At 41.1% G+C, this 61658-nt stretch overlaps 2 protein-coding genes across 3 annotated transcripts; both read right to left on the bottom strand.

The window, feature by feature from the left end:
• Positions 1 to 1227: 1227 nt before the first annotated feature.
• Positions 1228 to 8738, bottom strand: LOC116239036 (tripartite motif-containing protein 14). Its single transcript, XM_031609034.2, is given in 7 exon segments — positions 1228 to 2096; positions 4075 to 4167; positions 5379 to 5541; positions 6139 to 6172; positions 6174 to 6370; positions 6519 to 6614; positions 8540 to 8738. Coding segments are annotated over 7 exon segments (1299 nt in total). The 5' UTR covers positions 8720 to 8738; the 3' UTR covers positions 1228 to 1560.
• An 11616-nt stretch (positions 8739 to 20354) lies between these two features.
• On the bottom strand, positions 20355 to 57777 carry RNF38 (ring finger protein 38). Of its 2 annotated transcripts, XM_031609038.2 has the most exons (13): positions 57245 to 57777; positions 49635 to 49705; positions 40806 to 40999; positions 40182 to 40395; positions 38279 to 38446; positions 38115 to 38153; positions 34450 to 34620; positions 32030 to 32191; positions 28940 to 29046; positions 28071 to 28155; positions 26496 to 26617; positions 26089 to 26188; positions 20355 to 22331 (listed from the first exon to the last, which is right to left on the bottom strand). In XM_031609038.2, exons 1-13 carry the CDS (start codon positions 57681 to 57683, stop codon positions 22275 to 22277), a joined length of 1929 nt encoding a protein of 642 aa, XP_031464898.2. In that variant the 5' UTR covers positions 57684 to 57777; the 3' UTR covers positions 20355 to 22274. The 2 variants fall into 2 exon arrangements, with proteins under 2 accessions (XP_031464898.2, XP_031464899.2); XM_031609039.2 differs by lacking the exon at positions 38115 to 38153 and having other exon boundaries at positions 57245 to 57774.
• Positions 57778 to 61658: the final 3881 nt, after the last annotated feature.

Genomic DNA, 61658 nt, shown 5'->3' with positions numbered 1-61658 from the left:
ACCTTCCCTGGCACGACTTGAGGCCTTAATTCTGCAACTTGTAACCCAAGAGAAGAGACGGATAACGTTCTCTTTGCAGCCTTCTTTCACGTAGTTGCAGAGAATTATGAGGTCTCCCCTCAACCTCTTTTTTACTAAACAACCCCAGTTCCCTCTGTTGGTTCTGATATGTCTTGTTTTCTAGTTCCTTCACCTGCTTTATTTTGTTGCTCTTCTCTACACGCACTTGAACAACTCCGTGTCCTTCTAGTGAGAGGACTAAAGCTGCATGCACTATTGGATGTGTGGTCTCACCAGTGGACAAGGGGACAATTGCTTCCTTAGCCCTGCTAGCCACACTATTTCATACATAGGCCAGGTTGTCATTGGCCTTTATCACCTGGGCAGATTTCTGATTCATATTCAGCCACGTTCACCAAAACTCCAGGTCCTTTTCTTTCCCAAGCCTGCGCTACTATACAGAGTTGTGGCTCAACTGCAACATCCAGCATCTGGCCTCATTGAGTGTCATGAGGTTGAAGTTTGTCCACTGATCCAGTCTATTTAGGTCCTTCTGGAGACTCAATACCTTCAAGCAGATCAACATTCCAGCCTAATTTGGTATTGTCTGCAAACTTACAGAGGGAGTGCTTGATGCCTTCATCCAAAGCATTGACAGAAATATTTAAAACTAGCCCCAGCACTCAGCCCTGGAACATACCACTGGTGACTGGCCTCTAACTGAATTGAACTCTGTTTACTAGACTGGGAAAAATAATAAATCATTACCCCTACAGAGAAACAGCAGATGAAAAGTAATCCTTGTGAACTCTCTGCTAGTTTTACATGCATTTATCTCCAACTAGCAACAGTTAAAGAGACTTGAAATAGGAAACAATAATTTAAGCACAAGTGCCTCACTAACCTAGTATTCTCAGTGTATCTGTGGGTTCTCCAGTTGCTTCAGTTTCTACTAAAGATGTACAAAACTGTTTCTCTTGCTTCTGCTCTTGTGTGAAGAACAGGGCCACCCAGAACCCCACTTCAGATTGTCAAAATAGGATTAGCTTGTGGTTATTAAGTGTGGCTGCTTCAGTGCTCACTCTACTTAAGGCAAATTAATCTAATACCATGCACAAGTGCAACACCTCCAACTTCAAATTAGGATGGAGCTGGAAAAAACAACATAATAAATAAATATTATTTATAAACAATAAACAATAAATAAACAAGAAGACCTGACAGTGGTTTTCAGGTTCAAATCTGAGTTTTAATAAGCATTTTTTCAAGCGCTGACCAGACTTTTTCTACTTTGCAAGTTTGAATCGAGTACAGAAATACAATGCAAGGCACTTTAGGTGGTGATACACTGACACCATTTATAAATGGCAGATCAAACTCCTCCACTGAAAATACAGGTAGATACTACTTTACTTAAAAACAGCTGATTTTTCTTGAATTTTCCTGTTAACTTCTAGAAGTGCCACAGTTGAATCTTCATATAACATACATGTAAATCACTACTAAAGTGGCTTTCATACAAAAAACCATCAGATAGTAGCCTTTATTTTACTTCATTCCTTATGTTAGCTTCCATATTCCAATGGACCCTTCCCAGAGCCTCAAAGCTGGGTACACTGGCTCTGTGAACTTGCAGCGGAAGGTGTGCAAATGTGTCATGCCATCAGTAACATTATAGAATGAAAGAATTCCGGCTTCATAATCCAGAAAAATGCCAATGCGATCAGGATCATCTTCTATTAGGAGAGGGATCCTCTCCCCCTTGTGAAATGCCCAGTATTCAAGATCAAACTTTTTAATGCACCAAGATGCTCTATTCCAGCCGAGCCGACAGCTTTCAGAGTCTCCTTTCCTGCCAATGGAAGGGTAGGCTGCACCAATCCACCACCCAGCTCCAGCATGAAGGAGGTCAACTTCCCAATAATGGCTTCCAGAGAGGAATGCATCTCTGCTTAGCACTTGCCATAATTTATCAAACCTCTGGGGACCACAAGGGTAAAATATCCTTCTCCAGTTACAGCTTACTACAAGACGGTCATCAGACAACTTCAGCCTTGGATGAAGGCTATCGTATTCCCAGGTTGGTGATCTTGCATCTGCAATCAAAACCATAAATGTACTTGCTATGTTTATCATGCCCTTAAAAAAAGGTCCAACTTATATACAAAAAGCCTGCAAAGAAGCACACGTCTGGCAATGTCTTGGAAACTGTGATTTGGCAAGGAGTAAGAGACATTTTTTACTAGGAAGCACTGCACTGTCTATATGCAGCAGAGCTTTGAAGTTGCACAATCTTTAATGCAGGTCAGTAGAAGACATATTTAGGTCAGTATATGTGTGTTTCACAAATTAGATGATGTATACAAATAGGTAGGCTATTAACACTGACAGCTTCTGCTTATAAGCAGAATGTTGAAGACTGCTACCATGATGATAGCCTAGGAGTTTTATACAACAGTGGAGCAGACCCTTGGGTTGTGAGACCTCATTCCAGTGAGATCTCCTTTGAAAAACAGGCTAGGAATCTGTTTCACAGATCTCCACAGCTCAAAGCAGAAGCACCATGTACGTAGCAAAGAAACAACCTACCACCTCCCAGAAGGTCTGCAGCAGTTCATCTAACATGTCATTTACCACAGAAAAATTTCAGCCTGGAACTACACTCTAGAAACCACTGAATGCAGCAGCAGACTCTTTTTACCATGAAGCAGGACAGAAATCAGAAAGCCAGAAAAAAGACCTCAGGAAAGTAAGTACTACACATGAATAATGACTAAAAAATACAGCTGGACTTCACACCTTCCTGCCTTACTGTGACTCCTAACAATGGCCCTGTTTAAAATACACAGAGCAGTGGTGCACCAATAGGAGTTCTTTGATACATGGCTTTACTAATAGATTGTCTTGATCTGGGCAGGATCACAGCACACACTTTGCAAAGACGTACAGAAAGAGTTGCTGCTGTGTGATGTATGTATGAAGATGCTAGAGGACCCACTGCTGGTAATTCTGCAGCCTTCACACTGTACCTGTGCACTGCAAATGAAGGGAGAAGTAAATGGCACTGTATGTGCAGAGCTAACTGAAGAATTCTCTGAACAAAAAGAAAGGCATCATAATTTTAATTCTGGCATTATGACTGTAAACAAACTAAAACTTCCAAAACCATGGGGCTCGGTCTCATACATGCTACATCTTATTGTTTTGATCACTGTACTTTCGTGGTGAAACACAAGTCAGAAAAGCTAGTACTGGCTTCTCTGTGGTCTGAATAGGTGTTTAGATGGGTGAATGCCACAAGTACTAATACACACCTGTGTGCACAGTTGGTGACAAAAGACAGGAGATGGAAATCATTTACGTAGGTAAAAAGAGCATGCTGCAGGATTCTTTCTTGTGAATCACTGACTGTCTGGGTCTTGGCTCCAAGTCACCCTCAGAGAGGTCAGCACAGGGGATGCCAAGTGTGTGCAGAGCACAAGAGACGTGGGGAGTGAAAAATACTTGAAGTCCAGTCTCTCTTTAAAGCAGGGATGATACAAAAGTCCTGGCTATGGTGTCTGCTTCTTTTCTAGAAGCAGATGTCAAAGGGGACCGCTTAAGTGTGTAACTGGAAGAAGATGGCTCTACTCTCAAGGTTTTAACAATAAAACATAGGGGGAATGCTTTTCAAGAGCATGAAAAGCTGTGCAAATTAGAGATCTCTGCTCATCGAATTTGCCTGAGAACATAGATTTTCACAAAGTGCATTGCTACTAAATCTCAAGCAAATGCAAATAAATTCATTGCTTAAGAAAAAGAAAACAAAACAAAAGCAAAGGACCAATCAGCATCGAGATGATAGTTCTGAATAAAAACACAGGACCAAAACTCCATGGACAGAAACTGAAATTCCTTTCCCAACATGGGGTACAGAAAATCATACTGACTTTCAGGCAAGGCTGAGAACTTGATCCTCCTAAACATCAGAGGTCTTCTAAAAGAAAAAATAGTGGCAGCTCACATTCATTGGCTGCTTCAGTGGATGGACCAAGAGTGTTTGGGGCCTCCCAGCTTTTGTTTAACCATACTTACGTTTTAAGAAAAGCATCCGATCAACAGGAGACACGGTTTTCAGCATTGTTCCAGGTTCCCTCTTTGAGGTGGCATTAAGGCTACTGAATACATCTGGGCAGAGATGAAAGGGGACAGCTTAGGTAAGTGTGTAAGTGGAATAAGATGGCTCTACTCTCAAACTTTTCAAAATAAAACACCATGGGGGATCTTATAAGATTATTTGCTTCTCTCCTATGTGTTGTGAATTCCACCCACATCTTGAGGAAGGTCGTGGAATCACATCTTGTCTTCCATCAGACAAACTGTGATAGTTTTCCTGGAGAAGGACCACTTGCTGTACATGCTTTCCTCCTTATACTCTTTGGATAGCATGGAGATGCTGGATCCTAGTGATGCAAAGGAAACTACATAACTCAGCACAGCCCCAAGTAAGCACCTACCATACCTTGAAAAGCACACCACTATCAATTGTTAACACAAGACAACTCCAGATAGTAGTCGTAGCGCACCTCCATGGCATATCTAGCAACTTCCCACTCAACATGCAGCAACCTTTCAGGTTTGATCAGATATTTTCCCCCAGAACTCTGCTCTACTGTTTTGGGCTGCAATTCTCAGAAAAAGTATCATTAAAAGGGAGCTGGGTATAATTTGATGGTCACTGTGATCCTACTGGCCCATAATTCAGCTTCTGTCGGGATTATGTGCTTTGTGTCTCTATGTTAGGGATCTCCTTGCCTTAGTCATGCCAAACATCACTTAAGGATGAAATATCAGCTCAGAGAAGCTCCAAGGAGAAGACGATAGCCCACCTTTGAAGTACCAAAACACAGATTTTTTTTTTTTTTTTCAGATTGACTGGGACAGAAATATCACTAGGTACATCAACTACAAAAAGTGTCCATTTTTCACACGTCCAGTGTCTCAGGTCTGCCACGAGTCCCACCAGAGAATACACACCCAAAAGTAACTGTGAAAGGACAGATCAGCTGTGTTGTGCAGGTGTGATGGTCTAGGGATAAAAACAGCATAAGTTCAACAGGAAGAAAATATCCATAATGAAATAACTGATAGAACTGGGAAAAACATCAAAATAACTTGAAGGCATGAAAAAGACCATTTCTAGAATTAAAAGACATTAAGTTTCTTCATCACCAGAGCTATAGCAACGTTACACCAATGCTGTCAAAAACCAGCATCCATGCCTAAGAAGTTGCTGTTTTCTCCAGCCATTTGTCTAGTAGAAGATCCTGCTCCTACTTAGACACCACTATGTAGGAGAGCAGGAAATTGCAAAATTCAATGCAGTCTCCCAGGTGTACCTTCTTTAAGCCGAGCTTCTAGTGGTTTCTGTAGAATGGACTGAAGAAATTTCATGAGACACGAATAGTGGTTGAGTATGTGCTCAAATGAGAGAGGTATCGGATGCCACTGTTCTGGTGGTCTTCTTGAATCCTGCATTTCCTTCTCAATTTCTGTGCATTTCTGAGGGCAGAAAAACAAATAGGTACAGTCAGCAGCACAAATGGATTCTTCTCTCCCAGCTCCCACACGCAAGGGCAAAGAGCTCCGCTGCGAGGTGAACTAAGCCATAGCAAGTACAGCTGGCTGTGCCTTCTTAACAGTTCACTAGGAAGAAGGTGGACCTTCATCTGTAGGCAGAAGGAGAAGCACCGCCGCCTCCAGCAAAATGATGGCTACTGCTCAGGGATACTGGGATTGATTGCAGTCAAAGGAATGAGACAACTTAGCCTCAGATTGCCAGAAAGGGCTGTCTGTCCTCAAACACTCTTATTACACTGCCTGAGGAAAGACTTGGTACAATGTTAATGTTAAAGATGACCAAGCATGCCTAATTCTCATTTCATATATGCTTGTAAGTATAAAGAATCTCCTTTAAACCTAAAATATAATGAGTCCAACCATTAGGAACAAAACTGGTCCACCAAAACAGCTAGAAAACAAAAAAAAAAATGCAGTGAGAAAGATTATCCTTGCAGATGGATCTGTAGAAGCCAGCCACCAGAGCAGTTTACCAGGGACTAAGAAGGTAAGAGGCCAGAAGAGACCACACAATACCACCTCCAGGAACTGAATAGGATCACTGCACTGCTGTATCTCTGATTCGCCGTGAGAATGCCTCCAGGACTGCAAGCTCTTCTTGACAGGACTGCACCTGCTGACCATGTGCTTCAAGGGCCTGCTGAGTCTTTTCATCAATGACATTTCTTGCCAGTCTCTCCTCTTCCTGAAGCAGTACCTGGAGCTGCGTCACTCTGTCCAACAGCTGCTGTTTGCTTGTAGCAGCATGTGCCTATAGATGAAGCAGAAGAGTGCCTCCATACTCAACACTCCTTCCCTAGAGAAGCAGCACCTGTCTGGGTCTTTGAAGAGACACAGACAGAGAAAAATGTCTCTCCTTGGAAAATGATCACCTAGTGCAGGAGCAAATCATGCTTTACCTTTAGATCATCAGCAGCTTGCTCTACACTCCTTCTGTTACCAGCTTCTTGCTCTTTTCTCACTTCTAGATTCCTCAAATACACTGTGAGGAGCTCCTAAGCAGTAAAAATAAAATAAATCACAGAAATTACAAAATATAAGACAAAATCTGTTTCATAACATTTGTTTTGTGTGTATATATATATATATATATATATACACACACAAAATATATATATACATATATATATATAGCTTTCTTTCCTAACAAGGAAGTATGTTACTGAAGCAGTTTATAGGACTATCCAGTAAGACTAGTGGCAACACAACGTAAATATTTTATTATTACTTCACCTGCTTCCCTGAGGGCAGCTAAGCAAGCACCTTCATTCAGATAATCTGTGGAAAGCTCTGTCTGTCATCAAAAATACAGCAAATGTTCAGGATGTTTGTGCAAAAGAGCAGTCAGAAACAGCCACCACAGTGATGCTGCAGTCAATGACTTTAACAACCAATACTTAAAGCTCAGCATCTCCAGTATCTGTGCCATGCCCTGTGTTGTACTAAGCAACACAGCTCTGCTGCAGCTGCCCCCACAGTTCTTCAACCACAGCCCACTGTGGGCTGAACAGGTGCACTCAGTGATGCCTTTTTGTTATTAGTACACCAACCCTCAGCAGTGCATGAGTGCTGCACACAGAGCCTCCCAGCAGCACAGGTAAGGCAGCTCCGCAGTTATAGCTGCAGCACACTCACTCAGCACCAATTTGCCATTTGGTTATGATAAGAGTCAGATGATAAACAGACTGCAGGCAAAACCAGAGAGCTCACAGCTGGCAGTCCCCTGCACACATACGTACATGCAAGCAGACAAATGATCTACCTGTGTAGAACCGGGAACTCAGGCCATGCCACCTCTTCCAGCCACAACTTTCCCATCTCAGTGTCCCTGACGAACTGAAGGGCTGTGCTCCACCTGATGATGCAGGAGCTTTGCTGTGCCCAGTGACCAGAGGGCAGGGAGCATCCTGACCAGTGATACTGAACCTGCTTGGCTCCAAGGAATAACCAGCCGATGAACCTTGCATAGCTGCTGTCATTTCTTCCTGGCCCCCAGTTCGCACTTCCTAGCAGCGCTGAGGAAGACTGTCAGCCTTGTAGCTGTCTCAACAGATCCAAACAAAATTGCTGGTCCAAATATGATCCCTAAGGCTACGAAGACTGTGGAGACACATCTGCACTGAAATCTCTGCAACTCAAGGCCAGCAGATGTCAGCAGAGACTACCTATGGACATCCTGTTACATCTGAACTCAAGTTTCTATCTTGCTCACTTCTTTTGGTCCAGAAGCCAGCAGCTGTTATCTGCCAGCAGTGTCCATGCCCACAGGCAGCAGCACGACCAATCTCTGTGGTTTGGTGGGACAGAGCAAGTGCTCCAAAGCAATACCTGATAGCACGGTGGTGTGCCAGCAGCTGCTGAGCAGGGCTAGCACAGCATCAGGACCTTCTGTGTTTCTCCCTCTGCTTCCGCAGTGAAAAGTTTCACTGTGCCAGGAGCAGCACACCTCTGCTGATCGCGCAAACCAACCGTGCCCCGTAACGCCACGCCCAGCAATACAATGTAGAGCAGGTATTTGGATGACCCAGCCGGTGCTCAGGAGCTGGCAGGACATCGATCTGACCGCAGGAGGCAGCGAGCCTCTGCCCTGCCTCTTTTGTCTCGTTTTCCTCCTCTCGCCTTCCCATTCTCCTCTGCCCGCTGAAGTTTGTTTACTGTGACCCTCGAGTTACCTTGCTCTCACCCTTCTCTCCCTCTGCGCCGTGCAAGGCAGCGCGGCCGAGCCGTCCGGCAGACGGACCCCGCGCCTCTCTCAGCTCCTGTTCCCACCCACCGTCCCCCTGCGCAGCAGCAGCGCACCGTCCGCACCCCTGCAGCCCTCCGAGCCTCCCACCGCCGACAGCGGAAAACCCACGCGCGCTCAGCCCGGGCAAGAAAGGCGCAAAAGATCGGAGCCGTCCCGCAGCACGGCGCGGCTCACCTGCTTGTCGCGGGCCGCCTGGAGCAGCAGGCGGGCGTCGTGGCCGCGGTGCGGACCCAGCGCCGGGCAGAGGGCGCAGACGCAGCGGCCGCAGTCCCCGCAGAAGAGCTCCAGCGGCCGCCCCGAGTGCACGGCGCAGCCCCGCGGCCCCGCCGTCGCCCACGGCTGCCCCTGCGCCATGGCGGCCCGAGCGGATGCGGAGAAGTGCGGGTGCGGCTGCCGGGGGCGGGCCCGGGCCGCTGTGCTTTCCGTATTGTTAAGGGCATTTGAGAATGCGTTTCAAGAATGCTGAAAATTTTTTTTTTTTTAAATTTTTTTATTTTTTTAAAATATTTGCGACTCCAGTCGACATAAATGCACCTTTTCAAATGGAACGTATAGAGCCGCAAGCAGATATTCAACTCGAAGAAATACCTGACCATGTGTCTCTAGCAGACCTTTGTGAGCCCCATCTGACCAGAGAAATGTATCTCTTGCTTCACAACCACACCTTATCCACGCCATTGCTTTCTGGAAGCATGCACACTGGTTAATTTTTCAAGGATGAAGCCTGGAAGATTTCACCAGAAGTCTCTGATGAATATCTTTAGGAATCACTGACGATGACAGCCGCTGCCACTGAGCCGGCCTGATGCATTAGTTTCACAAAAACACTGTCAAATATCCTACTAGTTTTACGGATTTGTTGCTCTCTTTTTCACGTTTCAATTGAAAGTAAGTTTTGTTAGTTATATATACTAATAGGATGTATTTTACGAGGGCTGCTCTGAATGTAATGCCTCCTGTCTATCTGATTATGTTGACCTACACTGCCAGAGGCAGATGTTGGTGGTGCAGCCATAAAAGATGAATGTTCCCACCAATATCCCATCACATGTTGCTGCTGTGTGACAGACAGCAGCAGAGGGGCACTCTGGCACAATGGTGTCTGACATGGAAGTGCATGTGAAGCGAAGGGATGGAACTGAATTCCTTCATGTGGAAAAAAAATGACACCCACTGACCTTTATCAATGCTTACTGAACACTTACAGAGACTAAACAGCAGGTGTGAGCACAGTGAGGCTGTGGGTGTCTTGTCTCAGCAACAGTCTCATAACAGCCGTCACCTCCACTGGTGCAAATTTTACAATTGCCTGTGCTCATCACTGGAAAAAAAAAAAAAAAAAAAAAAGCATAGCTAATGGTAAGGACTATGTTGAAAAATTGTGCTTTGTAGCTGAGAATTTGCTCTTTCACATAGTGTCACTGTGTTCTTTGTATGGGTTGTAGATACCATGGAAATAAGTAGGAGGCATCACATTCAGAGTGACCTACAGATATGCAGCCCAAGACAATTTCTGTTTACTCAGTGTGGCCCAGGCATCCCAAAAGGTTGGACACACACGATCTAGTCCAGCCATCAACCCACCACCACCATGCCTATTAGCCATGTCAGCCAAATCCATGGAACTCCACGTGGTGTTTTCCTGTCTTATCTCCATGAGGTCCATGCTTGTGTATTTCTCCAGTCTATCATGGGCCCTTTGCAGAGCAGCTCCACCTTTCTGCCTGCCAGCAGGCTTGTGGAGGGCATGTTCTGTCCTATTTCCCTATCTGTTGATAAGAATGTCAAACAGCATTGGCACAGCACTGACCCCTGAGGAAGGGTGCTGGCACCCAGCTGCTGCCTGTACTTTGCACACCTGATGCTTTGTGCCCAGCCTTCCACCCTCTGCTCTCCCTGTCCTCATTTTGGCTGAGGATGTGACTGAAGTGAGCGCCTTGCAGCATTTCAACTTGCAGGTTAGGAGTATCTGAGGCACTATTTCCATTTCACACATCACTTTCACAGATGAAGATTTTGAGTTTTTTCAGCTTTTTGATGGTTTTCATTGATTATTTTTGAGGAGAAAGCTACAATAAAACTGAAATGTTTGCACAAACAGCGGAGGTTGGCCAGGTGCTGACACCACGTGCTCACATCAGCTGTACTTTCACCCCAGTGCTTTGCTGCTGAATACCATGGGCAGAGACTGTTGCACTATGGCTGTGAGGAGCTGCAGGAGCAGAAGGAGCCTGCACTTTGTGTGTAGCTACCAGTTCGTTCCTCTGCACGGAGGGACCCTGTTGAAACAGGGCTCACGTGCTTCAGGCAGTGCCTGGGGCTGCTCATGGCCAGCAGAAATTCTCCTCCACAGTAAGTGTGGAGTAAGAGAGTTAGAGTTAAATCAAGGAGACAAAGGGCAGGAAGCCATGCTCCAAAGCCACCTCATACTAACAGCCAGCTGGGGGAGAAGGGTGGTGGGCAGAGCAGGGCTCAGTCTTCCCCTCTTCATTCTGACTTCAAAGTGAGCTTGGAGCGAGCATGACTCATGGTGCCTGATGAGGAGGAAGCTGACCCTGGATGCTGCCTTACATTTCCCATGTCAAGCAACAATCCTGCTGGGTGCATATCTGCAAAGCTTGTGTGTGGAGTTGGCAACTAAAACACAGAGATGCCTGGCTTTGGTGTAGCCATTGTCTTCTCCATGTCTTTGTGCAGAAAAGTCCTCATGCAGTGCTGTGTTTTCATTCTTGGATGTAGGGGTTCAGGGGTGCAGTGAAGCCTATTGTTCACATGTTCTGGTGAAGATTCCAGGTAACCAGTGATGGAATGACAGGTAATGGCCTTATGTTGTGTCAGGAAAAACATCTCAGAAAGAGGAGTGATGCACTGAAATGGGCTGCCCAAGGAGGTGGGGGGATCACTGTTCCTGGAGGTGTTCAAGAACCATCTGGATGTGGCTCTGAGGGATGTGGCTGGTGGTTGGACTTGGTGATCTTAGAGGCCTTTCCAGTCTCAATGATCATATGATTTTTTTTTTTGCAGCTATATGCAAAAGAACGAGCATACTACTTTGGTGAAGGCATCAAGGATTGCAGTTTGAAGAAGCAGATAGGCAACATCTGTAGACATCAAGCAATGGTGAGTCCCTGCCACACAGAGTGGGTGTTCAGCAAGGTGAAGAAAAAAATTCTGTATCAAACCAGTTTGCTCTCAGTAATAGCTGCCCTTCTTCTGGTTTGCCCTCAATAATATAGCTGCTCTTCCTCTAGTGTGAGAAGAGAAACAATTCTTCCTGCAGAATCAGAATTTCTTTTGTTTTCTTCTTCCTCATCATTAACCATCTGGGAGATGGGGGAAGCACAAAGTCTTAATCACCCTTCATTCCAGGCCAGGTGAACTGTCTTTTTCACATGTCTGCTAATTTTACAACAGATTCAGAAGTGTCTTAAAATTGCTGCAGTGGTTACATTTTCATGTTCAAGTTTCGTTTTCCTGAAACAGAAATCAAACTTGGAAGCTCTTGTTTTTACTGGCACTGAATGCTCTTTGTGTTTTAACATATTCATTAAGGAAGCAAGTGAGAGTTCTTTTGCAACTTAATTAGAATCATAGAATCATCATAGTTGGAAAAGATCTCTAAGATCATCCAGTCCAACTGTCCGCCTACCAGCAACATTTCCCACATCTTTCACCGCAGCTGCTTATACTTAGGTCAGCCATATGGAGGACTGGTTCCCTCCTGCCAAAGTCAGGTCTCCATATAGATCCTCTTGAATGTATTCAAACACAAACCATTACAGACAGTGTGTTTCTGGAGCTCAGGGATGTAATGTAATAAGGCAGTAGATGCTAAGATTCCCCATGGCATCAGTTACTGCAAAATCTATGGCATGCAAAGCTATGGGCTCGTTTTGGAGAGGTCAGTTGCAGGATCTCACTTCTGGAGGAGTGCCCAGGAAGGCCTGCAGCCCAGAGGTCTACAATACACTGGGTTCTCAAGGAACATGGTCCACAATCAGCATGAGCAAATCTCATTTATACTGTAAACTTCGGATACCAAAGCAGAACATCTGCTCTTTAAGGATTAAGACTGATTATACTATCCACTTCAGGCATGGAGTCCTTGCAAAAGAACATCCTGCTTACTGTGGCTGATATCAGTATTTAACCTTCTTCACACTGATCTCTGGTTTGCCTTGGGTACCTGGCCCTTCACTCTGCCCCCATCCCTTGGGGTTGACTTAAGTTATGCAGCAATTCTGCATTTGTTTTGCTATTTTTCTATTAAAATAATATGAATCTTGATTTCTTGAGCAAATAAAAAAGAGTGCAGAATTGCATGACCTACACATGCAGTTCTGTAACAAATATTTGTTTAGCATCCTCCATGCATTTCTCAGGTATACTATTCTTTCTGCTCAGTAAATGTCAAGCTCTACAGAAGTTATATGATTTTCTGTCCTTTTGTGTACAGTTAATGACTTTGTACACTGCAGACATAGATCAAATATCATGCTAACACATCTCACTTGTTGAATCAGACACCCCATCAAAAACTGAGATAAATGGCCGGGTGATAGAATTGCTTAACTACACTAATGAATGAGCAATCATCCATGAGCAAAGTTGACATCTTTGCATCTGGATGCTGCTATTTGGTGAAGACACCACATCCTCTGCAGTTCTTAACAGCTTTGCATCTTTTGTCACAGACTGATGGTCCTCTACCTGAAGTCTTACTGAAAAAAAGAGCAAACATTTGCTTCCAGGTTGTGCAAACTCCTGTCCCATTTATCTGCTTGAATCTGTTGATGCTGTCCCAGCAGAGAAAGATGAATGGTTATCAGCAGAAAATATATTTTTTTAATTTGGCCTTGGTCTATGGAAGGAAAATAATATTGCAACATGTCTTACATAAGGATACAGGACTAGGCAAATTCATTTGTGTAATGAAATCATACAGCCTTCAGATGCTGCTGGCTCTCCATGTTGGAATGGACTGAGATGGAAAGAGTATGTTGCTGAAGAGTACTAATAACCTTCTGTACACAGAATAGCTGAGGCCTATAGTCAACAGCAGGTCATAATTGCATAGCATTGGGAAATTTTGCTCAAATAGGTTGCTCAATAATCTTTACGCCAAAAAGAAACAGAGGGGAGTCTCCAGCTCTCTCTTTCCCCAAGACTTCTCAAAGTATCAGGGATCGGAGCCCTGCCTGTATCCCTATCCCTTGAACAGTGTTTCTCCTCATTTCCTCACTGGCTGAAGTACTGAGGTTACAGGCTTTCTGTCCACCCAATATATGTTTCCCCTTGTATGTGACCCCCTTTCGTATCATGTATCACGTGTGTAATTAACTCCAACTTCATGCAGCCCGGGGAGGAGAAGTTAATTACACTACTAAATTTGCTCAGCACATCCAAAGTTTATAAGTTCAAGGTGTTGATCGACCTTCATAACTAAAATCTTGTTTGGTAAGAATGAACAGACACCAGCTGGAGAGAAATCTGCAAGCTTCTGCACAAATCTGAGAGCAAGGGCATCTTGTTCGTAAGCCTTTGCATAAATAATGTTGTTAGCAAGGACATCTTGTTCGTAAGCCTCTTTTGTTTCACATGAAGAGCAAAAGCAAGATATAAGAGAGCTAATACTTTGGTTACTGTAAAACCATGTGCTTTACAAGCACCAGTACACATTATTATGACTTTAATTATTACAGTCTTATGAATTTTAAAATAAATGCTATCTAAATCACTATGCAAAACTATTGCAGTTCTTACTTTTCATTCATTTACTTGTTTGTTTGTTTTTAAGATGGTAAACCATACAAACATTATGTCATGTATATAATTTTGTATGTAGTCTGTTGCTTGAAATACATTTTGTTTCCTTGTTTTGAGCACAAGTCCTTCTCATTTCACTTGGTGGTCTCAGCTCCTAAAAGGAGCAATTACCTTTGTTTATTGAAAGGATTGCACAATGGCCTGGATTCCTGCGACTCAAATAAGCTTTGAATTGCCTAACTTCTCTCCCCACATTCCCTTCTCCAATAAAACAAACACCCTCCAGACCACAGCAAACCTGTTTCGGTGAGTATGTTTCTCCAGGCTGCACACCCTGTCTTTTGGAAAGCATTTTACCAAGCTCCTGTACCTGAAAAGAGCTTTATTTTGTCCCTTAATACTGTGCAAGGGAACAGCATGTGAGATAGCCCTGCCTCAAATCAAGCAATCTTGGTTTTCACCTAATTTCCCACCAGTAACGTGACCCCAGGTCCACCTGGACTCCTGCTGCTTCCAGCTGGGTGCTCTCCAGGCAGTGGGGCTGCTGGCCACACCAAAGCAAGGTACTTTAAGCTAAAGAGCATACACTCAGAAACATGCTCTCCTAATACCCACTGCATTCTGGCACACAGGAAGAACAGCAGCAAAAACAAAAGTAATGACAACGCTGAAAGTCACTGTATTTTCAGTCTGGAGGCATTTAAGCAGAGCAAATAGCAACGTTACAGGCTGCCCAGGGAGGTGGAGGAGTGACTGCACCTGGAGGTGTCCGAGAACCGTGTGGATGTTTGTGGCACTGAGAGACGTGGGCAGTGGGCATGATGGGGATGGGCTGAAGGCTGAAATTGTTGATTCCAGAAGTCACGTCCAACCTTAATGATTCTACGTTACTAATAACAGAAGACTTTATTGAATCACATGGGTAAGCCAGTTTGACATTTCAGTAACACTGCTGACCCAGTGCTGCCCTCCCAAGGCCACGCCAGCAGACATCACCATGACTTCAGGACAGGCTGATGTCCGTGACTGACACTCTACTTGATTTTCATCAGTTGTTTGCTGTATCATCACCACTTTAAAAAGATCCTTTGTCGTATCAAGGCCGCATAACTAAGTAAATCAGGAAATCCGTGGTTTGGGAAATCTAGTTGGTGGACATCCCTGCAGGCTGAAGCACAGTTATTGTTGACCATACTATATTAATTTATGAATTAGATAAAGGAGTACAAATGCAGCTAAATGGGCCAGTAGGAAAATTGCTAGCAAGTATGAATGCAAAATATCAATGAGCCACATATGAAGTCAGTGTATGAGGAGAAAAATAGGATGCTGTGAGAGAGAAATGTGTGCAAGAAATGCTGGAAACGCTGAAAAAAAAATCTCGTAGTGTGCCTGCTGTCTCTCAGACAGCCCAGAGACTGGGATGGTGAATGCAGTGACTGAGTAATTTTGGTAAACCTTGCAGTGGGAAGAATGCTCACTGTGTCCATCAGACACTGCATCTTCTTTCACCGCTATTACTGCAAAAAAATGAGCGGCTGTGAGTGTGTCTGTAGCCAGTGGCACGCATGAAAATATGTGTGTGTTTTGCCAGTGGACAGGCACTCTGAAAATGTTCTATCTAAGCTACATATCTTGCCAATGATCAGACACTAATATTATATAATGCTTGGTTGTGAGGTTCATCTGGAGGTCAGCTTTGGTTCAGGGTGGGTTGTTCAGGCCTTAGTACTTCAGTGTGCTAAGTGGAACTTTGAGGAAAGGTCCAACAGCTCAGAAATCAACATGACAGCACCCAGATAACTTGATGCTGCTCATCTGACACTTATTATATACCATTGGCCTTCACTGTCCCTGATGGGCCTCTGCATAGCTGTTAACACACCTTTAATGGTTGGACTTCCCTTGCGGTGCCATGGAGGCACTTTTTCTCTCCAAGCTGTTAATCAGCTGCTCATTCCAAAACAAAAAATAATCATAATGCTACATTTAAAAATGCTAAATTTGGTCCTGGGTACCAGAAGGATAATGGTTCACAAGTTCGTTCAGAGAAAAGGGAAACTGCACTGCAAGACATGGTAGGGTGTAAGTGGCATAGCGCAATCCATGCAAGCCCTGCACAGGAAGGCTGTTAGGCAGAACACAGCTTTTTAGAACTGATTACAGAGTCTGTTGCATGTCTGATAAAGGACAGTGCTTTGTGGATGCAGCAGCTGACAGGGGAATTTCTTCATATTCTTACATAAATCAAAACCTACCGAGGTTAGCATAGGGAACTGGACAAAATCTACAGTAGTGCCAGTGTCCCTGATTATACAAGGCCATCTTTAGAGTATAGATAAAGAATAGGGAACTCCATCTGCTTTCAAGCATACCATCATTCCTAAATCAGCTGATAAGTACTAAGGACAAGGAAAAAACACCGGTCAGATGCAAAGAGATGGCACAGCTGGAGGTCATGGGCTTGTGTGCACCAATATGGGAGCTGCTGGGGAAGGAAGATTCCAGTCGCGGCCAGTAGGTGGAAGTAAGACGGAAGAAAAGGGACACAAGAATACACAAGGGATGCAGAATCTGAAGACGGTGGTACGATTTACCTAAAATGAATGACAGAAATTGTCAGCTAAACTCCAGCAATGCCAGAAAACTCAGCAATGCCAGAAAACTCAGGTGAAGAGGTAAAGCAGTGTGAGCTAGGACAGTTGCTTTACAGACTGAGGAAAAAAGTGCTGTGACCCAAGGGATGTGGTAAGGTGAAGAAGGGTCAGAAAAAGAATCTATGGGCAACTCCACTCTCCAGGCTAAGTGGTTGTGGTCAAACCACTGATACACTTGGAACATCCTTTGCATGGGCAAAACAGCCACTGCCTGGGGACAGCAGACATGGCCTTGCAGATGTCCAAGCTCACAGATGCTCTTCTGGTTTCTAGTGCAGATTTTGCCATGATTGAGAACATCTCTTTCATCTCTTTGCAATTTCTCTTTGCAAATGTGGTGATATTTTTTTTTTCCCTAGGACTTTCAGCCAGTCCACACATTCCAAATTATGAGACACCTTCACATATTTGCTGATTCTTCTGTCCAAGAACCATACTTTTATAGCATGGTAATTTCTCCACGTTCTATAGTGCAGATGCACAAAAAGGTACAACTAGGCTCTTTATACAAGGAGTATACTGATGTAATTCAGCAGGATCTTTGTGCAAGAAAAGGCCATAAACTCTACCTTATCCTTCTTTCTCCACCTTCCTTTTACAACCCCTTCAGAAGTTTGTGATGGCACTGCTGCATCACTTGATGATGGCAGATGCCAGAAAGCTGCTCTTAACTAGAGAAGCGAAGCTTAACTTAAGCTTGTTTTGGAAAGTTTGTAGATCTCTGGAATCCTACCCGTCATCCAAAAGCTAGGGCGAAGCGGTTGAAAGCCAGCAATGGGCTAGTGCTAGAAGGAATGTGCCTCTGACAAAATCAGCACTGGAGACCTGCAAATGTTACTATGCAACCAGTGCTTCTGGTTTGATAAAGTTCTTGATAAAGCCTTGCAGAGTACCCCAGTACTTTGATAACAACAACCCCAGCTTTGGTAACAACCGAGACAGGCTGCTAAACGGCCCTTGTTTTTCCTGTCCTTGTTATAGGAAGCACAAAAATGTTAAGCCCTGGGTTACATTGTTTTGACAGTGGTAACGTGCACCAAGGAGGCAAAAGAACATACAGAAACACAGAACGTGTAAGACATAGCAGACATATACTCAGCCTGCTATCCTACCTATTCAGTACCTGCATGGATGAGATAGGGTACTGCAGCTTCTTTATCAGTGCTTTCCTGTTATCTTTCTTCTACCTACAAAGATGATAGGACTGGACTCATAAGCAGTTACAGAGACCATTAACCAGTCAGCTCACAGACTGCTTGCAGAAAAGTAGTATACAAAGATATTCTTTGGAAGCAAGACTTATGATCATAAACACTTTCTTTTTTGAAGGAGTCAAGAACTGTATGTATTCTCAGGGTGCAAGGGAAGAGATGTGGGGGAAAAGCATTTCACTGCTGACCAAAATTAAGGATAACTGGTGGATTACAAGCAACATGGACTCACAGATGTACAGAATGGCTGGAACTTGGCTTGTTATTCAAGATCAAGCAGTACAGATTTTGGATTTGGTTGTAGTTGGGACAGCTAAGGAGTAGTACACTCAATTATCAAGAATCATAGGCAGAAAATCTGCAAGTCTGATAGTGCAGAGACCATCTGGCAAGGCAAGCCTGTCACATCGCCTGCCACCTGACAAGTGCTTTCTGTGCCTACTTCCACATGCCCAGGAGCTTCAAACAAATACCCCAAATGCTGCCCAAGGGCTGCTTCTCTCCCTGTTGTATGTCTGCCCATTTATCTTGTATTTTTTCAAAAGCCCACGTCATGCTGGAGGTATCTTAGAGATGTGTGCATGTGGGGCTTAGGGAAATGGTTTAGTGGTGGACTCGGTAATGTTAGGTGGAGGACAGATTTGACAATATTACAAGTCTTTTCCAACCTAAGTTATTTTATGACTGCATGCACTACAGCTTAGAAGGCAAACTTTTCCCCAATGCCACGACCGTGATGTTGCCAACATCTGAAGTTAGTTGTATGATGATGCACAGAAATAGGGGGAGCAGTGAAAAGAAACAAGGCACAAAGAAGAACAAGACAAACTTGTGTAAGTGAACATCATACATTTATTACTGAACAACTCTCTCAACTCCAAAATTGGGCACAGGGATTAAAAATAAAACTTCATTGCACTACGTAGTAAAGCATTACTAGTAACTCTCATAAAAAATGTACAAATTTTGTTAAAAATTTATCAAGCCTTCAAACGATTTGGTTACAGATATTTATAATACATTTAAAACTACATATTAAGTGATTCAAAAGAGTATGATTTAAAGAAAACAACTGACAAAATATGATTCCAACAGAAGTCACAAGCTTTCAGAATCATTAATAGATCTGAAATACAAGTAGCAAAATGAGGTAACAATGTACCAAAGGAAAAAAAAAAACACAGCTTTTAAAAAGGCCCAAAGATAACTCAGTCAAAAATGTGTTTTCTGTAAGTAAAGCAAAAAAAAAAAGTTGGTAAATCCCATCCCAGGTATTATATGATGTATTAACAGCTGTGAAATCACATTCAAGAGCCCGTATAAAACAGTATACAACAAAAGGCTTACTTTTTTTTTTTTTTTTTTGTAAAGAAAGTCACAAAATGAGACATTGGAATTATCTGTAGGCCTTGATATCCCCTTAAACTTCAAATTTAATTGGCAGTTTATGCCAAAGCCACAGCAGTGCCAATATGATAAAGCAAATGTCTTATGGACTGTTTAGGAAGGAAAGGGACAGGTGAAGTCAGGAAGGGAAGGAACATAAAAAACGTCTTGCTGGATGCTGGTGCTGCCTGGCACCATGGCAGGCTGAGAAGATACACACAAATATACAGAACACATGGCAGCGAGCAGCTCAGCACGAATCCCCATCAATAGCCACAACCGAGACTGGCTGTGGATCATCTGAGCTGATCCAGAACATGTGCACGTGTGCTGTTTACACACACTAACCACAGGAAGCAAGTCCACATACATCTGCAATAGACCCATGCAAACAAATGAACCATTTCAGAAGAGACAAGCCGTAAGAGTGCAACAAATCATTTCAGGATTTTACCCAGTTAGACCCTCCAACTCCTCAGTCTCCCAGTGCCTCACAGAGTTCCACTGGGAAAGGGACTTTACACATCAGGATTTCTCAATTCCAGAAAAAGGGTGACTTTCCCTTGGCTTCAGAAGAATGCGAATGCTTAGAGAAGTGCCCTCTTCCCATGCTTCAAACTGAATATCAAACATAGCGTTAATCATGGTTAAATTTGCACGCATAGAAATTTTTCTTTTGCAGCTATATAAAAGAGCCTAAGTTTTGTAAGACAAGTGGTATATGTTTTTTTAAACAAGATGATTTCATTTGTTAAAAAAATAAATTTTACTATATGTACTTTAACCTACCAGGTGTTATTGTGGAAGATTATTCTAACTCCTCTGGAAGAGAGGAGAAATTTTAGTATTTTGATCTAACAGCATGTTTTCATTTGTTTTGTGTTCTTACATATGAATAGAAATGGAAAGACTCAGTGTTTCTGAGAACTACCTGTGTAACTACACAAATGGAAGCAAGAGCATCTGACATAGGGCAAAATTGTGCTTTTATTTCATCTGCACCATCAGCTGTGATTGGTCTGTAGAATACTGAAAGAGGGCAAACAGCATGGAGAACATGTAACACTGAAATTATAATTGATACTAAAGCATAGCAGCATACAAAAGCATCAGAAACGACAGAGAATCAACTTAAAGCTGAGACTGGCAGCAAGCTGCAGCAATATTGCTAACTGTGCCACTTGTGCTGCTGCAACTGAAGTAATGACAATTCAGGAGAAGCAATCTGATGCGAGAATGGCATCCTCTGAATAACTATGGCATAGGTGGACGTTAGTATTTTGGAGGAAAATGCTGAAGATGCTAACAGTCTGAAATGTTGTAAATGGAGCTACTTCTTTAAAAAAGCACACAGAAAACGCTATTCAGAAAGCAGTTGGATTGAAGCTACCTCCTGCTTAACAGTATTTTGTTCAGAAGGTGCTCCCGTTTCGTACTGCGGTGGAGTATTCTGGAAACTCAATTGCAAAAACCAAGGGAGTTCCTTCTTCACATTACACTCATCATGAAAACAATGAGGGACAAGAAGCAGCATCGGGGCAACTGAATTCTGCAATGAGTGACCAAAAACCACCCTCTTTTGTGATACAATAAAAAAACAGAAGTTCTACTTCTCTGAGAAAATGCTAGAAATTTTATTTTATTCATGAAGTTGCAGGAATAAAATTGTAACCTCTTACAAGTTATTTTAATTGTATACAAACTCCTTTGTAATGACAAAAAAAAATGTGTATGATTAAAGCCAATGCTTGTAAGCTAGAGGATTATCTATTTAGCAAGCACAATGGCAAAAAATGAAGGGCTGTTGCACAAGACCCTCAGCGTCCTTTCTGCTTCCTTTCATGAAAGAAGTGCATAACTGCAGCACCTTCATAACTCAGCTCTAATGTCAAATCAACTGAATGCAATTATAGCCTAACTAGAAAAATTGAAAAGGAGAACAGGAACATGTTGATACTGAAATTACCAATTGAAAATGTTAATATTGCTAAACGATTTGTGTGATATTGCAACTTTACATTGATAAAATAACTTGTAAATCAGCAAAGTAAAATCTGAGCTCTGTAATGTATGCTAAAACTCAACATTACTCATCTATGAACAATCAATGACCCCTTTAGTGGTATGCACTTAAAGCCTCCAAGTAAAGGGAAGCATAACAGCTTGTTTGAATAGCAGGTAGACAGGTAAGTACCTGTAAGTACATTGGGGAGGAAATACTAAATGTCTGTAATTGCTGCACCCATTGTATTTAGTGTGCAACTGCAAACACAAGGAAAGGAACCAGTGTACAGTACTAGTACTGTTTAAATAACACACAAGATTATACATTGCAGCATAATTAATACTACACACATACGTTCTCAGCACATGCTGGTATATAGGTTCTCAAACACACATGCACACTCACTCCCAAGCACGCTTCACACATTCTCTCACAAGCAAACATTCACACCACTCACTCCCACTCACAGTATCTGAAGGCTCTATATAAGGTAGATTGCTATACTGTTTGGAGCTACCACTTTTTTTTTTTTTCTTTTTTCTTTTATATAAAAGCACATGCTAAAAGTTCACGTCCACAGTAATCTCGCAGCAACACTCAGAATGATCACACAAAAACCAGGGAATGTTAGTGCACACACAGAATTAAGCTAAAGAAAAAAATCTTTGGAGTTCCAATCACACTGTTAGTATAACAATCCCGTAGATGTGAAGACTAGTTATAAGCTTTATAATTGATTAAGTCACACAGTGCAAAGTAAGGTCCACTGACCCTTTTGTGTAAAGGAAAAGGCTGGAAGCCACATGGGTAAGTTCAATAGATAGTTCATATATACACATGACCAGGAACACCCAAACCAGATTTGTGCTCTTAGATTGGTCACTCTAATCACGATGCACTTCTGAAGCATCAGCTCTGCAAATTGGGCAGGTACGATTTGCCTGCAAAACCAGAAACAAAAAAAGGGTTTACTGTAATGACAAACACATGTATGACATGATGTGGAACATCTGTGATAACAATGTTGCTACTTTCAAAGCTCAAGACTGCTCAAAAGCAAGAAATGACAAGGCGCGTTCATGCACTTTGTTACTTCAGAGTTTTAAGTCTGTCAATTCATAATTACACTTACAAAAAAAAAGAGGCTTTTTAATATTAATTTAATATTAAAGAGATAAAAAAATGCAGCAAACTGGGCTTTGTTCTAAGTGCCAGTGGTTATACTAATGTAGATACGCTGTAACTGTAAACTGCAATCAGAAGGGAGCAACTAGGAAGGGGTACTGTCTGTTCTGTGAAACCCATCAAAATTAAACAAGTCACTTTGGACTGGGCAATAAATGCCCCAAATTATTAAACAAAGCTGCCACGTTGTCACAAGCTGTGCTGATCAGTGATCATCACATCTCTTCATACTCTCTTTATCCAGTTATTCTTAAAGAAACTCATCAAACGGAGTTGGTAAAAGCTAAAGGCAGAGCAGTGAAAAACAGAAGGGATTTTAGTAAAAAAAAGAAAAGAAGGGAGATGATCTGATTAAATAAGTATTAAAATTCAAAGCCCAAGTAATAACACACAGAAAAAGAGGCCTAACTTTAGCCCTTCATTAAAGCGCTCACTGAAAATACATATCCATCAACTTTCTACAGCTTCCTTAAAAAGGGAAGATAGATGAAAGGTAACATTCCTTGAGCATTCCTTCACAATGCCCACAACTACAAAATCAACCACTCTCAGCTTCAAGTTTTTCAGAGGTATCCAAACTTCTCAATGAAAACAAAACTGACAGCAGTAGAAAACATGGTTCCCCCAGTCCCAGTACAGAAATCATTGCCACACATTTCAAGTATGAACTGTAAATGTCAATGGAAGTAGCATGCCATTACTAAAAAACACTTCTTAATGAAATAATTAAAATGAATAACATTTTTTCTATTACTCCTATATAAATATAGATATAGATATATATATATGATATATAGTTTCTGTTGTATTTAATAATCTTTTATAGTTTCTGTAAAGCACGGCTAGAGAATCATTAATTATTTCTTGCTCTTTTTCCCACAGTCCTGCAATTACTTGAGGACAATACCATCACTTGGCTGCTACTTTGCATTATTCTACATATAGTTCAGCTTATGTAATTTTTAAAATAATTGGCAAGTTCTTCAAAATTCAACATATTAATGACTCAAGGGGTAACTGCAAGATAAATAATTAAGTACATACCAACGTAACATGAAACATCGCTCTTTAACATGACTCCTGACATTGTTAGGGTTTGGTTTTTTGGGAGGTGGCTTCTTTAGGTTTCAAGTACTAATAGCTACAATTTTTACTTTTCTTGCATATTTATCAGTATGATATTGATTGGATGATGTGAATTACATGGAGACGACTATACTCTAAAGGTATAAAATGCATGCATAAGAAAATGGACAAAACCAAAAAGTTATAAGCCACAATATCCTGTAGTTACCCTCACTTCCAGTTGGTGGCTGCTTTAACTGTAAATACAGGCTTTTGCTAAAATAGGCTGAAGTTATACAGGTCATTTGCTCTAGTTTGCAAAGCAAAATAATCTTTATTTTACACAGCATCTTCTTATAGTGTAACTAAACCTATGTGGTATAAACAGACTGATTTAGCAACCCTCCACTATAATGCTTTATGCTTGTCTAGCTCATTTTGCATCCAATTTTAAAACGTTAGGCCAATACAAGCCATTTTTGTGGATGCAGCTGCACCCCCTTTAAGTTTAGATTGCACACCTTTCACCCCATTCTGCTTAAGCTGATGCTTAAGCTTACAGTTTTTTTTTCTGATAAATTAGACAATACCATACTCAGACCTACTCAAAAATAAGTGGTTCCTAACCTAGGAGAGACATCCAGATTAGGTCATAGTTGTTTTTATCACTAATACAGAACATTTAAGATTGTAAAATAAAGGTTACAATAGGTTCTGGGTTTTTTAGTTTGCTGGTTTGAATTCAATTGCTAGTTCACTACCAACTCAAAGTACTGAACGCAACTTCAGAACTACTACACTGAGTCCCAAAAAAGATTCATTTAACTGCCTGACCCTTGAGACCAAAAATATATAACAAAGAGCACAAGGAACATGACAAGCATGCATGATACTTCCCTGCTGTATTTTCCTAACTCCTAGTAATCTGCAGACCAGGGGCTCCCTGAATGAGACACATGTTTCCTGCAGTAATAGCCTGGGAAGAGCATTCTCTTTAAAATCTATGTAACTAACTTAATGTAGATGTAATCCTCTGTATCAAAGGCTGTGTGAAGTCCAAGGAAACAATTTCTTTTTTCACAAAATAAACTGAGTACTATTTGTGGTTACTTTGTCAACTGCATAAACAATTTAAGAAGTTTTATGTATCAAAAAGATTTTACAAATCTAGTGTGAACACTTCCTGAGCACAGAGATAGCGGACAATGAAGAATGCCACTTTCAGTAGCCTGTATCTTTGCTAGTTTTTCTTTATTATGATTATTCTATTTACTAAATCTGAAGATAAAACAACTAGATGTTTATATTCCTCTTGCTGGTGCTCATTTATGTGTGTGGATTCAAATACCAAGGGACAATAGTTCTACCAAAAGTTAGCTGAAAGGATGCTGTCAGTATTAACTTGATTCTTCATTCTTTGCACAAAATATTTCCATATATGCGAAAGATAGGCATTTTCTTGCTGTTATGAAGCCAAAAAGCCAAGGGCTTTTTAATTTCTTTTTCCAGCTGATTTCATCTATAAGTCTCTCCAGAGACTTTCCAATAAATGTTTTTTAACACAATCATTGCAGTTTCAAATTCTGTGCAGAGATTACACACAGATTAACCTGAAGCTGAAGAGAATAAAATACAGAAAAAAAAGTGCAACAAAATGGGAATTAATACCTTGCTGGCAATAGGTCTGGCTAATGCAATTTGTAAAGACGTTCTGCATGTCATCATCTACTTATTCACATCTCCTATTCTTCATGCCTTCTGTATAAGTTCCTATACTCTCTGTCACCTTATTGAGCTATCCAGCTTCTAGATTCTTTCATTTCTCCTTAAGTTGTTTTGAAAGACTATATCTTAATTATGTAAAACCATAATTACAGGTTAAATGTTATTAGTGTATATTGCATTTACATAAATATGTATGTATGTATGTATGTATGTATAAACACATACATACAACATACTTGAGGTGCCTCAAAACCTAACACTGACAGCAAAGCAGAAAGGAAATACTAACATTTACTCTTTGCTACACATGATATTGAAAACAAATTCACCATCAACAGAGAAGCTCTAATTTGTACCTCTTATGTTACCATACCATTTCTTTTTTGATTCGTGTATTCATGAATTTAAAGTTGAATTCACAGGGATTATTTTGTGAAAACAGAAAAGACAGATCTAACCATGGAAACAATTCTCTTTATGTTCCTTCTTCCTTATGCCGAAGATTATAAAGAAACATACTGAATCAATCATTAAAAAATAACATAACTATATAGTGCTCTGAAGTCTGCTGGCATTTCTACTCAAAAAATGGAGAAAAATGAAATAAGAAGAAATGAAGAACAGTAAAACAACAATCAAATCCCAAAACAATAACCATCCCACCTCAAAACCCATACATAATGAATTCCCTCTAAAACTTTTCTTTTATTTGTTTTTTTTTACCTTAAGCCATTTATCGACACACTTGGCATGGAACTCATGGTTACAGGGTAAGACTCTAAGTAGCTGCCTTGACTCAAAATCACACATGCACACCACACACCTAAAAAAGACAGCAAAGTTCAAATGTATCTGCTATTTAAGAACACCAAACATATATGTCACACACAACTTTGCTGATACAACTGCAGCATCGTAGCAGTTACAACAGTTACCTGTATTTGTGTTTGAGGATGAGCAGTGTAGCAATGTAAACAGAGAATACTAAATGAGTTCTATCTTTATCAGTAAACAGTTTTATTAATTAATCACTGCTTTTAGTTCTTACAGTGCAGCTGAGGCTTCAGTCTAAAGAAATGAAAATACAGCCAGATAAACTATGTAACTTTGAAAGAAATATGTGTACTTACAGTGTCTGCTCTGACTGGTGGTTGTTTGGATTGAACCTATAGGATGGGAGTTGTTCAATGTCTGCCTTCGTCAGTCCTCGTGGCTTGGCTTCTCCCAGACGTTCTGCCAAATTCAGCAGGGCCTGTAAAACATGGAAATTAGACATTTAAAAATCCACTGCTTAAACAAACTCTGGTTCAATGAGACGTGGAGATGCTGTTACATACATAACGCTACATAATCTGGCAGCACAAACCACCCTTCTATAAAGAAACGTTTAGAACCTTAGTTCTCCCCTATAAAATAAGATTCAATTGGAAGATTTGTCATCATCCTCTTCCAAGCATCTTTCTGAATTATGCTGGGTATTTCTTTGGGATTTCAAAATCCAGAATCAAACTTCAAACCATTCCTGTGCTTGCATACAGAGCTTGGTATGTATTTTGTTTCTGTTAGATCCACTTCATCCCACTATAAAATTGATAGTGGGGGTAAGCAGAACAAAAAAAGTCAACACATTTACTTCCTAATAATACACTATGAGTCTGGTCCTGTGAGAGAAACACAAGAGTTCAGGGAATCAGAATCTGTCCCCACTCCACACCTTGGACTAGATGAATTCAGAGGTGGAGATTTTATCATCAGTCTCAAAAATGAATTCATACCATTGAGGTTTAAGTACTTTTTTTTCCAAATTTTATGCTCCTTTTTCCATGAGTCAAACATAGCAATGAAGAGTCATGCAATTAATTTGCTCTTTGTCATGTATAACTTGACACTCCATCTCTTTTTTTTTTAGTGAAAAAATACCACAACAAGCTTGATGGAGAACGAATGCATAAAAAAAATTAAGAGTTAGTGAAAGCTGCAAACCATTACAATCATTTCTAATATTTTCAATCTGAGGGTCCAACATCTCCAAAATAAGATGATGATGCTTCAGAACTAGCACAGAAGTTACTGCAGTAATGCTCACAGTTAAACTAGCTAATGTGCTGTTACTACAGAGCACTCCTCAGAGGAGCACAGGTGAAGAGATGCCAAATAAAATGAAAGAAAAAGTATATGAAGATAAGCCCAAGGGAATCCAACAGTCCTAGAAGATACAACAGCTTGGACTGTCCCCTAACTACCTAGGATAGGGTTCTGCATCTGTAGATGTGAAATAAATTATCCTTCTGAGGGTAAAGAAGAAAAGGCACTAAAACAGTTTTATTACTGTTACACTTAAATCAATTAAGCCTGTGATATTAACACTATTCTGTAATTACTTAAGTTAACTTCTCTTTTGAATGTGCTTTATTTCTGCTTGACATTTAAAATCAATTACAATTCAAAAGAGGAAGAGTAATATGAAGAACACAAAGACTGAACAAGTTAATGATTACTACTCTGGGAAAGAGAAATAGACAAAAAGTAAAGCACTTCAAATATCCATTACCACAAACAAATACAAGAGGATGCTTTCTGGATTTTGTCTTTGCAGTTATTACACTTACTTGAAAATGAGAAACAAGACTGAAAACATAATTTATAATTCAATTCTGTGTACTGCTTAAGCTAGTTCCATTCTTTAAACATATTTTCATACCAACCTCATAGTTTTCTACCTCTCCATCTTCCACATCCAGCTCAATGCTGAAAGCCCGTCCAACTGCAGGTGGAACTGGGAACATTGATCTACCACGAGAGCAAACAAAGTATAAGGTTCAGCATCTTGCTGAAGGAAACATCAGAAACCTGTAGCATTGCCAAAGTTATCTTACTGATCCCTTTCAAAATTATGTGTTCTCAGAACAGATGGAAATCTTATGTTTGAAATCAAGAACTGATTCTTGAAGTGAAAGAATTAAGAGAGAAGCTAGTTCTGCCACTTCCTGATCCTGGCAGTGCTGCTTTTAAACTGCATGCATATCTTAAGCAATACTTAGAATACAACTTAGAACTGTTACGAAAATGAATCTCTTGATTATCACACATTATGGAAAGTTAATAATGATGATGAATTGGATTTGGCTCTGGATTTAAACATTTTATTTCTTTAAGTGGATAAAACATAATGATTCTGTTAAGAACAAAACCAAACTATTTTGATTAAAGACTCTAAGAACTTTACACTACAGCTTAATCATTAAATCCATAGAAGTATCCACAAAGTTTTGAATTTACTCATGTCAAACATCTTTATGCACACAGTTCAGGAAAAAGACACACTGCAGGCACAAAACTACATTTGACAAAACTGTATTTGTATTTTCCCTTGTACAAGTGCATATGTTATCCACAGCAGATTGGAAATTTTATGTAGATACAGAAGTTTTTCTCCTTTCTGGTGTAGCAGAACTGTCTACTCTCTGTTAGGGTCCAACCATAAGAACTTCAGGTCTCTGTTGAGAGGACTGGTTAACTCATATTACTTTATAATAACCTACAATGGATGGAAGCAAATACACTTTGAACTTACAGCACATATGGTAGTAGACTAGGATGGTAAGGGTGTGGAGGTATTGGCTGCTGTGATCGGTATCTGCTGCGCCCTGTGAGTCTTCGAGGCATAAACGGTGGGTAAGGCTGCAAGAGAGAAGAAAATAAGCTTCCTCTGAAACCTTTAGAACTGGTACTCGTGCCCAGCTCTGGGCTTCCAGGTACAAAACAGAGAAAGGGAGATACTGAGAGATTACAGCACAGGGTCACTGAGATAATGGACTGCAGTACCTCTTCCATGAGGAGAGGTTGAGAGAGCTGTTCAGACTGGAGAAGAGAGGACTCAGAGGGGATTTCATCAATAGGTACAAATACCTGAAGGGAGGGTGCAAAGAGGTTGGAGCCAGGCTCTTTTTCAGTGGTGCCCAGTGCCAGTACAAGAGGCAACGGGCACAATCTGGAACACAGGAGCACATCTAGAAGCACTTCTTCACTGTGCAGGTGACAGAGCACTGGAACAGGGTTGCCCAGAAAGGTTTGTAGAGTCTCCTCCCTGGAGATCTTCAAAAGCAACCTGGACATGGTGCTGGACAAAAAACTCTAGGTGTCCTTGCTTGAGGACAGGGGATTTGACCAGAGGACCTCCAGGGGCCCTTTTCCAACATCAACCACTTTGTTATCCTGTGATACAATATTTGGTTTTCCTAATCAAACTGAAATCTGAATATCAAAGCCCACTTTCAATGCGGTGTCATTCAAAAAATCCAGCCACTTCGGACACTGATTATGTCCAAATAGCCTCAGCCTCTCCTAACAATTTGAAACAAAAATTCCTATCAGTTATGGAATCACACCATTCCACATGAAAAAGTAACAACACCCAGCAGAAACCCTTGCAAGACATTTTCTGTGTAGTTCACATGTACATGAAGTTTTGGAAAGCAGGTCTGAACTACTGACTCTTTTGTAAATATAACAGTCCAGCTTTTAGGCTCAGTGCTATTATGCAGGCTTGTGCACAAAACAAAAGAAAAATCTTTAAAATTACAAACAAAAAACAATAACAACAACCCCCCCTTAAAGGTCTGTAGCTGTTCTCTTCACAAATTCTTTCATTGGTGTAAGATTACTACCTAGTAGGGGGCACCACCACTATGCACTACAGCAGAATCTCTGATCAGGAATTAAAGAAGCAGCAGCGTACAATTACACTGAAAATAAAGCTATGCTATCTGTACAGCAAGTTTGTATGATTTTTGCAAACGGACAATGCTTAAAGAGGCTCTCAATTTACAGGGATAAAACAGGGCTTTAATTCTTTTTCATTTGCATGTCAAGCCCTTCACTTGAATGTTTAAGTTTTCCGTATTTTTTGTAATTCTTTGTTTTACCTAAAAGAACAGGGACATAAATGGTAGAAACTTTCCATTTAATAACAACTTTTTTTTCCTCCCAGAAATAGTCAAGGTACAAGAAGTGTCTATTAATTTTTAAAGCTGAAATTGATGAACCATTATTGCATTAATATTTGAAAGCCTTGAGGCATTTACTTCTTTGGAACAAAGAACACTCAAAATCTTTATTAAGGAGCATTTATTCTTCCATGTTTGAACACAGAAAAGTCCAACACCACCAATAACTAATCTAAAGACCCTTAATTTCACAAGATAAATATACCTGATAGATAGCCACAGTTTTACATTAGATTTACATATTAACATGAACACAATGTGGAAGAATTGGGTCTTTTTCTTGAAAGAAAAGACCTCACGCAAGACAGAGTAAACACTAGCTTTACAGCTTAGAGAATTCTGTGATCCAGAAATACCATTAGAAAGTGCTGTGCTCAGATTTCAGTTAACTGACCGAAAGAAAATCAGAGATGTAGCCATTCCATTATAATTTTAATATAAATAGAACATTAGTGGTAATTTAAAGAATATCAAGCTTTTCTTAAAATCATTTTGAATCACTGGAAAAATTTTAAAAATAGTTAGGATTGCTTTACAAGACATCAAGATTACACCCCTATTCCACCCCTCAGCAGTATACAACCCAGAGTTAAGGCACCACAGAGGAAAAATAACATGTAACCAGCATAAATGTGCTATTTATTTGCTATCTATTTTTAAGGACTGAACTTAGAAATTAGAAAAACTTCAAAGATGTTTGTGAATAAAATTCAAGCAACTTACAAAAGTTTAAGTGTATCTGAAAGCATATCATAGTGACTGAAAATTTCATGGGAAGACCATTCACATTAACTATGGTGCATGATTTCAAGGTGACTAATAAAGAAAAGCTAGCTCTGTGTTCCGATGTTGCAGGTCCTAAAATTTCATTTTCATTTAAAGGCTGATGCACCACCATGCCTCTAAAACTTTCCAATAACATGATGCACAGGTCAAATATTAAAAAAAAAAAAATACTGAGTTACAGTTATTTCTTTAAGCATGACACACAGGGGAAAGATTTTTCGACAACAACAACAAAAAAATCAAATCCAACAGACCAAAGTGCACCACAAAGACCCTAGAGATAGTAGAAATACTGGAAGCACAAATTTCAACACAGATTTAATCTTGCACCATGTTTAATTGTTTCATGATCTTGAATTGAACTGCCTACAGTCATACAGAAAGCTGGCTTAAAAACACTCTACTTCTGTAATATAATATAGCCTGTAGTATGAAATCGATCTATGCCACTGCCTGTGTATTGCAAACATTCCAGGAAAAAAAAAAACACTGTTTTTAAAAATTCTGGTTTTTCTGACTGGTAGAAACTTGAAGCATGGAGGACAAACCAGCAACAGTGCACGTGGCAACAGCTTTTCTAAATGCTAACTAGTTTCTATAGTAGCAGTCTTGTCAACATGGAAATGTTTTCGAAGTAACTACTATCACTGTCTCTAGATAATGTTATCAGAAATCATATACTGATATCAACAGTCTACTGATAAAAGCAGGCTATAGTAATTTGAGCAAAATGGGCTTAAAATACTGCAGTACATAGTCATTAATGGACTACAACTGCAATAAGTGCAAGTTTTTGACAAAATATACTACACATTTGAACGCAAGACAGCCAACAGCATGACTGAGAGTATAGCATGTAAAACAATACTTACAACGCCAAATGACACTTCCTGGTGTAAAGGATCATGAGTTAAGAACTGGAGAGGGGCTGAGGGAGGCAACGTTGGTGGATGAGCTGAGGGAGGATACGTAAAACCTCCTACAGGAAGATGTTCTCCAAGTAGTTCGACTTCATTTTCTATCCTTTGAAATGGCTAAAAAAAAAACCCCAAACATATATGTTTTCTGCAATAATGAGATAAAATATTTTCCCACTAAAAAACTGCAATCTCAGATGTATACTCTGAGCTGCTGTAGTCAATTCTACAGGATAAAAAAGAGTAAAATAATACTCACATTCACAGAATAACAGTATGAACAACTCCTACATCATTAACATTACCAAAAAGTGAAGACAACACTACACTTTCGGTATTAATTCAATTTTTCCAGCTAGTCATGCTAAATGATCAGGAATTTATGTCATCTAGCAAATATTGGAATAGCTGTAATTTCCTGTCTATTGCATTTTGTAGGACAAATATTTGCTCTCCTTCTTGCCAGGCTGCTTTCATTTAACAACTATGAAAGAGGGAAAAAAAAACAAACCAAAGACAAGAACTGAAATTGGTTTAGACAGCCTGAAAAGAGGAGAGTGAACAGTGACTCCAGTGGTATTAAACTGTGAATGATACAGTAATCAAGCGAGTGCTTTCCTAGGAGGATAGTGCAAGCAATCCTATCAAGATCAGACAATCCATGAGATCTCAGCTCAATACTGTAATCTAATCAATTGTAGTACATCCACAACTGTGCAGAGAAGGACTTGAGTGTCCTGGCGGACAACAAGCTGGCCATGAGCAGGCAGGGGAGACCTTATCACTCTCAACAATTTCCTGAAAGGATGCTGTAGCAAGGCGGGTTGGCCTGTTATCTTAGGTGACTTACAATAGGATGAAAGGTAACAGCCTTAAGTTGCAACAGGGTAAGTTCAGGTTGGATATTAGGAAAAATTTCTTCACAGTGAAGTGGTGAGACATTGAAACAGGCTGCTCAGGGAGGTGGTGGAGTCATCATCTTTGGAGGTGTTGAAGAACTGTATGGATGTAGCACTGAGGGATGTGGTTTAGCAAGCATGGTGGTGATAGGTTGGTGGTTGGACTAGATCATCTTAATGATCTTTTCTAGTCTTTATGATTCTATGATTTGAGGGTGACGTACCACCCACAGAGGCAGTGGAGTCTCCCTCTCTGGAAATGAAATTCAATATTCACCTGGCTGCTTTCCTGCTCAACCTACTCTAGGGAACATGCTTTAACATGGGGTTGGACTAAATGATCTCCAGAGATCCCATCCAACCCCTAAAATTGTCTGATATCAGGCTCAACAGTTCCCAGGAAACATTCAAGAGCAGTCACTGTTTCATTAATGCATCTTTCGGCTTCTAATGCTAGATTCCTTATGTAAGGAAACTCAGCAAAGAAATCCATGTTCTGACAGCAAAGCAAAACTGTTTCCCTTTCATGCACTACAAACTTTTAAGTCAACGTATTCTCAAAGCACTAAAACACTGGCTATTTGCCAGAGCTGAAAGTCAAATCCAGTCAATAGCCTAAGTAAGCAACTGAAGCTAAAAATCAAAGTTCACACATTTTCTGAAATAACGTCTTACAAAGATTACCACTGAAAACTGCATTTTTCCAGATGTTCTCCCATCACCTTAACAAAGCAATTGCATCAGTTAGCCATACCTGAGATATGGCAGTGCAGGGCTTTAGAAATCTTCATAAGTAACAACAAAACTGTTTTCCATTTTTGCGTTAGTAACATATTGGCATCTTCTGGTAACAGGGGCAAACAAATGAATGGGAGATAACCCATATGGGCTAGAGATAACCCTACAGAAAGAACTGTATGCCAGAAAAGAAAATTTCGCTCCTCAGATTCAGAGTCACATTTCCCTGTATTTGCACAGTCCCCATCGCTAAGACAAATCTGCCTGAGCAAAAAGCGCCAATAACTTTTGCAAGTAATAAAGAGAAGAAAGGGAGCGATTATAGACTCTTGAGTATGTTTGGAAGCTTTAAGGTCATCATATTTTAGTGAAAACACTGTCCATTTAAAAATTAACTGAGAAGTAATATAGAGGAAGCATATAACGAGATTAACTTCCCTATGGCTTCATAAAAAAGAAAAATCTGAAGAAAGTGGTAAGGATATACATCCTTTTGACAAAAAGTCAAGGCTTAGGAAGAAACAGCATTGATAACAGCTGATGAAATTCAAAAAGAAGTAGTGACTTTTAAAATTATTTTTTCATCTTCACACTAAGTAGTTAAAGGACTTGCTAAAGCAGCAACAGCACAAAATCCTCTTACTTTAAATAAAATCAGTTTCCTGAATTAGTTATCAGTACCACTTGCACCTCCAGCCACACCAATTCTAAGGAGAGAGGGTAAGAAGCATTACTTACCGAACGTGACTGCTGTGCTTGGAAAGGAACAAACTGTCCTGGAGGAGGCAAGTGAGGAGGATGGTGTGGAGACAGATGAGGAGGATGCAAAAGGAACGGGTCGCTAGAAATAAGGGGTGGAAATGCTGCATATGGTACTGGTAGGTGTTGAACTGAGCATGCTTGAAGCATCTGAAATAAAATGAAAACACTTTTTAGTCTCTAGCACAAAGTTCCTACAGAACAGTCCACGTTTATCATGGAAAGATATCATTAAGAGAAAGTATTTCTCTTGACTCCTTGGAAAAACCTCCTAAATACACAAAAATATTAACTGAAATACACAATGGCTAGTGTATCACAGACTCATACCATAGTGTGATATCTCCTAGCTATAAAGCAGCTTTCACTTCTTGAAGTCAATGGGAGCTGGGATTTTCAATACTCGCTATTAGATGGACTGCTAAGTAAAGAGTAGGTAAACGTACCATTCTAACTTCTTTGCATGTTTTACCTTCAAAATAACATACCAAAACAAGTGTTCCAAGCATTTAAAGATGTAAATGTAGTTAAGGGACTGCCAGCCATCAGACTGTGCCTTAAAACATCTTTCTTAACTCCGTTCTCCACTTCAACGGTAGTTTTATGCTTCAAAGGAGGCCGAGATATACTTACTGCAGAAACAGCTTTCTCTCTCTAATCTTTGGGACTACTTATACAACACAGAAGCGATGAATGCACTGCAGGTGAGAAGAAATGTGCTTCCTGGAAGAGCTCAGTTTTATTTCCAATTCTAGATATGGAGGAAAGTGAAAACCTTCGTTCTTTTTCCTGTTCTTTGATCTGTCATGTGAATGCCAGACATCTGTGCTAAATTTTTGCTCATTAAAAGAGCAATTCATAACACACTTATTAGCTGAAAACAACAGTATCTTTGTTTTAAATGAAGAAAGATGTTTATTAAGATAGTTTTTTATGTAAAATTCCACCACCCTACCTGCAAGCCTATCAAATTGTACAAAGTAATGTAGAACAATCAGTTCTGCTCTCTCATCATTTTTGTCTTCTGTTACACAACACATACAGTGCATGCTGACTACAACAGCAGAGTGCGAATGAGGTCTAGTTTAAGATTAGTTTATATTAGTGAAGGTAGAATCATTGCCCCATTTACTGTAATCACCACCAAATGCAAATCTTTATGCACTGAAACAGTAACAGATTAATTTGACATTTTTAGATGCTGACCACCCTTCATCCAGTTACTAGCTTGTTATTATAAAAAGTGTTTTGGTATTAAAATACAATTGTTATTGTATTTTACTAAACTCAAAACTGTTCTCTGAGGTAGCTGAAGCTAAATTTACAGGTGCAACACCACACCTCTATAAAACAGGAAGTTCGTTTGGGGAACAGCTTAAAATACGTTTGACTCCAAGATTTCATACAATGAAGATATTGTAGCTACTTGCAGTTAATATGCTAGGAACAATCTGCGCTAAGTCAGAGCCAATAAGATTGCAAGATCTTTTAAGAGGGAATAAATGAAACCTACTGTTTATTCATTCAAGTCTCTGGAAAACCTCTGTTGTTTGAACATATGATTCTATAGGTTTTAGAATCAATGACTGTATTTCATAAATGACGTAAGATTATTTTATAGTTACATATACAATAAATGAGGCAAATTTTGTTGAAGTGACAAAATGATACTGGGGAGTTCACAAGTGAAGTTGGGGAGTAAGGCAACATGCAAGGGCTGCCTTTCAAGATGTACTTCTATAGGATAGAGAAACTGGTTGACAAGAACAGTGTCAAGGCAAAATGTGAAATCTGGAACGAAAGAATCTGATGGAATAAGATTTTGTGACTGACTTTGGAGTGGACATACAGGGAAAAAAAATCTGATCCTAGTGGGCAAGTCGAACAGGAGTACAACAAGGACAGTAGCATATTCTTGCAGTCAAGACAACTTACTGCATACTGGGCTGCATTACTAAAAACATAGATAGCAGGCCAAGATAGGAGATTCTGTCCCTGTTTGACGCCTACTGCATTTTAAGACCTGTGCCCGATTTCGGCTTTCCCAATGACATAATGAAATGAGTCTACTAATGGTAAGGACCTTGAGTCACTCTGTACAGAAGAAGCTGCAGAACTGGATTTTTTTCTGTCTTGAAAAACTAAGTAATGACTCTACCACTACCTTCCACAACTTCATGAATGAGTAGAAAGAACCTGACTCTTCCTCAAAAGGCACAGTAAATTCACAAGAAGCAACAGAACAAAAGAAACTTTGCAATGAAAGAAATATCCATCAGATAAACAGAAGATCTTCACTCTAAGGACAGTAAGGACAGTCAAACACAGGAGCAGAGGCTCTGAACAGCTGTGAAATCTCCATTCTTGGAAACAGGTGACCACCACATGACCTCCATAGTCCCTTCCTAACTTACATTATTTCCCAATTTTATGACTTAATAGAAAAAAGAGTAAAGTCTATCTGCTGATGTTACATAATTTCTACTCTAGGCCATGTTGCTTTCTTGCTTTGCTGATTTTGATATCCAGCTATTGTTTCAATTGTTGATACTCACTCTGAGATAGCTTTCCTCTACACTAAACACACTACAGATAGAAGGAAAAAGTCCCCTTTATCTTGGGAATAGAGACTCATGTAACAGATTTTCATTAGTTTGAAAGGTAAAGGGAAATAATGTACACATATTTCAGACTGGCAAGCAGTATGTCTGAGGCCTTGCTGTCTCTCAGGAGGATAAATGGCTTCTGGACAACCTAAATGCACATTACCCTTAATCTTCAACTTAATAAGGCAGCTTAAACAAAGAAACAGGTGATCACAACAAAGGTTTTGTTTCGGTGCCACAGTCTTGTTTATGTCCTCTGGTCACAGAACATGCAGTAGAGGAAAATATAGGTGACATACTACTGGCAAATGCACAGCTGGCAGAGTCCGATGTATACATCAACATTATAAATGTACATACCAAGTACATGAAGTTGGTATGTATGATATTACAGATTTATACTGGAAAATGGTAAAACAAACAAAACCTGCAATTCTTTCAGCACATTCCGTAACTTTACTTTGTACAGTTGAAACTTCTTGCAGGTATCTCCTTTACTTCTTCATTGCTAGTACCTGTTTGGACTTAGTGGGGAACCTTCTACAGAATAGGATATCATGGAAATGCTATAAACTAGAATCTCTGGAATCATGCCTCTCTGAGTTGATACATGAACATTTCTAAGAAAACAGATGACATTCTTTCAATTTTAAAGGAGACAAAAGCGAGTCCCATCAAGGCACTTTATTTCACTCCCAGAAAGGCTAAGACATCATTATTAAAGAATACTTTAATTTTGTTAGAGTATTTCTGGCTCAGCCTCTCAGCTTTTACTGATCTTTTTATTCTTTTCAGACTATCAGACCTTCTTTGTGTATAACCAATCCATAAACAAGCTATCTGTAATATTTTGTTGGTAAGCTGAGTAGTAAAAACCATAGAATCATTCTTCTAAATAAAAGAAAGTAAGCAAAAAGCCCATGTGGTGACATTAAATCATAAACCAGACTGCAGTTTGAATTAAAAGCCATCAGGATTTCACACTATAAACAGTCATACACTATAAAGATATTAGATAAGCAACATACATATGCTCACCAGTTCTAAGGTCCATATTAACATGCCACTGCAATTCACCTCAGGGGAAGAAAAAAAGAAGGGTATTTTTCAGTGCAATTAAAGCACATAAAAGTGAAGCTTCATGGTACCTGCCATTCCTCTGTCTAAAATTGAAGCTGGATTAACTATAGAAGCTCACTTACTGGAGGAGGCACACTGCAAACTGGAAGGTGCTGCCCACTGAAAACCACTGAACACCCCGGGACCTGCTGGGTGCTGCAAGCTGGGATGTGCTGGCCTGTGCAAAGTGGTATCCCATGTGGAGCCATTGTTGTCACTGTGTAGGAGACAGGAACTGTACCCTGATGGATCTGCAGCAAAAGGAAAATTAGTAGTAAGAACTTACTGTCAACTCTTAACAGCATTGTACAGCATGCTGAATAGATCAACAAGCTTTTACCTATATATTGGAAAAAGCATTCATAACCAATGCTTAAAAAAGAGGCACATGCCTATAATTCTTGTTCTTTCACGTATTCTTCCTGCTGTACTACTTACTACTTACTGATGAGTATTTCCTGGGCAGGGCAAAGAGGGATCTCTCAGTTTAAAAGGATATAACTTTGAAGTCTGTTGTTTTTTTTTTAAATACTGAATAAGGATTCATTCTCTGGTAAAATTGAAAAGCCTTATTGTCAGGAAGCATGGATTTACAAACAGTAAATCAGGGAAGCTCAATCTTCATTCTTGTTCTGCTAAAGTGGAAACCATCCAAACAGCTCATTAAGAGGTGAGAATAACTAAACTGAAGACTGCTGATTTACTGAGCAGGTATTGTATAGTCAGTGACAGAGGTCAAAACAGGAACATTGATCACTGAATGGAACTTAAAGGCTACACCTGTGCATCATGGTAGACAGAAACCCCTCTCGGGAGAGAGGCTAACATGGTTCTAGTTCTGGTAGAAAAGTTAGGCAAACAGTGTAATGCTGGCTGTAATTTGGAAATGCTCAAAATAAGAATAAAAAATAACCTCTTAAAATGGTTCTGTCTCTGAAGTATAAAATATCACCATGGAGGACCTCAGTGAGTCTGATCACAGATGTTGCTTGGAAGGTACAGGCAGTCAAATGGAACAACTGCTTATCCAGACTTGTCATGATGTAATCTTGCAACACAAAGCAAGAGCATGTTTTGATTTTTTAAGATACTGCAGCAGTAAAGTTGTTCACCAGAATGTAAGATGGTGAGATGGCTAGCACGGTGGTTAGCTTCCACCCCTGCACTTGGCCTCTGTGGCTCTGCATACATAATACAATTCATCAGCTGTATGCTGCTGCATGGAATGCAAGTATGTTTTTAAGCAGGATTGTTAAAAGTTGCATTTTATGTACGTGCAGTTGGAGAAGTGTGCATCCAGACAAGCAGTTCAGGATTACGTAGAACCCAAAGCACATCTACTGATTTGAACAACAGAAGACAACAACTTCTTTTACAGGTCTTCAGTTATAAATTCTGTGTCTATTCCTGTCTCCTGCTCAGAAATTATTTGCTTTCTGGACCAACTGCAGATCTCTGTTTCTCTTTTTTTTTTTTCCCCATATGCTTTAAGGAGGAGTTGATTAGGTTTGGATGGCTTATCTGGTTATGCAACAACACTATCATGATTTCTGCTGTTTTGTAAGCAACCAATTACTGACATTATGAATTCTACTTCTGAACAATATATTTCAATAATTTGTAGATACCAATGCTAAGAAGAGGTACTTCATGTGAAAGTATTGCATCTTAAAGAAGTTAAATTAACCTCAGAAGCAAAAGAACTGTATTTGAAATACCTGGGCCAGAAGCATACAGCACTATGGAAATATGTGCATAGAAAAGTTGTTAACTTCCAATCTTCTTTAGTAGGACCGGACATTTTTCCCCCCACTGCCTACCCTAGTGCTTCATAAACCAAAAACAGCTCCCTCCGTAAAAAAGTATTTAGTGCTGTGTGACTTCCACTGCCAACTAATCTGGAAATGAGAGGTATCTTGAACATTTAGGGGGGAAAAAAAACCCAACATCTTCAACATCCCCCAGTTTGTGCTCCAATCCTCTTACCTGGTCATGAATGTCAACCATCACTGCATTCTGCTGTGGTGGGTGAACAGCTGGGCGTAACATACGAGGAGATACATTCGGTGGGCGAAAAGCTCGGGGCTCTTCTATTGCTTGCTGCTGTCCATAGGAGAGATGGTGATAGTTTTCATCCAGATTAATGGAATTATGTCGAGACAGACGATCTCTCCTAGTTCTCTGACGTCGAACGGGAGGACTGGAAACACATTAAAAAGATTAGAGATTATATAAATGCCACAAGCCCTTCTCAGTAACCAAAACCAAATGAAAATGAAGTTTCAAGATTTTTTTTTTTTAAATGCACAGCAGGCCCAAGCTTGGGGCAATCCAAAACATGAACAGAGTCTGGATGATGAGCAGACTGAGAGCAGGTCTGCAGAGAATGCTCAGGTGTTGCTGGATATTGGTGGACAAAATTCTCAACATGAGCCAGTAGCATACAACTACAGCTCAGAACAATTCATAGCTCAAAGGAAACATCAAAATATTTACCATGTGATCTAGTCAGAGATACTGATTATATTAAGTACAGCATCTAGTGTAAACACTTCTCTTGAGATGAAATGAAGAATCAAAAGCGTTTATCTGTCTATACAGCCTGTTTACCTCCTTCTGTTTCGTGCAGGTGTGTTGCATCGTTCCCCTGAGAAGTGGTGTTGGTTGGGCCGAGACAAAGAAGGCTGCCTATTTGATGTCATATCCCATGGTCGCATTGGCGGTGACGAGGCTGGTGATGCCGCCGTATAGTCAAAGACTGAATGGGAAAGGCGCTGTCGCTTGGGGCTGGGACCGTCTTCGCTCTGTGCCAGTGAGAAACAAACAAAGCATCTCCAGATGAGCGAATTACAACTGTGTTTCAAGATTACTTTGCAGCTAGCATTAGAAGGAAGCATTTACTGCAGACAGCACTGAAACACCTTCAAGTTAATCAACTGCAAGTAGTCATCTATTTATTACTCTTCTAACACAAATTTGTGATAGCTCCCTAATTCCTGAAGAATAACCAAATTATATTTCAGAAACATGAATACATCAAATATTCTAATGTCTATCAAATCCAAATTATCAGGAAAGAGAATAATATGAGGAATATAAGGTACACCCTGATCCTACATTTATGGGTTACAGAAGCATGAAAACATATAAGCACAGCCTTCATGCTTGTGCTGCGTTGCCTCCCTTTTCTTCTGAAGGCCATACTGTCATGGTTAATCAGATATTTGCTTTGTCCTGCAGCCCATTTTAATTCTGCTAGCTTAGCACACAGGCGCACATTTTTCTACTTATTAGTATAAATTTTCATTGGGGAGTACTGACACATGATCTTAAAAAAAAACCCTAAAAAAAAAAATCACCAACCTGTCTATGTCCTTCAATAAAACTCATCCAGAACTACATAACACCTAGTTTTCAATGTTAGTGATATGAAAGCCATTCACTTTCAAGTAATGTTCTCTCAGCTGCTTCTGAATACAACTACATCTCTTTTCCACTGTGCAACCATGCTATCGACTCTATTTAAATAGAGTGCCATTCTTGTCAAAAAATCCCACAGATGTCCCAGAATCCAGTAGCATAGGCAATAAAAGTCTCTTCCTGAGCTTCAACCCACTCTTCCATCAGAATTATGATCTGCCATGCTATTAACAAATGACCAAAAGTGTTCCACTCCAGAACCCACTGTGTGAACATATGAAAAATAAAAGCAACTCAAGAACTGCCATGCTGCATTCTACCTTCGACCTCAAGCATCACAGATAAAACACTGCAACTGCAGTCTCAAAAAAAAAAAAAAAAAAAAAGGGGTATTCCAGGCAACTACATTAATATCAAATCTGAGGACTACATAAATAGCAATGTGGGACTTCTAAGTATATGAGAAGACAAGCAATATGGACTGTAGGAAATGAACTAATATGAGATAATTATGGCCAATAAAGTACAATTCTTTCCCCAAAGATGCAAAGCATCTTAAACTACGTTTTTCATTTGTGTAAATAAAAGGAGGAGGTAATCCTGGTCCTTAAACAGAAAAACAGAATTGGCTGCTCCTCTCACTTGCATTTCCAAACAGTGTTTTATAGAAACTTCTCATATTTCTATCTTCAAGTTGCAAGTCTGTCTAAAAATCTACACCAAAACTTCTGATTTCAAACACCAAAATAGAAATCAAACTTCTTGTCTTCTGAATCTTTCAGATGCCTCTGGTAGATGAGACTAATGTTCATAGAAAGAACAAACATTCACAACTTCCTGTGTATGCTTCTAAGATGCCTTCACTATTGCAGAGGCTAAGCAATAGTACTATACCTTAAAATATATACATAAAATCTGTTTGCAAATAAGTGATCTCTAAGTGATCAGTTTTAATTTGGACAATGTCTCGCAAAATATATTTGCCTACAGATTCTTTTCTAAACAATTTTATGCATTTTTGTAACTGGAATTCCATATACTCAAAAAGTTGTAACTCAAGAATTTCTCTTTTTAAATATATTTAAAATAGATACCTGGGCAGCAAAATGAAGTTATTTAAATCAGAACAATTACCAAGGCAAAAAAAAAACTCATACCATGCACACACAGGGAAGGTGATGCACAACAAACTATTTGGCCACTCACCTTCCTGGCTTCATGGCAGAACTGGGTATGCCCCAGGGCCAGAGGTCACCCCTGGGGCTGGTGCAGAAACACCAGGACTCTGGACACTAGCCACACAGGACTGCTGGGCTCCATGTGCATTCAGTCCATGCAACACATGCACACATGCACACACATGAGATAAGGGTGAGCTCACGCAGAGGGCTCATTAAGAAAGGATGTAATGAGAAGACAGGACAGGCTGCAGTGCCCACATGCAGGGCTCATACAGACAGACAAACTGACCCACTGTGGATGCACACAACTGACTCCTTTGTACCCTTCTTCTGCCCATCCACTCTCTGCTCACCCCCATTTCCCTTCCCAGCGTACAGCTCCACAGGCCCTCCAGCCTGGGCTTCGGGTTTGCATCCCTATCAGCTGCAAAGTCCTTATTTGCCTGCAGTTTCTTCATAGTCAGTGTGTTTGACCAGGGCTGGTTTTAGACCCTATCTAGTCCCTCTTATTTAAGTTTGGCTGCAGATTTAATCTCTGTATACAGTTTCATTTGTTGCTTCTTGCTCTTCCTTATCATTCCATTTGATAAAGTACTTGATCACATAATCTCACTGCAATAAGCATTCCCACATACTTTTCCCTATTACTGATTGACCAGCTTTAGTTTGGTTACCATCTCCCTTCCCATTCATTGGCCACGTTTGGCATCCTGGAGAGTGCCCTCTTACAGATTTCCACTTTTCTTAGTATTCCCTCTTGACACTGAAATGCTCCTTGACCAGATGCACTCACAGGAGAATACACTCTCTCCCTCCACATACTTAAACCAAACTTCCATTAATTGTACACAGAGGAATCACACGGATGTCAGGCACTACAGCTGAGGAAGAATGAGATAAAGACTATTGATGAAAAAGTGACAAACCAACACCTCCTCACCCTTTGCCCTAAACAAGAATATCTGAAATTAAAAGTGTGTGAAAAAATAATGGGAGAAAAAAGTGATCGTATCAACTTTTAAGGCAACAAACAAAAAGCTCGTGGGCTTTATACGTAAAGACTGAGATTTCCTCTAAATACCCTCAATATTCTAGACCTTAATAATTCTAGCAAGGAAGTACTACAAAAAAACAAGTATATGCGATAAATTTAAGAATAATGTTCTACAAATTGCAAAAACAAAACAAAACAAAACAAAAAGGATTACAAGTAGATAAGATTACTTCCAAGCCTAATTGCTGTTCTTTTTCCAAGACAAAGTAAAAAATCCAGTTGGACACAGGGCTGCATCACAACAGATCTGTCTACGTACAGATTTGCCAGCAGAGTCATACTGAGATGATGCACTTTTAGAGGCAAAAGCTCTCTAGAGAAATATTAGTCGGCAGAACAAACACAAAATCAATAAGCATCTTGAGTCAGCGTAACCAAGTTTGCCCAATGAATTTTTGTGGCCTGGTTGTGCTGGTTAGCAGAGTTGGTTTTTTTGGGTTTTTTTTTTTTTTTTTTTTTTTTTTTTTAGGAGGGAGAGGTGGAAGGGGTGGCTGAAAACTGTGTGCCAGAACAGCTAGATGACAAAACACTTTTTGCTCAGCCTCTGCAGTGTTAAGCAGGATGTAGAACTTCTGCTTCAACCCACCACCTTCCATATCAACATCTTACCTGTTCTCATGAATAATACAATACCTGGGTCAGGCACCATAACACCACAGGAAGGAACTAAAAAAAAAATTATGTTTGCTGATTGGGAACACAGCAGTGAAGTGGATGTGAAGTGGGCATGCATTGACAAAATAAACATTTGAATAGTGATGTCCACACTTGGCATCTTCCAGACATGAAATTAAAACCCTAGCTCCCCAAACATCCAAGACAACTGTTCCAAACGATGCATCACAAGAAGACTTTTAAGTCCTACTTAGGCTCCAGTGACAAGTTTCCCTACCAGTAATTATTTTAAATGTCACAATTTTTTTTCTAGCCCACATTCAGTTTTAGGTTCGTGACCTACAGACAACTTGAATGCGTGGCTATCAGAATACATACAAAACAATTTCCTGATAAAGGAACGTTTACAGTAATGTGAATTTGGCCTAATGAAAAGTTGGAAAAGAAGTACAGACTTTCCCAAACCTGAGAGCTGGCTCAAACAAGTCAGGTGGCTGAAAGAAAGCCCAGCTGGGCAGCTCTTATGGTTCAGAAGTCTTAAGAGAGTACGTGTTACCCTGTTTCCAGTTCTGAGCTCCCCAGTACAAAACAGAGAGTCCACTGAAACATCACTTAGATGATGAAGGGACAGGAGCATCCCTCCTACAAGGAGAGGCTGAGAGAGCTAGGACTGTTCAGCCTAGAGGAGAAGGCTCAGGGAGCTCTCATCAACACGTACAAACATATGAGGGTAGAATGCAAAGAAGACAGGGTCAGGCTCTTTTCAGTGGTGTCCAGTGCCAGGACAAAAAGCAAGGGACATAAACTAGCACACTGGAAGTTTCCTCTGAACACCTGGAAGTCCTCCTTTGCTGTGCAGGTGACAGAGCACTGGCACACGTTACCCAGAGCGGCTGTGGAGTCCCTTGCTTGGAGATATTCAGTCCACCTGGATACGATCCTGAGCATCCCGCTCTGGGTAGCTCTGAAGGGGTTGGCCCAGACAGCCTCCATAGGCAAGGCACCTTCCAACCTCCATCATTCTGTGATTCTGAGGTGGCATAAAGTAAAGTGGTAAATGATCTTCACTGAATGTTATGCACTAGGCTTTCAGTAGTGTTCTCCTGTGAAAGCAGGAAAAAGTAAATCAAATACTTCAGAGTAGAGGTCCAAAAGTTACTCTACAGAAGTATCCTTGTGAGCATGTGTATGATTTACCACTTAACCTTGGCACACCTCAGATTTTTTAAAATGGTACATAACTCAGCTCTGCTCTTCAGAAAGGACTGTCAAAAGTTGAGAAAGTTATTATGTAACTAGAATTTGAAATGAAAATTTCAGTAGTGACCAAGAAACTACGCATGACAATAGCCATTTCTATGGTTATGGCAAAAGGCAGAGGAAAAAGAAAAAAAACAAGCTCAGAAGAAAACTCCTTTTTGCCTTCTTTCTCTGGGTTTAGGCAAGAAATATTTTGTATTTCAAATCCTAGAAACAGAAGAGTTTTTAGCAGGACTGAAAGGAAATAACTTGAGTTAGGAAGAAAACCTCAATCTTTCTTCATTGTTCTGGAAAGACCATTTCCTAAAGCATTGATGAAGACTGCCAGGTAGAGCATCTGCTCAACAATATCAGAAGGTGCACTATGAATGCTCTCACCCCAGCTCATACTTATCACAACATGAAAGAAAAAACTGGACAGTCCTACAAAAATGAACAGAGCTGAGGTGACAGACAGAAGGCTAACAGTAGGAGGCTATGGAGGGAGGAGACAGCTGAGTTTGTGCTACTGTCAAGTTTGCCTACGCCAGAGATGTCAGAAGATTTCAGGAACAGGAATAAAACAGTAAGACTCTCAAGATGAAAGGGTTCATTAGACAATCAGCAAACAAAATACAGTAATTGTCACAGTGCTACGTGAAGCACAGTTGTGTTGGTTTTCTTTTTTTTTAATTTATTTTCAATTACAAAGTTGTTGTGATAAAGCAAAAGACAGTGCTACTGCAAATGATCTAGGAGGTAAAAAGCTCCTAGGACAGAAATGCTGAAAAGCCTCTTATTTTCCTGAGAAGGGAAGGTGAGCATCACCAGCCCTTTTACAGATGGAAAGCCAACAGAAGAACTTTGGTGAGGCAGTTCTGTGTAACTATTTTTCTAACAAGTGAGGAATAGTTCCAATGCAATCCAGGCAAACTCGTTGGACAGCAATCAGCAAAAGGCATCATTAAGGTGCAACAGAGATTTCCTTCTTCTCTCACACTGTTTTTAAAAAGCTGCTGTTAGAATTTTATTGCTGTTGAAGAAAAAAGACTTGGCTATAGGCATTTTGACAAATGGAAATCAGTAGAGGGCACCAAAAAGCAAAGGAAGTTTTCATGATCTTTCACAAGAGCTCAGTAAAAGAAGATCAATTCCAAGTCAAGCCTCCACCTCACCGGATGTTTCAAGTATCAGTGCCTCAACAGTCAATGCAATTCTCAACTTGAAACAGGAAGAAATGAATTTCATACTCCATCTATATTCTTATTCCTACCCTTCAGATTTCTTCTGGGAAAGAGGAAGACCTCTTCAGAGAGATTAAATGACAAAACCTTTAGGAATCTAAAACATGCTCCGTACAATTTCCCATCCAGTTCATGAGCAGTTTAGCCCACACTGTTACCAAGCACAAACACATCAGGTTGTTCTGAAAATCAATGAGACTATAGTTTAAGTTTCAACTCGCTTTTTAGTAGTAGTCCTGAAGAACTCATATGTCTTCATAACTGCAAAAATCGTGCTATTCTTGAGTACTGAAATAATTTCTTAGACTTCCTTTGAAGAGCAAAAGGGTAATTTGACTTTGGAAACAATGTCACTTTAAATCACATTATCTCCTATAGTCAGAGTAAATCATGTTGAAAAAGATATATGTAGATAGGCTTTTGCTAAGATTCAAGTAAGAAAATCTTGAGATCCCTAACTTACGAACCCCTCCAATACACACACTACTTTTCTTGCAATTCCTGTTCTTCGCATGTTCTGTTTGCTGGTAACAAGCTTAGGGAAACCTTCACATGTAACACTATGCATGCATATTTTCTTTTCCATAGGTTTGGTGATTGTGGAAGATAACATCACCAACTTCTCATTAAGGTGAGCATAGCACCTCATCCACACTGCTGTCTCACACTCAATTCTCTGACTGCGCGCTGTCCTCTCTAACTGCCCAGCCAAATGGAGCTTCCTCTTCTTTTTCAGGACACCAAGTCTCCAATGCCCCAGCTACAACACCTTGCTCAAGAGAGAGAAAAAAGAAAAGGTGTATATATTTCAAGAAACAATGGGATCTGCTAGGCCAGCAAACAGCAAAGTCCCTCAGATGAGGGTAAATGCCATGTATTTAGCAACTGGAAGCAGAGCTGTTGCTCTAGCAGATGGGTGATTAGGAACAAGCATGTAAGCAGTGCTGCGAGTCAGGCAGTAATGCCAGGACAAAGTGGGTTCCTGGTGACCACGACTGTCTTAGCACTGTGGGTGCCTCACCAAATGGTCAAACAACACACCGAGAAGAGTGTCTGCCCCCACAGCCACTTTCATGTGGCTTCACATCAATGAACGTCTGCGTAAGTAGTAACTACGTGACTACAAAGACTCACAGTTGAAAGCCGATGCCTCCAGAAAATACCTCAGCGCACAACTGGTTTCAGAACACACTTCTTAAGGAAGCGACAAACACCTTCCCGGTCCGCAAACGGGAAACAGGACTCGGCAGGCACTGAAGATCCCGAAGGCAGAGCCCCACGCCACACACCTGAGCGGCGGTCTCTTCCCGGACAGCCGCCCCTTCTCGGCTCGTGACAGCGCAGCGTCCCGCAGGCACACAGGAGCCGCCGTCGCTTCGCCCCGACCCGACCCAAGCGCGGCCGCGGCCAACCGGCCCTCACCCGCCGAGCCCGGCGCACCGGCACGGCCCACGACCCGAGCGCGGCCAACCGCCCCTCCCGCCGGTACCTGCGGCCGCGGGGCCCCGCGGGGCCGCGCCCCCGCCTCCTCGGCACGCCCCGCGGTGCCCGGCGAGGCTCCGCCGCCGCCTCCTGTCGTGTCGGCCGCAGGTCCCGCCGCCGCCGCCGCCGCCCGGCCCGGGCCCGCGCCTGCGCCGCCTCCCCGCACGGTCGCTTCCGGGAATGGCGGCCCGGCGCCCTCCGCCCATCACAGGGCGAGCTCCGGCTGCGGCCCGCGACCCTCCTGCGCCCGGCCCGCCGCCCTCCGCGGCCCGCTGCCGCCGCCGCCGCCCGCCATCTTCCGCCCCTGCGGGCCCTGCGGCCCCGCGCCGCCTCCGGGCGCCGGTGACGTCACGCTCCGGCGAGGGCGGGCCGAGAGGAACCGGCCCCGCCTCGCCCCCGGCGGCGCGCGACGCCCTTTGTTTGCGCCCGGCGGCGGCTGGCGGCCCGGCCCGAGCGCGTCGCCGCCGCGGCCGGAAGCAGGCGCCGAGGGCCGGGGGCGGGGCTTGCGGCCCTGGTCTGCAGCCCGCCGCGTTCCCAGCCTTCTCCGCGGGCGGCCCGGCGCTGGGGCGGGACGGGTCTCGGGACGGCGGGCGCGAGCCCTCGGCCCCGCGAGCCGCGCCTCCTGCCCGGTCAGCCGCGGTGCTGCGGAGTTAGCCTTGCTCTGATTTCGCAACGCAAGGGGCTTTCGCTCTTACGAAGGCTCTGACATCCAGACCGAATTCCGATTTCTAAAGACCGTCGTTTAAAAGTGGACAAACGCGTGCCCTGCTCCAGGCGCTTAACGCCAAAAAATCAGCTTAGTATCAAGGCAGCCGCCTTGCAAAGAGCGGGAAAGCAAAAGCCTTGCAAAAAGTCCACCGACTTCTCAAACCACCTTGCAAAAAGTCCACCAACTTCTCAAAGCGAGGAAGCGAGAGCAGCTGCAGTAACATCCTGCCTCACCTCGCAGTTAGCAGCAGCACTGCTTCATCAGTGAGCAGCGTCATATGGCAGCGGTGCTCGGAATACCAAGCAAAAAGAAGAGTACCGTCTGTTCACTTACTAAAAAGATCGTCCCGAATCAAGCGTATTTTTAACACGACAATTCAAAGCAGTTCTTAAGAATGAGCGCTATGCTTGCATAGCGAGGACTTTATATAGTAAAAGCAATACATACATAAGACAAGCGTGGATCTTTTGAAGGAGGGATTTATGTACGCCTCACCTTGTCGCCATCATCGTTGCAAATGTGATCTTGATGGATTGACTGGCACTGAAAGGAAGTAGCAATGCTACCTGCAAAAGAAGGTGGGTAAAAAACTTGTTAAAACAATAACCCAATGCTAAAAATAAGGACAAATCTACCAGCCAGATTTTTTAAATTATTATTATTTTTTACTTTTCCCTTCACGCAGAAGAGAGGTTTAGTTGCCAAACAGCTAAGTCTGACAAGTCATGCACTTAATGCTGATGCTGGAATAAGCATCAGAGATGCATTTTGCACAGTGTGCCAGCAATAACTTCACAGAGATTTTTTTCCATAAATTTAAACAGAACAAAATTTGAGCTAGTTCATCAATCCAAAGCAAACATATGCAGTATAGTACCATAACCACACACAGAGAGAAGGTACACAGCTCCATGTAAAGCTTCTGTAGTCTTGCCCTGTATCCTTTACTGTAGAAAATGTTCATCACCCTGGTTAGCCACAAAACAGCACTTTCTCTCTACTAAAAATAAAAGAGGATTGAAAAATCCAACATTAAAGCAGAAAAGCATTGCTCTTATCCATTTTATCTGAAGTGGAATTTCTGCCTGTTTAAGGTTTTTCATCAGTTTCATTATGCCACATTCTCTGCACGGTACAGCACTCTTCTGCAAAGACTCTTCCCAGTCCTGAGACTTCTATTCAAGCAGAGAAACAACCTGAAGCTGAATTGTATCAACACAGATTCTCAAGTATGTGCTTTTCCCTGCTCAGAAAGCAGAGGATTGGGGTAACCACTACTCTTGATTTTGTACTTTCTCTTCCTGCACATACTGGGTGAAACAAAACAGAAATAAAATAAAATGCATGGAGAAAACAAACAAACAAACAAACAAACAAACAAAAAAAAAACAACCAACAGATACACTATTTCATTATATTCCTCACAGAATAAATATGTAGAAATTTTCTCCATGGGTTTCTTGGTGGCCTTCTGTTACAGTTCTGAAATATGACTAATCCAGTTCTGTAAGATAGATAAGGAATTCCATGCATCATTTTTTTCATAAATCTTTGCAGCTTATGGGATGAACAGCACTGATCAAAGAAGATGCTTATTTATGGTATCAGGCAGCCTGCCAATAGGCATGACCAGTCAGAGAAAGCCTCCAAAATCACTTTGTAATTGGGGAGGGAACAGAATCATTCATTCCTTATCGTCCTCACTGCCTCAGTGTTAAAACTACACTGTTTTTTTTTCTTTTCTTTTTTTTTTTTTTTTCCCCAACTTCTAAAGTAGGATCTATGAAATGGGAAAAGCAGGAAAATTAGTTTCTTTCTGCTCCACAGCAGCCAGAATAGACGTGCTTGAGGAAATGCTACACAGGCAGCATCCCACCAGCCAGCGAGAGCACACTGTGGCCTATGCAGCACGTAGCCTCTGGATGTTACTCATCGTGACCTCAAGCCAATTCACATCGTTTTAGGCTTGAATCACCCCACTTGCAGACTAGTCAGCTTTTTACAGTTATTGGGAAACAATTCATGTCATGGCTACATGTAAATACTGTCCTGAAGGTTACAAGTTTCATAAAACAGCAAATGGTGTTAAGGTTTTCTATCAAACCTTTTAGGTTGTACATGCTTGCTGGGCAGACACAATGAGACAACTCACTTAGAAGCTTTCTCATTCACTTAGATGCTACTTTACTAAAGTAAAAAGTCTCCAACTGAACCAAATGTAATGCACAAGGGAACTCAAATCTACCTCAATTTTATTCAAAAGAATAACGCACTCAACTTCCTTTTTTTTTTCTTCCCTCCCCCCCCGAAAAACACTGTTACAGCATGTGATGCATCTACGACTACCTTGTTTCCATATCTGCATTTCTTTCAAACCAGACAACTGTTAACAGCTTCTAATCTGTAAGAGTGTATAACGGTATCTTACAGAAGTTGAGTGTTCACACATTACAATTCATAAGCTACATGAATTTCTTAAAAGAGGCACTCTTGGAAGATCCCAAAGGCTACATGGCCTTTGTCTCTGTTTGGGTCTCCAATCCAGAAGGCAGTAAATTTGGTTTCATTTTCAAAGCAGAACATGGAGATCCACACTGTTATACTGAACGCATACCTACAGCTTCCTTCCTCCTTCACAAATTAGATCTAGAACCTTCAATTGATAAATATTTTGCTGTGGTTTTGTAGAATCTTGTTATCTCTGAAGTTAGCTAAAAGCACACACTTTTAACTACTAGTGCTGCAAATGGACATAGTTCTTGTAAGCATATTGTTTGGTTATTTCCTCTGTCTCAATACAGTTACAAGTTGTGGTAACTGTATATTCTCGACAGCACCAGACTCTCCCCATCACCAAGCTTCCCTGGCATTTCCAGTACAGAATACTGCTTCAAAATAGGAGATGTCATTCATATCCTTATTAATTCCACAGTTCTGCTCCCAAAGGAAAAAAAGAAAAGACAAAATAAAATAAAAATAATTTTTAAAAAAGTACCAGAACGCTGCATGAATATACCATATCCTCCTGGAAAACAAACAAACAAACAAATAAAAAAACCCTCGAAAGTTTCAATTTAAATTACTAATTAATTATATAGTATAAATAATGCATTGTTATAATAAAAGATCATTAAACATAAATTAAAAGGCCATTAATTTATTTGGCTTGGGATAACAAAAATGGCACCAGACGCTGCAGTCTAATTTTTGGCATCTCTTAGTACCAAACTAAAAGCCTGACTCAGCAGTCACAGCCCACTGCAAACTGCATTTGTGCTCCCAGGCAGGCTTTGAACTGAATATAGATTCATGCTTTCCATAGGTGTTATTTTGGTCTAGCAGGTTAGAATGAAAAAGAAGAGTCTCATTAAGAAAACCTATCACTGAATTTTTTGCATTTAGATGTACTTTCAGATGCTGAAAACTCAAGTGTTATTAAAAATACAGCAAATAATATAGAAATCTGAATAACAGTTTTGGCATTACTGTGTTAAAAACTGTTCCACAGCAGACAGGACAGCAGCAGCAGCACATTCCTCTGGGACCAAGTGAAGCAATGCTCCTGCAGCCAGCCTGTCACAACTACTGATTCTTACCCCCTCTACCAACCCAGGACTGGCTTTTGGAGTCCATCACTTCATGTTCTCAAAGGGAAAACTGACATTAAGCACTGATCCTACTTACTGAAAAAAGTTCAAATTCAGTATCAGGAAAACCAAACCCCTTAAGCATACATTGTGTTTATTATGGTTTTCCACAACCCCCTATTCAGTTTTAACATTGCAACCAGCAGCTAGGAAGGTAATTTCTGACACCAGTAAGCACCAGGCAACAGGAACGGTTGAAAAAGCTAAGAAGAGTGTTTTCAAGTAACTTCCATAATTACCAAAGACAGAATTACAGAAAATGCAACTTGTGGGCAAAACTGTTTCCAAATCTTTGTAACTTATTACTCAAAACAAAACAAAGCAAAACAGAAAACAAACAAACAAACAAACAAAAAGCCCTGCAGAAATATGCATGATCTTTGACAGAATATTCTCCAACCAAAGTAAAGTCCATGTTAAAATATCTCAGTTAAAAAAAATCTTTGGGGATGAGGAACAGCAAAATGACAAGGTGGTAACGCTTAAGTTAACACAAGACTGAAGTTATGTAATTAGGTATGCAAGCACAAACAATTAGCAATGTGATTAAGAAGTGTTTCTAAAAGAAGGCTCAGCAACACTGGAAAACAGGCAGGCTGGCAGATTAAAATATTAAAAATATATTTTATGTAAAATTCCAGTATATACACACGGATTTTATTTTAAAAACAAAAATACATGCTTTGATCATTTTATATCCCCTATTTCTGCAAATCACTTTGGAACTTGCAAATTAAGAGATTCAAGTGCAATATTCTTGAAATCAAATCAATCAAACAATAGCAACAAAACACCAGAAGCTCCCCAGCAACTTATTTAGAAGTCGTATAATTCAGTTGGAAGGGACCTAACAGAGAACACTGAATCCAACTGCTTGACTACTTCAGGGCTAACCAAAAGCTGAAGTGTATTAATGAGATAATTATCCAAACACTTCTTGAATACTGACAGCCATGGAGCTTCAACCACTTCTCTAGGAAGCCTATTTCAGTGTTTGACCACCCACACAGTAAACGTTTCCTAAAATCCCATCTGAGCCTGGCACTGCTCTGTGCCATTTCCATTCTGCCATCAGCTCCCAGCAGCAGAGCCCAGCACCCCCTTCGCATTGAGCTGCAGGAAGCAGCGAGGTCAGCCCTTGACCTCCTCTTCTCCAGACCCTGGCAGCCCAATGACCCCAGCATTCCTCACAAGATTCCCTCTGCCCTTTCACCAGCTTTACTGCCTGCCTCTGCATGTTTTCAAGGACCTAGATAGTTTTTTATATTGTTGAGGCCAAAACTGCACATAATATTCAACATGAGGCTGCGTCAATGCGAAACAGCAGGAGAATCACCTCTTTTGACCAGCCAGCTGTGCTGTGTTTGATGTACCCCAACATATGGTTTGCTCCTTGGCTGCCCAGATACAGCTCTGGCTTGTGCTGAGCTGCTGTCACCAGCACTCCTACGTGCCCTCTCCAGCTGCTCTCAAGCCACTCATCCCAATCTGTGCCTGTGTTCAGCACTGTTCTGTCCCACATGCAGAATGCAACACTTTCCTTTGCTGAACTTCATGCCACTCCTGATTGTCCAGTGCTCCAAGGTATCGACATCTCCCTGCAAGACCTCTCGTCCCTCCAAAGAGTCAGCAGCACCACTCAGATTCGCGCCATCAGCAAACTTCCTAAGGATGCATTCAGATTCTGCATTCATTTACCACTGCTGTTCAAGAAACAAATACCAGCAACACAGTTAGAAAGAAAAAGACAGCATGCTACAACAGCCTTCCACATACCTTCCAGCAGAGGCTAACTCTGTGCAACAACACAGAACAGTTTACTCCTCTACTGTGGTACAGTAAAACTACAAATAACTACACCTAACACCTGCAGCACCATTAAACCTTCTCAATATACATAATACCTTTTGTTTTTGCTGGAGATCTTGATGTACTGAAACCAAGAACATACATTTTGAGAAGCCAAGTCATCTGAAAGACATCAAGAAAGTTTAGGAAATAATGCACTAAAGAGAGAAAGAACTGATAAACCAAAACGTAGAGAGGAAAAGATCAGTGGTTTCTGCATACTGCTGTAAGAAGAGAGAACAAAGAAGTTATTATCAATTTTAAGTTTCAAGGTGTGATGTTAAGAAAGACCAGGTTTAAACTGTGCAAAACATGCTAAGCTAACTTCCCATTTGATTTAGACCTTTGCAAAGCACAGGTATTTTTGCTGTACTTTATTGAGATTTGGAATCAATTCAAGCTCAAAATCAAACTCAAAAAACAAACAACAAACAAACAAAAAACAAACAACCAAACAACAAAAAAATGAACAACAAAAAATCCAACAACAAAAAACCCACAAAAAAACCCACAAAGTGTTAAAAATAAAAAGATAAGCCTTTGTGTTTTCCTGTCCATAGCCTTAGATGCATAGTTAAATTAAAATATGATTAGTCTTGATTAGTCTAAGATAAAACTGTAGGCAGCAGATAATGAGAACAGTTCCATTCTGCCAATGGAATGACAAATGCCTATAATCCTGTTTGCGACATCTATGCATGTGGATAACAAAAGGAATTGCCAGGATGCTGTAGTTATGAAATCTTAGCCTATATCTAACTGCAGTCACAGAATCATAGAATTGTAGAACAGCCTGGGTTGAAAAGGACCACAATAATCATCTTGTTTCAAACCCCCTGCTATGTTCAGGGTCGCCAGCCACCAGACCAGGCTGCCCAGAATAACATCCAGCCTGGCCTTGACTGCCTCCAGGGATTGGGCATCCTTGGGCAACCTGTTCCAGTGTGTCAGCCATAATCATGGACCTTGCATTACACAAGGAAAGCAGCATGTGCTATTCTTGTACAGATGTAATTTTCAAGAACTGTGATCACACACACAATGGCAAATTAGAAGTTGGCTTTGCTCTAGCTGTAATGCATGACAGCAGCAGCAACACAACTGCAACAGTACTGCTTCCACTGGTAAATACAAACCTGTAGGGTGCCTTGGCAGCCCACTGCTCTCTGTGTTGTCACAATGGCATTTCAAGCAAGTACACATTACTAAGGAAGAAAGATATCTTGGAATATACTTTTTTGATCATACTCAGCTGTTCTGTAAACTGAGCCACAGACCACCAAATACAGTTAGTAGTGGATACAGCAATGCTATCTTTTGCTACTTTCCACCTCCTCCTCCCCCTTTTTCTTTTCAAACATAGTCTTTGCGCCTACTTCAGGTCAATTATTTGTTAAAAACCTAAAGCAGAATAGAAAGATATAAAACATGATTTCTTAGCCGTCATGAGTTTACAGATGTTCTGACTGCCTTGCACCTGTTATATGGTTGATGTTATGTACAGGCAGCCCTGAAGATGGCAGTGGTAATGCAGTGCCTCAGATGGGGCTAGCAGAAGTAGCAGAGCCAGGAAGTTGACACAGAGATCATCAGCTAGAGGCTCTGCTTCACAACAGTGCAATTTATGATGTTAAGCTACAGATTTTTAATTTTTTTTTTGTATTTGTGTTAAAAGGGTTGTTTTTAATAATTCAGTTAAGCTTTTGAACTACGTCATTTCTAAGAAATCTTCTCCTTACACTGAAAAACCCTGAGGGAAGGTGAGCCAATTCCATTCCTGTGTAAGAAAGGCCAACTGAGCCTGAGTCCCAAAGATAACCTCAGCACCACTGAATAGTTGTGACTGGTTTAACAGAAAATGATGCTGGAGGACAGAAAGAAAATTTGAACCAATATACAGTGCCTCGACTGTGGTGAGCAGATAGAACTCTGTTGAACTACCTTCACACTCCCAAAGCTTAGCCTGTACATCAGACCAACACAACACCTTGTGGGTAGCAGATCCTAATGCCATTAAAAGGGAGGCTTTAATTCTGCTTGAAATACTGTCTCTACTACAAAGCAGACAGTGGTAATTTTGCATCAAAGGCTAGCTCAGCTGCACCACACTGCCCTCTCATTCCTCCTCTTTCAAAAGGGCAGAATATATGACGGACAAGGGCACATGGTTGAGATAAGGACTGGGAGATTGCTCATCAATTATTGTCATGAGCAAAACTGACTCAGCTTAGGGAGAGTAATGTAATTTATTGCCTATTTCTAATAGCAGACTAGAGCAGTAGAATTAAAAGCAAACTAAAAACATCTCCTACCCCCATCTATCCTCTCCTTCCTTCTGCCACCCAACTGCACAGGGGATGGGGGCTGCATTTGGTTCATAATGCTTTGTCTCTGCTGATCCTTCACCCTTACTACTCCCCTGCTCCAGTATCAGGTCCCCACAGCCACAAGATGCTACCCTTCCTGATCCTTTGAGTGCCTCCACACACTACAGTTCTTCAAGAACTGCTCCAACATAGCACTTGTGGCACAGACCTTCAGTAGAAGACTGCTCCAGTGTGCCCCCCCCCCCCTTCTTTCCCCTATAAGCAGCAATTCCCACCAACTCACCTGCTCCACTGTGGGCTCCTTCATGGGCTGCAGTGTGGAGATCTGCTCCGCTGTCATCCTTCCTGAGCTGCAGAACAGCCTGCTCTCCCACAGTCCCCTCCATGGACTGCAGAGGAACAGTCTGCTCCCCCACAGTTTCCTCTATGGGCTGCAGAAGAACAGTGTGCTCCCCCACAGTCCCCTCCATGGGCTGTGGAGGAACAGCCTGCACCCCCACAATTCCCTCCATGGGCTGTGGAGGAACAGCCTGCACCCCCACGGCACCCTCCACGGGCTGCATAGGAACAGCCTGCTCCCCCACAGTCCACTCCATGGGCTGTGGAGGAACAGCCTGCTCCCCCATGGTGCCCTCCGTGGGCTGCTGGGGGACAACCAGCTCCCCTACAGTACCCTCCATGGGCTGCTGGGGGACAGCCTTTTCCTCTGTGGTCCTGTCCATGGACTGTTGAGAACTTTGGCTTCAGCAGCTGGAGCTCCCCCACTCCTTCTGCACTGACCTTGGCGGCTGCTGGGTTGTTTCACTCCTCTCTTCCAGCTGCTGTTTTGCAACAGTTTTTCCCCTTTTTTATATCTGCTTTCAGAGGCAATGCTAGTCGCTCATTGGCTCAGCTCTGGCCAGCAGCAGGTCCTTTTTGGAGCTGGCTCTTATCTGAAGTGGGGCAACTCCTCAGCTTTTCTCACAGAGGCCACCAACACATTTCTCCCACTATCAAAAACTTGCCACATAAGCACAATACACAAACTGTAGTTTGTACTAGTGGGGAAATAATCACAGTAAGACCCCTCAGTAAGTGAGAGAGAAAGTTATTCAAGCCACTGTGCACAGCACCTTGCCAAATGTACTTTCTTGCTGTGGTGTTCAGGAGATGCAACTATGAGGCCTAATGCCTCATAGCTGCCTTCTTCCTATGCAGCATCCAAGCTGAATTTTGCCACAATTCAAAGCAGTCTCCCCACTGTGGGACTAATACGGCAATTTGTGAAAGCAAGTTTACTCAGACTCACAACTTCTACTGCCTCAGTGACTATAGCCTGAAATTATGCTGGGAGATCTCCAAGAGACAAGAGCCATTCAGAAAACTTCACAGCAGCCACCCCTTCAGCATTGCCAGTATCAAGACAGGGTATTGAGTAAGGCCCTTCAAGTGATGCACACACAGCTTATGCTTGTATATGTATACATGCACATATATCTATGTGTAAAACATACACACTAAATCTAAGACATTTAATGAGAAACTTAAACTTTCCCCCAGTTAAATTCTATTTCAGTCCCTTTTTCAAATCAAAGTGAGATGCTCTGCCTGACACTGCCTTGAATCCAGGAAAAATAATCAGTTATTTTGTAATAAGTGAGAAAAAGTGCCACACTCCCTAGCTACCACAAGGAGGGGATTGCTTTCCTTCTAAACCCACACATTAAACTAATCTGCAGAGAGAATCATTAGAATTTCTACCTAACTTGTGGACTGTTATAAAAAAGAATCTACATCAAGTTTGAATGACTTGCTTCACGCCTGTCAAGATGAAGCTCACACAATGCTAGTCCAAGGAAAAGAGGTGGGAGTTCAGTGCTTTAAATTCACTCATTTCTGAGCTATGGAAAGCATAACTTTGCTTAAATGAATGATACCAACTGATACACTCATTACATTCACTTCCCAGGAATCATTTGAATATGCCACCTATACTACTAAAATGAACTTTATGTAGGATGTCACTGCTGAGTTTCATTAACTTGCATGAGTCAAGAGAGTTTTGTAGTGAATGCTAGCAGATTTGCAGGCTGGAGTTCACCAAGTAGCAAATGCATGGGAACAATTGAAATTTGAATCAATTATTCCTTTGATAAAACCTGTGAGTTGAGCAGAGGATGTGTTCTCAGGATACAGCCACAAATGTCCAGCCCACTTCTGAAGGTTCAACAAAGATAAATTAAAGGTTAAATTCTCTGTGATCCAAGAGTCTTGTCACAAAGAAACAAAAAACAAAACAAACAAAAAAACCAAAACCAAAAATAAAAAAGACACAACCAGAAAAAAAAAAACCAAAAAGTAATCAAAATAAAACATTCCTGTAGATGCCTGTTACCTGCTAGTCAACAATCTTCCCGTTTACAACACACTACTTTTCTTTTCTTTTAGATGCCCTCCTAATTCAAGAGCCTTTCAAACTGCAGTTTTTTAAAAGCAAACAGAATATTTCAGTATTACAAAGAAAAAAGTTAGAGATGACTTCAAGAAATGATGTATGCCAATCACAACATATTCTTAGCTGGGGCATGGAAGAGATGGTTGTATGTCAGCTGTGCTACAGCCCTTCTCAAATTTTTCCTAGACATAGAAATCTCACTGTGAATAAGGAATAAGCTGCATCTTTGCTTGGAGGTTTTAGCTACATTAGCTGCAAGTAATGCATGTTAGGACTGTCTTTCTCCCCTCCTTTTCTCCACTTTTCATTTTGTAAGCTCTTAAAAACTCTATGGGTTTCCCAGAGGTCTGCACCCACTCTTAACTTCTCTAGTTGATCAGTGGAAAGAAAGTTGTTACATGTTGGGAATAGCTAATATTTTTCAGTGGTGTGGTGTGGCACTTCACTGGTAATTTTAGCAACTTCTGAGCATAAGACACTGGATGACATCCTCTTCAAGAAAAAATCTGAAGACACTACAGGAAAAACAAAAATGTAAAATGCCTCCTTTGCCTGCCAAGAAATCCATGATCCTGCTCAACTGCTTTCTGCCCTCAGATCTCCTCTTCCACACCCTGACCCCAGCTGGCCCCATTACAAAGCCTGCCTGCCCCTTCTCCTCACTGTAATGTCCAGCCAGGGGATGCAGTCCTCAATTCCATACGCTCACTGAAGACTTATGTACTGTGGGCATCAGAAGGTGTGGTGAAGTCTGCAAGAAAAGAATCCTCTCAGTCACTTTTCAGTAAACAGACTGACTGCCCAGTAAGCATCAAGAAAGTTGGTGAAAATGAGACAACTGCAAGTTTGTAATGAAGTTTACGCCCATGTTTATTTCTTACGCATTAAAAATACCTTCCAGTTGTACTTCTGACTGCCACCTCTCAGATGCATTAGGAGAAAAGTGGAGAAATCTAAGCACAAACTGGACTGGTTGGCCCTGTAACCCAGAGAACTGCCCTTCCCCCCAGTAACTACCTGGACCAGTTGGTGCCTTCATCTCCCATGCCCCTAGGCAAACATCCAAGAAATAACCAATCCAAATAACCAAACAATCACAACCAGTGTGGGGATGAGGAGCTCCTTCTCTGCTGTCTGCCTCTGGTGGACAGGCGACCCTGTCCACAGGCAACCCTCTCCACGGGCACTGCCTCTGGGCAGGAGAGGCTGCTGGCATGCCTGCCACCTAACAGCACTTGGCACAGGACATATCCTGCACGGGCTCACGTGGCATGTTTTCAAGTTACACTCATGTCTGTGAGGATGTCTGTCACATTCCCATTTGGTGCTGTCTCAGGGATCTGACCTGTCAGTGGCATGCCTCTCCATGCATCCCTGTGTGAAGTTGGTATCAGGTATCCAGCATTTCATCAAAGGCTGTCCTCAGCTGAGGATGCAGTGTTGCTGGATAAGCAAAAAATTCCAGTGAGAATAAAAAGTTTTACTGACAGTAACTACAAACATTTCTACAAAGACTAATACATATTAATACTAAGCACACCTAGGGCAAGTGAAAAGATTCATTCAGACTTCAAGTAAGATGAATATCCCAACACTTACATAATTCTTGAAATCAAAGGTAGTAATGACAAGGAAATTTGTATTTACTTTCATAAATTTCATCAGTATGCACTCTAAAAATCTCCATTAAAAATGAAATTACTGTACATGACAAACAGACTTTTGCAACATTATTCAGCATTCAACTTTGTTACTTAAAAAAATACTGAAACACAGAAGAACACAATCCTTACTGTTAGCTTTTTCATTTCAAACATTACTCAAATTCTATTTAGGTTTTCCTGCAAGAATAAAAGTATTAAAGTTCATATTTCTGTGTCTTTATGGTACACATGTAAAAGCCAGCAACGTTTTCCTTAAGGTATTGGCAGCTATGTGCTTTGCTCTGCTGACCAGCTTTTCCTGCTTGTTCAAGGAGCAGCTCAGCAAGAAGTCACCCGTGGAAAACATTTACAGCAGCCATAAATTTTCAGGAAATTAGGTTAATGCAGAAATACTTCTACACTCATAAGCACAGTGCCACAGCTCTACTGGTAATCTTGTTACTTAGAATATCAGGAGATGAAGTGCAACTGATGAAATTACACAGCAAAGTGTCAATAAAATTCTGCTAGCATGTGTCAGTTTGGCTTATTATACTATAAAAAAATTACATAAAGCAGTAAGGTCAAAGCCCTACTTGGAGTCAAATAAGCTAATTAAT

The sequence above is a fragment of the Phasianus colchicus genome, chromosome Z (assembly GCF_987193195.1).
Source record: "Phasianus colchicus chromosome Z, bPhaCol1.hap1.1, whole genome shotgun sequence".
NCBI classification, from domain to species: domain Eukaryota; kingdom Metazoa; phylum Chordata; class Aves; order Galliformes; family Phasianidae; genus Phasianus; species Phasianus colchicus.
The sequence above is the reverse complement of the archived record's forward strand: the minus strand, read 5'-3'. Positions and strand labels throughout refer to the sequence as shown.

What these genes read in the sequence shown, in the direction of transcription:
- RNF38 (XM_031609038.2), bottom strand. Translation starts at nt 57,683, where the DNA reads ATGGACAGGACCACAGAGGAAAAGGCTGTCCCCCAGCAGCCCATGGAG. An exon ending in TAATATGGACCTTAGAACTG is followed by an intron (nt 34,621 to 38,114) that starts GTGAGCATATGT and finishes ATTTTATTTCAG; the next exon opens with ATGCTTCAAGCATGCTCAGT. An exon ending in AGGAAGTGTCATTTGGCGTT is followed by an intron (nt 29,047 to 32,029) that starts GTAAGTATTGTT and finishes TCTCTCTTGCAG; the next exon opens with CCTTACCCACCGTTTATGCC.